This window comes from Lytechinus pictus, chromosome 8, assembly GCF_037042905.1.
Source record: "Lytechinus pictus isolate F3 Inbred chromosome 8, Lp3.0, whole genome shotgun sequence".
NCBI classification, from domain to species: domain Eukaryota; kingdom Metazoa; phylum Echinodermata; class Echinoidea; order Temnopleuroida; family Toxopneustidae; genus Lytechinus; species Lytechinus pictus.
Window position 1 is genome coordinate 6,654,698 of NC_087252.1, and position 72,089 is coordinate 6,726,786.

Consider the following 72,089-nt stretch of genomic DNA (forward strand, 5'->3'; position numbering starts at 1 on the left):
ACACCAAATCTTAACCTAAGGTTAAGTTTTTGAAATGACAGCATAACTTAGAAAGTATATGGACCTAGTTATTGAAACTTGGCCATAAGGTTAATCAAGTATTACTAAACATCCTGCCGAGTTTCATGCCACATGACCAAGGTCAAAGGTCATTTAGGGTCAATGAACTTTGGCCAAATTGGGGGAATCAACATCAAAATCTTAACCTAAGGTTAAGTTTTTGAAATGTCATCATAACTTTGAAAGTATGTTGGTCTAGTTCATAAAACTTAGACATAAGAGTAATCAAGTATCACTGAACATCCTGTGCGCATTTTAGGTCACATGACCAAGGTCAAAGGTCAATGAACTTTGGCCATAATGGGGGTATCTGTTGAATTACCATCATAACTTTAAAAGTTTATGGATCTGACTCGTGAAACCTGGAGTTATCAAGTATAACTGAACATCCTGTGCGAGTTTCAGGTCACATGATCAAAGTCAAAGGTCATGTAAGGTCAATGAACTCTGGCCACGTTGGGGGTATTTGTTGAATTACCATCATATCTCTGTAAGTGTACTGGTCTAGTTCATAAAACGTGGAAAAAAGAGTAACCAAGTATCACTGAACATCTTGTGCAAGTTATAGTAGTTTTCAAAGTCAGCACTGCTGCTATTATTATTATTTCATTCGGCAATTAAATATACATAAATTATAGTACACACACTAAGAAATAAAGGTTCAAAATTGAACCCCGAAAGGTTGAAGTAAAATCAACACCCTATGGGTTAAAAAATCGAACCCCTGATTGGGGTCCAAAAATTGAACCCCTGGTTGGGGTTCATTTTTGCACTCTGCGGGTTCAAAACTGCATCCCTACGGGTTCAATTTGAATTTTAGGGGTGCAGTTTTGAACCCGCAGGGTGCAAAAATGAACCCCAACCAGGGGCTCAATTTTTGAACCCCAATCAGGGATTCAATTTTTTAACCCATAGGGTGCTGATTTTGCATCAACCTTTCGGGGTTCAATTTTGAACCTTTATTTCTTAGTGTGCAATACAAATGACACAAACAATAGGACATACACTGTAGGTGACATAGTACAAAGGACCTGGAATAGAGATGAAGGGGCTGCCTGGGTTTGGAAAAGGTAAACTGAATTACCATGGCCCACAGGCCTTCCTTCCCACATCCCTTCACCTCATCACCTGAATCGCGTGATGCAGGTGAGACCGCCAGAGGCATTCCACTTGTTTATTTATAAATTTGATATCTTTTTCTTTCTGCTTGACAACAACATGACCTTGGTTTTATCTATGTTAACAATCATACCGTTCTTCCAAAACCATTTTGTAAGGATATTAATGTTTATTTGCAGCTGTTTTTGAACAGGGTTTCTTCCATAACTTGGGATAAAAATAGCTGTAATCATCTCTGTATAAAGATAAGTGTGTTTTAGGCTGGAAGGGTAAGCTAGTAGTATCATTAATGTGCATATAAAAAATCTAGGGCCCCAAAATGGAGCCCTGAGGCACTCTTGAATAAACAGGGAGAACATCACTGAGGGTGCCCTCAAAAGATACACACTGCATTCTACCGATCAGGTATGATTTGAACCATTCCAGTTCTAGTCCTGTAATATCAAAATACTCTAACTTCTTTATAAGGAGGTCATGTGGTATGATGTCGAACGCTTTCCGTAAATCCAAGAAAGCGGCACCTACCAATTGGCCATAATGCTATCATACATTTTATAACTGATTTCAGTAAAGCATGTTGCGGTTGAGTAAATTGACGTAAAGCCAGACTGGCGTTCACTAATAAGGTTGTGTTTTTTTTGGTAACTAATTGTAAGTGAACAGCCCTTTCAAAAAATTTGGCAACCACGAATAATAGAGATATTGGATGAAAGCTATTTAAGTCTCCACATGATTTCCCCTTAGGTATAGGTACAATCTTGGAAAATTTAAAATCGTAAGGAAATTTGCCTGTCCGTATTGAATAATTGAAAACGTGAAGATAAAAGGATAAGCGATAGATGTATGATTATTATAAAACAAAGTAATTTGCGCAAAATTGATCGCCCCAACAAAAAAAAACCTTGGACAAAATGATTTTGTTATGACTTCATAGGTGCGGCGGAGCAAAGATGAAAGTGGGGGCACACTCGCGAGGGGCACTTTTCTTGGGTTAGAAGGGGCACTGATACGAGAAAGGGCACCTACAAGAAGGCAAAGGGGCTCTTTCTTACGGCATAAAACGAGTCCTTCGTAGGTATGAAAGGGGCACAGAACAAGCTCGCCAGTGGCATTTCTCTTGGGTAAGATGGGGCATTGATACAAGAAAGGGCATCTATAGGAAGCTATAAAAAGGGGTACTTGCTTACAAATAAAAACGGGTCCTTCTCGGGTGTGAAAATGGCACAGAACACGCTCGTCAGGGGACATTGTATAAAAATGACTTTTTCATTGCCTAAAGAAGTGGAGGCACTGTGCCACCGCCCCCCCTATCGACGCCCCTGTGACTTTAAACAACTGCATGTTAATATTATTTACAATGCTTTATGTATCTTTTTGGGCGCAGATTGGCAAGATGGCGAGCCGAATGGTGACCAAAATGAGAACTGTGTCGCTATACCCGTGAACAATCAGGCTGATCACAGAGGCGGTTGGATCGACGTTCCGTGTGGTCATCTATACCATACGATATGCCAGATATCCTTGTAAAAAGTGGTAGATGACGGAAAACAGAAAATCAAGTAGAAAAAAATTCACACACTACAATAAACTTAGTTGATAGATGTTTAGTAAATACCGTTGCTCTTAACAGTTTGGAACAAAAGGAAATGCACAACTTGGTTTACACGTTATTTATTTTGAACCGTGTGATTCATTTTATATCAAATAGTAATTGTGAAGTTTAGCAATTTTGGGTTGAGCATGTCGGTTGTAGGGTAGTAGTTATGATTGATCCATATTGATGTAAGATTCTATACATACTAGTACATACATACACACACACACACACCATCACACACGCACACACACACACACACACACACACACACACACACACACATATATATATATATATATATATTTATATATATATATATATATATATTCGTAGAGCTATACATTTTTTTAGAGCATTACTTATAAAACTTATTGTGCTCAACCCCTGTGACGTCACTCACCAGTTGTTGGTGGGTCAAAAATGGTTTATTATTTATTTATTCATTTATTAACAATATTTCAACAGGATGCCCTATCAACATAAAAATTGCTCTCCCTTAGGGTCTTGCATATTAAAAACAATCAAAATATATCTTTTTTTACACAGCAAAATTAACATGTGAAAAAGGATGGCCTAGATGTCCTAGATTTGCACCCCTTAACGGAGAATTGTCTTTTTGATCTTGACATAACTATGGTAGGCATTTCCATTTAATTACAAGGACGAGGCAAGTTTGAGATGCTTATAATTATAAATTATATACCAAATTTACTATCAGCCAATCAGATTGTTTTATCAGTAGAATTCAACCGTTACTGGAAATTTGTCATTATATTTAGTTTTTCTGTGCTCCTGTGCTGGTATAACATCCTTTATATCAACCTACCATAAAATCAAAATAATTGAATATAATATGAAGTTGGAAATTACAGCCTTTGCTTGTTCGCAGAGTTAAACATTGTGACCGGGCCCCATCTTACACAGCGTTGCAATTGATCCAATCAACCACAACCGTGGAAGGCCAGCAACGTCAACATATAACATGCATGTTTGTTTTCTAACTAATATGTATGTTTGAAAAAATCTGTAGTGACCAAACTAATTTCTTAATTTTTTTTGTTTGATTTATCTATTTTTGACCACCCTACGACCGATTCGGGTGTGGTAAAATTTTATCACAGACCGCGAAACCTAATCACTTTTGGGTCACGTGGGTCTAGTGTCATCCCGCCGTGGAAAAATAGTCCTCCCCTTCATTATTTTTAAAAACATGTATTATGATACAATTGTTGGACATAGATGCATGAATATAAATATGCATATATATATTACACATTAATGTCGATTTAAATTAATATTCACTAGCATATCATATTTTGATGCATTAGAGTGTGACGTCATTAATATCTAAATGCGGAGATATATTAGGCAAGGCCCGGTAGCTGGGCAGTGACATTATCCCGCGCACAACTCAAAACGAAGTCGTCGCGGCTTGTTGACCCTTTTAGAAGCTGCACATTAGCTTTTGACTGTAGGTTTGCAGTTGTTATTTACCAGGTATGTTAATTGAATTTTATCTGATGTATGTTTTACTTTGCTGGAATTTATAGGATCTCGTTACTCGGAAAATATTCTTATTTCTATGGGATTGTTCATTTCTAGCCGGACAAAGTAGTGTTAGAAAACACACTGTTTTACATTTTGAATTGTGTCATTATGTATATCCAGATTATAACTTTTGAATCTTTGAACACACATTAATATTTACTATGTACCACGAAATAAACTGCTTAATATTACATGCAGCTTATGTGATTGACAGTGATGATATTTAATCACTTTGCATTTTTTATATGACATGTTTAAATTCATTCACCAAACGATGGAATGTATAATTATGTACGTATGCGTACTCTTTGCGATCTTTGCTTACAATATTTAGATTGATGCTTAGTCTTAAATATCAGACCCGCTTTGGTCTTGCGAAATTAATTGTTGGGTTTTTGAAGTAACGATTTATATGTTGAAATACATAGTAGATAACGGATCTATTCCCTTTTATAGCCGCTGATATAGAGGCTGTTGAGTGTTCATGGCTGCTGACGTTGGGCGCAGCTGACCAGGAGACATATATTCCTGGGACCTTATTATACTAGGGTGAGTTATTTAACCTAGTGATTTACGCTAAATTCTAACATATGACAATCCGAGTCAGAAATACTTTGATGTCATAATTTCAGGTGTTTCTCCTTTCCGGAAGATGAAATTTATAATATTATATGATAATGAATACTGTATTACGACAATTTATAATATTATATGATACTAATTTCTACATTGTTTGGTTGAATAATATCAATTTACTTTAATTGAACTACTTACTTTGTACAGAAGTCTGATAACTGATGATACAACTTGTAACAATTTGTGTTATTTTATACTCATGATGTTTTCTTTTGTCTTCTGTACAATGCAGGGGTTTTCCCGTTTTTCCGTTTTTTTCTTCTGTTTATGATTAATAAACATTACACAACACAGCTGCCTGTCCCTTCGTTCTCATCTGTCCTCTTGTCGCCCTTGATGAGTGAATGGTTGCGGCCGACTTCGGCCCCAACAAAAATCCCTATTTTCTTGAATTTCTTTTTACAAAGGAAATTTATACAAATTTCCGAGAAAAAAATATATACCATAAATTGGACTTCCATACAGTTCAGGTTGATCGCATCAATCTTTTTAAGACGGGGTCCAATAATTATGCATGAATTATGAATCATTAAATGCGATAGTCAGTGGATGTGAAACGGTAGGAAAGGCGTTTTACGTCACTAAATACGGCGTACAACTTCCTGTTATCATGCTAAAATTCATGTTGCCAGAGCTTATATTCAAGAAACGAATACCAAGTTTAAGTAGAAAACGTTTGTCTACTACACAAAACAAATTTTAAATTAGATTTACATCAATCTAAATTTTGATTAACGAATTGCTAAAAAGCATTGAAGTAATTCGAAATCATTCACCATAATATGTAACAATATTTTTCAAAACCAGACTTTCAACGGATAGAATACCCTAAACAAAAACTCAGAACAATCCAGTACTAGAATATTATTTAACAAACTCTACTAAAGTTGTGAAAGTTGCATTGATGTTGTACATATAAATATAGGCTATATTCTAATTATTAAAAACCATGTTCACCTCAAAATCATTTTATCGTGGCTAAATTGGTAACGTCTAAATTACAAAACAATCATGATTAACGTTGATATGTTGGTTTGAAATCGGTATAATTTGTATGGCTCTACCAGTTTGGAGCATTATTACTGGTTTTGGCGATTATCTTTGCTGAATGACCGCTGATCTTTTTTAAAATAAATTTTGTAAAATTTTGTCATTCTGGTTCATGGAAACACCTATGTTCGGAGACTCGAGCGTTTGTTTATTTTCTTGAACTATTTCAAATCGCAATCTGATGTATCATGTGTATATATCTTCTTGTTAACAATGTTATATGACCTTGAGAGTAATTCATTTCAGCACCTCCGAAACTATAAAACAATATATTGTATATAATTAAGTATTTGAAATAGCGAGTAATTATGCTTGGATGTCGCACTTTTATGGTGTTTAAGTGCTTACACGTTATTTTATTTTGACTTTTGTTGCAGATGTACAGAGCAATCCTGACATTGTTTGAGTGTTATTCATGAGTGTTACAGTTTTATTGTCACTTCATTAGTGATATGCATTCATTTTATTCCTTAATAGAAACACGTGCCTGATATAGACACTAAGAAATAAAGGTTCAAAATTGAACCCCGAAAGGTTGATGCAAAATCAGCACCCTATGGGCAGCGGCGTAACAGGGGTCGGTGGCCAGGGGGGGCAAGAGCCAAAAATTTTCCGGTCATATCATGGTTTGAGCAGGTGTAATGAGGCGACTATTTTGAGAAGGCCAGATATTGCGTATCAGGCAGAATTTATCTTTGAAAAAAGTTGCGAGCGAGCGAAGCGAGCGAGCAAAAATTTTGACCTTTTTAATACAAAAATCAAATTTTGTGATATATTTTGACATGATATCCAGAGAATAATATATTTCACTCTTCTCTCTTTAGATTCCTTTTTTGTGGTCTGTACGCCACTGTGAACAGGATTCTTTGCGGCAGTAGCGTGAAGAGTAAAAAAAAAAAAACGAAGGGCGCAGTATAGCACATGTGCTAAAAAGCTGCTTTATATAAGTCCCGAGCGAGCGAGAAAAAATCACCTTTTCCTGAGAATCTAACTTTGAGTTATTTTTTATTCAGTAAATAAAATCATATCCTACACTTTTCCTTTGCTTTTCTTTCCTCCTTTTTTTGTTCTTGTTTGTAGAACTTTTTGAAGCCATGGCCCAACCCTTCCATACGCTGTGCTGTGCGGTTGGGGTCCGGGGCGGAGGCCCCGGAACTGCTTGATATCAAAGCCATTTAAACCTCGCAGATTGCCGCTATTTTAATCAAATCGCGGGCATATACAGAATGTAGCTTTATTTTACACAACACATTTATTCAACCCAGTTGCGTAATGAACCAAATATTTTGAGGGAGCAAAACATTGCAATGTGGGAAAAATTTGTAAAAAGTCGCCAGCGTGCAAAGCGAGCTGGAAAAAAAAATGCCCATTGTAATTAAATTCTAATTATGTGATAGATTTTTCCAATATATTCAGCAAATAACACCTTTTATTGTTTCCATTCATTTCATTTTACGTTGTCTCTCATAATTTATTTTATTTCCTTTTGGGTGTGGAACCAAGACCCCCCCCCCCGCCTGTCTGCCAGTGATTGAACGGGGGGCGTTATAGATGAATGTTATAAATGTAGAGCCCCTACTGCGTGGGGTTTGGGGCAAAGCCCCGGTAGCTTATTTGCATAACATTTAGCAAGCTTAAAGCACAATGTTGTATGCAGTCCATTAGCTTTTGACTAATTACATTCTACCTTCGTTTCCCGCAATTGTTTGCCATTTTGTCATCTTTTAATTTATTTCCCACTCTGCTATTGCATTACATAGGCCTATTTCGGAATAATTTTCTCTTACTCATATGTTTTTCTTTCGTACATTTTTCCGCTTTCCTTCCTTTTCCATAAAAAAAAAGTTTTTTCTTCGTTTTCTTTTCACTTTTCCCTTTCCTTTTTCTCCTTTCCTTTTCCCCTTTCCTTCCCCTTTCCCTTTCTTTCTCCCTCTTTTTTTTTCTTTTTCCCGTTTTTCTTTTATTTTCCCGGTGAAATCCGCCAGGGGGGGCAACTTGCCCCCCCTGCCCCCCCGCCTGTTACGCCACTGCCTATGGGTTCAAAAATTGCACCCCTGATTTGGGGTTAAAAAATTGAACCCTGCGATTGGGGTTCATTTTTGCACCCTGCAAGTTCAAAACTGCACCCCTAAATTTCAAATTGAACACCTAGGGTTGCAGTTTTGATTACACTTTCAAATGGCTGGAAAGCATGCAAATTTAAGTATTAGATGCTAAGTCAACTAATGCTACAATAATTTGTGATAGAAAACGAGAAGCACTTGTTGAGTAATAATTTGACTTGATTATAATTCTTACTGCTTCTTTCTGGAGTTTGGCCTGCACAAAAGTGTTTAAGATGGGATTAATAAGTATGACCCCTATATGATTATAATATCTTAGATGTAGTAAAAAAAAGTATTATAAATCGATTCGAGTACAAAATTTAGCAAAATATCATTCCGTCCGACCAACACCTCTTGATACTGACTTAGATATTGCAGAAGTATAAGAATTTAGATGTTCGTTTACTGTGAAACCTAAGAACTTCAAACTAAAACTAACAACTAATACTAAAAACTTAAGATGATCTACTTTGTAATATCATTATCCCTAAAAGGACCGGGCTATTTGAAAAATGTATTGATGATTGGGGGAATGCGCCGAAATTTGGAATGTACGTTCTTTATCATAAAACTTCAATTCAGTATCCCCCAAAATCTGAAAATAATTATTTTTTTGATTTATTATGAATAAACTATGAACATTTATTTATGAAAAACATTACTCGCATATTCAACACCCAATTCAACTTCAAATATTCTCTTTTTATTCCTGATGTCATCATTGTAATCTAATTCAAAGGTTTCCACAAAGAAAAATTGCGAAAGCCAATATTTTCCTTATGTATTTTTTTGTTTTTAGAATTTATTCTGTATTTTATGTTTTTATCTTGTGTTTTCCATTGTTATATTATTGGAAATTATTACAATCCATTTAACAACCAAATTAAACCCTACAACAATTAGGCAGACCATGTAGAACGAACAATAATCACCCTTTTATGAATTTCATCTCCCATAGATTTTGTACACAAAGTATGAAAACAAGTCATTTTGACCACCAGTCCCTTTAGGGCTAATACAAATATCACGTAAATGTCTTCGCTAATACAAATACCACGTAAATGTCTTGTTTTATTAAAAATTCCAAGAGTATTTACAAGCCCATATTTTTAGGAATACCCTTCTAATAAAACCCAAACTACTTGTAATATCAATTTTTACGACCAATGCGATCACGACGTTAAGTTTGACCTCCTACCTAGTAAAGATATTATTCCGCTTATTTATATTGCTTAATACATGAAACCGACACCTTTTAAATATTCGCAGATATGACTATGAGATTTTCCCCGTCGCTCATTGGATTCTACTCCGCCCACAATATTTGAACTTGTATGAATTTACCTCGGAGATAAGACACGCTTTTACCTCTGATATAAGACGCATATTAAGCATATAATCCTGACGCCTTATTAAAAGATGCTCTGTAATTTACAAGTCCAGGGTAGACGCATACACCCGTTCATCCAGGTCATTAAGTGACAGGTAGCTCTGTGAAAATGAAATGGTAAAGACAATGCGAACAACGTTATCAACAGCAATAATATCATATGATGTCAATGGTGAATCATAAATTGGTATCGTTCATCAGCACCGGTGTGTTGGCTCAGTTGGTAGAGCGTGAGGTCGGGGGTTCAAACCCTGGCCGCGTCTGACCAAAAGACGTTAAAAGATGGGAGTTGCTGCTACCCTGTTTGGCGTTCAACGATTAAAGGGATAGAGCCTATTTGATCTGGCGCTGCACAGCGGCTGCAGGGCCCACGATCAATTGGGCAAAGCAAATTTTCGGAGTATTTCATTTCATGTCTATTTCGAACAATAAAATATGGAGCCAAATTTATAGTACGATAGTCGTCGGAGTTGACTATGCTGTGATCTTGTCCTTGTCCAGAACGTATAGGTATCACAGGCCTAATTCAATCCTCATAGACTCGTGTGTTTAAGTGGCACCTAAAAAGAATTCATCAAAAATAAGGAGGAAATTCGAGGGTTGAATGTTTACAACCAGTGGATAGGATAAATGTCTGACATTCCATATCTGACTAGAAACGGGTACCTCAACCGGCTCATTTTAAAAATAAATCAGCATTTATGAAGACTACACCTGACGGGCTCAAAAACATCACTTGAGAGAGTAAAATTACCCTAATTATTCTGCCAGTAAAAATTTAGTTCCATAGTGGTGATATATCTTTCCAATTTGGAAAAAAGAAGTTCAGTAGGTACCCTCCCTAGAATCAGTGTTAGATTGTCAATCATATTCATTCTTTTTCGTCAATCAGCAAGATCAAATTAAAAAATTGAGCAATGGGTTGGCTCGAATGAATATCTATGGCCTGCCACTTGTGATTAGGCCCGTGCAACCTCTAGTTCTTGGCCTTTGCCTTTTAATTTGCCTTCGAGGTCTGGGGTCCTTAGCCTCGGAACTTTGGCCGCAGACGTCTAGTCCTCGGCATTGTGATTGGCCTCTTTTTTTCAGCCTTGCTCAAAACATTAATAACATTAAAATAGAGTTGTGAGGAAGGGGTTTAGCATAATCGGTGATTGTGGATTTGCATAGTAGGATATAGAGTAGGATATATAGTAGAAGGATATATATATATATATATATATTATATATATATATATGTATATATGTATATATATATACATGTATATGTATATATATATATACAGTGCGTCCCACAAAAAACGAAACCGAGATTTATCGATAATTTATCATAACTTAATCACAAATACAATAGACAAATGACCTACCATTGTAAAGCTTAGAATCTCCTCTTTCATAAAAAATTACCTATATTATTTCTCATTCACGCATGAATGAGCAAAAACAATTGAAGAGGGGATACCAAAAAGTCATTTGGCGGGCTGTATCTGGGTTTCAAAAAGAAAACCACATTTAAAAAAAATTCAATATCTGCTCTTTAATTTGATACCTCAATTACAGAAAATGGTCAAGAAATAACAAAGTTCTGGTTATTTGAAATAAGGCTTGAATTTCATAAAATTAAGAGGTTCTGCAGGCTAGCGTTCAAACTCACTTGACACTCCGTTTTGTTGACGATCGGCCAGGCATTAAGTCTTTTGTTAACCATTTGATTGCTTCTGTAGGAAACCGGTGAAAACACGTTTATTTAATGAAATAATGGAAATACAAGCTTTGTTTTGAGGGAACATAACATTTTTACTTCTTGACCATTTTTGGTGATTAAGGTATCAAATTAAAGAGCAGATATTGAACTTTTTAGGCATGTGATTTTCTTTGTGAAATTCAGATACCCCCCGCCAAATGAATTTTTGGTATCCTTTCTTCAAATTGTTTTTGCTCACTCATGCGTGAATGATGAATAATCTAAGTAATATCTGATGAAAGAAGAGATTCTAAGCTTTACATTGGTAGGTCATTTGTCTGTTTTATTTGTGATTAAGTTATGATAAATCGTCGCTTAATCTCGGTTTCGTTTTTTCTGGGACGCACTGTATATACATATATACTATGGTTTATACAAAGGAAATGCAAACAGTAACATGGGATCAAACTGTTGGAAGAATTAGAGTTAAATCTTACATGAGTCTTTTCTAGAATCCTTTCCAAATCCTCCAGGATTCGGTCAAAGTTGGTCCTAGATGTAGGGTCCTTCTTCCAGCAAGTACTCATAATCGCATACCTGTGAAATTAAATAATAATTGTTTATAATATACACACTGCAGTAACGTAGCTGCCCAGAGTGGACCACGACATAATTTAACTCTGGGATGAAAATCATGGTGTTATTAACACAAATTTGGTTTTAATATAATACATTGGATCTGTTATTAAATTACCTAAGACCTTTGAATATTTCGGAAGACAGTTTTGTGTTGTTATTAACACAGTCGTTGTTAAATGAGAAGTTCACCCTGAAGAAAAGTTTGTTGTAAAAATAATAGAAAAAAAAATCGATCACAATTTTGATGAGGCTTTGACGGAAATCCATAAAAAATTAAAAAAAGTTATTAATATTTGATTTTGTTTTTGTATTTGTGACGTCATAACATACATGTAAAATTTATAAAAGTCATATTGGTTTAGGGTAACTATACTTTTTCTTTATTCTTTCAGGAGTGGAGATGAAGTAATTTGTCTGTTGATATTCTGGAGGTAAAATAAACATTTTCCAAAGAAATTGAGAAATTGAAATTTCATTGATTATTTTACTACATGATAAAAGATGTTGGCATATTACGTCAAAAATAAAAACACGGAAATTATGACTTTTCCTAATCTTCGATGGATATTTCTCAAACCTTCACCAATATTTTGTTTTATTATTTCCTCTGCTATTTTTACAATGAAAATTCTATCAAGGTGAACTTTAAACTGCAAGTTTACGTTAAATCGCGTCCAATACTAAAACTCATAATTTTACTTGAGTTTATGATAAAAATAAATAATGGAGTTATTACGGATTATTATGATTATCGTCATCAATGAAATTTTGTATTCTTTTCTAATAAGCTTTCCCTTTTGTTTACGAAAGGTTTTTGATGTTAATCATTTGAGGTTATTAATGTACTAATTATTGACGATCAGCTTGTGTATCTTTCTAGAAATTTCCTTCAAAACATTATTGGTCAAGGTTAACACAACTGAATAAAACAGAAATTACACTTCTTGCGCACAGTGACGAGGGCGTTGCATCTGGTAACCCTTGGCAACCTCCGTCTGGACAGTGGTAAAGGTCATTTTAGGGTATGGCCTTGCACCTACATTTATGAGAAAAAAAAGAATGATCATGATGATATTCTGAAATATCTGAATATTGGATGACTCCAGGTTTGATGGTTTTGTTTAAAAGAGGTGCAAGTATTAGAGTTATATCAAAGTATAGAAATTCTTCCCACTCGCATACCCCCCTCCACCCCCTTCTCTCTGCCAAGAAGGAGCTCTTTCTCATCTCTCCCTAAGTTTCCAACGAGCAAATATCTTAACATCCGTGTATTTTTCACTTTAATAGCTACATCTTTAACAATCTTGAATCCCTACATCCCAAGGCGTGTCACCGTTAGAAAAAATTATGATTTCATCATTTATTTGTGTAAGTGTAAGTAGAAGCAAAAATCAGGGTATTTGTGTAAGTAGTCATGGTTGTCAAATCATTGTTGTTGCTTTCATTTAGCCTATCATCTTCATCATTTTGTAATTCTTTCAATTATAAATATAATATAGGATTTGTATAGCGCACGTATCCACATTGCTAGGTGCTCAAGGCGCTCCTATATTATCCCGGCTAAGCTTGTCTACCGATTCCGGTGCGCACAGCCTTTGAAGAATTACTTCCTGCCGACACCCATTTACCTCACCTGGGTTAAGTGCAGCACAGTGTGGGTGAATTTCTTGCTGAAGGAAAACACACAATTATATATAATCATAATCACTACCACCATCATCGTCATTAATATTTTCTGATATATATCGTAAAAAAAAAAAAACCCAGAAAATTTTACAGAAGAAAAAACACCCCCAGATTTTACAGAAAGAAGTAACCATGGTAACCAAATCATTCTGTAAATTGTTAAAACAGGAAAGATTTTATACATTTTTTATAGAATTTTACAGAACATGTCTGTTTTAAAAAGGGGGAAAACAGTTTATTACAATAAATTTGTAAGGTTACATACACCAAATATCTATTTTCTGTAATTTTACACAAATGCATGTAAGATTACACACTGCAGTAAGATTACAGGTGTTCTCGAGACTCTGCTTCAGGAATTCAGTTTTTTTTAAGTAGAAATTTTCTAACAGTGTGGAAATTTAAGGTCAATAAAATAAATTTACACGCGTAGCTCCTGGAACCTCCTTCCTTACCCAGTGTCACTATTTCCCACAAGACAATACCAAAAGACCAGATGTCTCCTTCTTTAGTTTGGTCATTCGTTGCCATGATTTCTGGTGAACTCCATCTGGTTGGTTTCTAAGACGATGTAAATAAATGTGTTAATAATTCAATCGATTAAGAATATCAATCTGCACCTTTCTTAAGTAGTCAAAATGTGTTTTACAATATTTCATCATAACTATTGTCTCGTGTTATTCAATCTTCATGTATTTCGTATTAGCTAACCAGGGGCCCGTATCATGAAGAGTTTCATAAAGAGTTATAACTGTTGTAACTCTTGGTAGTTGCCAATAATGGCAACTACCATGGCAACATGGCTTAGCAGCCAATCAAAATCAAGAATACCGTGGTAGTTGCCATAATGGCAAAGTCACAACAGGTGTAACTCCTTGATCTATGTTAAACAATAATGAATAATCATTAGGATTAACCCGTTACACTTACAGCTACGTCACCAAAGAGCGATGAAGAAAGTCCATATTCTGATATCTTGCATTGCTTTCTTTCTCCAAGCAACACGTTGTGAGCGCAGAGAGCTCCATGGATGATCTGAAAAAAAGAAAGACAACTTATACTATAAGGACATCAAGAGAATCGTCGTGTATCTTGATCTTTGTTGAAACTAGATCAATTTGTTCCAAACGGAGGGGATGTAAACTATGCCTTATAATAAAATATGAATGTAAGTCCCTGACGAAAATTAAGTCATCGAGTATCTTTTAAAAAGTTCTAAAAGAACAAATAAATGAGGTTTCTGGTAAACAGTGCACGGGAGCACGCAGCGGATCAGCCGCTGCAATCGACCTGCAACACGCGGAGATTATGCCTTCCGAAAATATTTGTTAAGATATCGTGGAACATTTTTATATTTTGCATTGGTATTTTGTGACAAGAATTTTCTTCGGGGACTTTCTGAACAACCATTTTGCCAATAAAGCTCAATCAAAAGATCTATTAAAGTGGTTGGTTAACATTGGTTTGACTTTAAAGAAATCTGAGCTAGAAGGTCACACTTATCACCTGTGTCTGTGATATGTTACAAAAATGAAGCCCAGAAAAAATTGCGTTCGAAAATAATTATTTAGTGCTTCAAAAATTGAAATATAAAGTGACCGGAAACACCATCTTAATTTTTTACAAAATCGGGGTTTGCCTTGTAGTTTTAGCTTTTCATTCTCAATAATGGTTGTTTTCAGGGTTTATTAGTTCTAATACATGCACTTGTACGCATGTTTCATCTTGGTTTGAGAATTTTTTAAATCGGCTGCTTACAAAGTTACACAATACCTTTAACTAAAGGTTCCAAATTCTGATAACAACATAAGCATGAAAGTTAATTATTTTTGAAATCCCATTTAACTTCCTTTTGACGTCTGATTCCTCTTCATAAGGGATACCATTAAACGATGTTACCTTCTTAGATGCAAGGAACTGCATCCCTTTAGCAACCTGCCAAGCCAAGTTAAGTAGGGTACCCTCATCTGTACGAACACCGTTTGGTTTGAGATTGCTGTACGTGGGTCGCGATTGCACCCCTGAAGTCTGTAGATGGGTAAGGAGTGTACCCCCTGATATGAACTCGTACAGAATACTGCCTAAATGATAGATGATTTAAAGGAAAGGAAAGGTCAACTAGGTTACGTCATGCTTAATAAATCATCTTTAGTGCAATAAAGGATAACCAGGCTTGTGCCATCACATCAGGTTATCACGTCGGGTCGGAGAATGTAGCCGACAATTCGAGAAATTTGCTATAATTTCCTCAAAGCATCAGGGACATTGGACCCGATCTTTCGGGAATGTAAAGGACCTTTTTTTCGAATCGTTTGATTTCGTGATTGCCCAACCAAAAGCAATAACCCAATGTGATGACCCAAACCCGATAAATATCTCTTAATTATAAAATGGAATGAATTGTAATGTCTCCAGCTTGGTATAAGAGAATAATGGAAACAACGTGACGTGAGCATGGTGAGAGTCTGGGAAGCATGCTCTATTCTGCCTAGCGGTCCAGAACATGATAAAACAGACATACTGTCTTTACCAATGTCATTTAATTGAGTTCCAGATTGTTAAATGTTAAACTTTGACTACCCCTCTTTCTCTCTCCCCCAAAAAGGTGTATTTTCCCATCTGCCTTTAATGTCCTAACTCTCACGTTTGAGTGCCCCTGATACCAAGGATATTGGGAAAGGAGGCTAACCAGCACCATACCGATTATTACAGATATTTTAAGAGTAACTAATACTTTATTTCAAAGATCATAATACTTTTAATGTCGATATTATCCAAGAGGTTTTACGTACCTTGCTCCTTACAATATCCGAGACATTTGACAATATTCGGTTGATCCGATAGCTGGTAAAGTATCTTGATTGTTTGAAGTACTTGTAATGATTTTATCACGCGATCTATGATCATAAGAAAATATTAAATCGCATGACCTATCATTTTAATGTTTTCCAAAAAAAAAATGAATTAGGATTTACTAAAATAATGACACGATTTAAAATAACAAGCAAGCGAGATGCTGTGATTTCTTATCGGGAGTTTTTACCCATTACCAATTTCTTGGCAAGCAAAAGACAAATATAACAATTATTTTCTATCAAAAAGTGGGACATGTGCTTCTTTTGCGAACCCCTGCCCCTCTTGCCATGTTAGCCTGGTTTATCAAGGGGAAGCCAGTGGGATGAACACTATTGGTTTAGTTTTCATTATTCTTGTTCAGAATGACACCGAACAATGATATGCTAATTATAAAATTCAATTTTCATTGAAATGACAAACCAAGCATTACCTTAAGATTTATATCATTGTTAAAGGCCCATGCAGTCGCGTCGTTACGTGCAAGCCTTGCGGGTAACTAATTTTCCGACCTGCATATCGTCCACGGGTCGGCCGCATCGACAGTATCACGCACACAACTCGCAGAAGAATGTGTGCTCGCAGAAAAGTTTTAACATGCTCACAAACATTTTGCGGGTGAGTTTGCGGGCATTCACGCGCAAGGCTTGCACGGAACGATGTAACAGGGCCTTTAATAAACATTATTGAATCAATGGGCTTATCACCTGGAATTTGCCTGATAGCAACGTCGATATGGTTTTGGTTTGAGCGGAGGTCTCCCTTCCACACCTCGCCGAAGTCACCCCGTCCAATCGAGCCAAGTCTGGTGAAGAATGTCACGTTTTCACGAGCGATGACGAAAGAGTGGGATGAATCGAGTTGTAATGTTGTGTACGCTAAAAAATTGTTTAAGAAACATAATTATTTTCGGTAAAATACAATTATTGTCATATTTAAAACGACAAATCCAAGCAATCCATATGAACTAAAAAGAAAGGGATAGTCTTTGATGATTATATATTGAACAATGATTATATTATCAGACTCAACGCAAAAAAGGATAAAAAAGTACGCCTTTGCCTATTAGAATATATATTTTGGCGTACACAATTCGAAATTATATGATATCTATCAGTTTATGCGATGATAATAGTTGTTATAGTGTGTTAAAATAATATACTTTAGTGTTTAGATGTAAATGTTTACGTGTTTTAAAAAATAGATGTATATAATATGATTTTACTTTAAGGTTGAATGATGAATATATACAATAGTAACAATAAAAACACCATTGTTGAAAAGTTTTCACCTCTATCTCCACTTTGAATCATCTCATAAGCCACGTTGTCATTCATCTCCTTTGGTGTATTTACTTCATCTCTGTTTAAAAAAAATGATTAGAGTTCATTATATCTCATAAGATATAAGTCATATTTTGTTTGTAGGCATTTAATAGCACATTTATATTCCACAACAATCATGCAGGAAACAATTATTGTAATGACCAAACGATTATAGTAACCACGGGTGATTAACCATTATACATGTACGTATATAATATCGTGTATATGAAACTGAACGGGATTAGGAAAAAAACGGACTTAACCGTACACTGCTGGGTTAAAGTCGTCACACTTTTTATGAAACTAACGGACAAAAATTGCAATAGAATAAAAACGTATCTTTCCCAGAAAATAATGGAACTGAATGATTATTCATTTGTATTGTAGTAACAAATAAAAAAAGGTTTCAATAGCTGACAATCTGTCATACATCAAATATCAATAAATCATCCGATATTTGAACTGTTTTTAACGGTCGGGTAGTTCATTAAACAAATTCATAATAACTGAAGTGAAATCATCATTTCTTTCTCTCTCTGTTAATATACATATACCTTAGTAAAATTGGGACCTAAACGTTGCATTTTTATGCAGTTGCAAAAATACTGACCGGGTATTGAGACGAAGTGAGGGGTATATGGTGATTCCAAATATCATATCAATAATGTGTTAAAGCGGGTGTTCGGTATGCGTCTTGCCTGTTCATGAACAAGGGTTTTTGGTGAGGTTGTGTGCGTATGTGTGTGTGTGTGTGTGAGAGAGAGTTTTTGCAAGGTGATTCAGGAGGGTGTGTGCGTGTAGAGGATGTGAGGTCGTGTGTCATAGATTGTTCGAGTATGGTAGAGGTTTGGGTGTGTTTGTGTGTGTGTGTGTGTGTGTGAGAGAGAAAGATTAGTGGGTGAGATGATGTGCGAGTGTGGCAGACGTTTGGGTGTTTCTGTATTTGTGTGTGTGTGAGAGAGAGGGTGTACGAGCGTGGCAGAGGTTTGGTGTGTCTGTATGTGTGGGAGAAAGAGAGAGCGGTGCGTGGATTAGAGGGTCCGCGAGTGTGGCTGAGGTTTGGGTGAGTCTGTATGTGTGTGTCTGTATGTGGTGTGTGTGAGAGAGGGAGAGGGATGGGTGAGTGTGGCAAAGGTTAGGGTGTGTCTGCGTGTGTGTGTGTGAGAGAGAGAGAGAGGGATGGGTGGGTGAGAGGGTGTGCGAGTGTGTCAGAGGTTTTAGTGAGGGTGTATGTGTGAGAGATAGAGAGGGGTGGGTGAGAGGGTGTGCGAGTGTGTCAGAGGTGAGGGTGTGTCTGTATGTAGGTGTGAGAGAGGGGTGGGTTGGTGAGGTGTGCGAGTGTGGAAGAGGTTTGGGTGTGTCTGTGTATGTGTGTGTGTGTGTGTGTGAGGAATGGGTGGTTGAAAGGGTGTGCGAGTATTGCAGATGTTTGGGTGTGTTTGTATGTGTGTGTGTGTGAGGGATGGGTGGGTTTTAAATATGTACGAGTGTGGCAGGGGTTCGGATGTATCTGTATGTGTGTGTGTGTGTGTGTGTGAGAGAGGTGGATGGGTGGATGAAAGGTTGTGTGAGGTGTGCAAGTGTGGCAGAGGTTTGGGTGTGTCTGTATGTGTGTGAGAGAGGGTGCGCGAGTGTGTCAGAGGTTTGGGTGAGGTTGTATGTGTGCGAGATAGAGAGGGATTGGTTGGTGTGCGAGTGTGTCAGAGGTTTGGGTGTGTGTGTGAGAGAGAGAGCGGTGCATGGGTTAGAGGTTTAGTTGAACGGATATGTGTGAATGTGTGTGCATTTGAAAGGTACTAAGGTTGAGAGAGGGTGTAAGAGCGCTTGTGAGATTATTTTGTGTGTGAATGGGTAAGGAAGTGTGTATTTTGTATGTGCTGAAATTAGAGAATGTGCCTGTGCGAAAAGATGATTTGGAGTTAACAAAGACTTGTGTGCAGTAATGAGTCATTGTAGGCCTGTAGAATGACAGAGTGGGTGTTTCCGTGGATGGGTGCGCCAGTGCGTGTGATAAAAAAAAAATGTTTTTCCTTCCACTTACCCTTTTTCATTCATCTTTGACCCATCGAACTCTAGTGAATATGAATACAAAAAACACGTTGGGAATATAGTGATAAGAAAAGAATGATCCATGTGTAAAGTGAAATGGGAAACATATTGAGTTCACCCTAGAAAAAATACGTCTTGTTGAAATAAACATAACTTAATAGGTTACTTAGTGTCCATTTAACTTTCCTATGTAGTCAAGAAAAACAAGAGTGAAACAAGCACATTCTCTAGATTATTTTATCTTCTTTTTATTTTCATGTAATAGCTATTTCAATAGAAATGATGACCAACAATCACCTGGTTTAGTCCTTCTCCTTAGGAGTACGAACTGTACAATGTTGATGATGATAGAAACTACTAGAAGGATTGCTAAGATAGCTATTCCAGCAGATGCTCCAGACCTCAAACCAGTCAGTGAACGTGGACATGGAGTGCATGTAGGCTCAGATGTGATGGATGTGGTCTCTGGTTGATAATCAATGTTTTAAAAACAAGAAACATACGTATTCGACATAGTGTATTACACGCCCGGGGGTGTTTCACAAAGATCTAAGTATGACTTAGAGTTACACTTAATTGCCGACGCGTTCATGTTTTGTGACGTGCAATCTTATTGATTACTAGGCAATAGAGCGCGACCTCTTAGCATGATCTGACCAACGCGGTCATGCCTTTATAACGCATGGAACTAGGCATTTAAGTGCGACTCTACATCATACTTACATCTTAGTGAAAGCCCCCCCGTTTTATTTGAACTTGTCTATTTCAACTTTCGATCCACTATTTCAAAGTCCACCCTAGAAAATTGTTGATTTGGTTAAATAGAGAATAATCAAAGTAGCATAATGCTGACAATTTCATCAAAATCGGATGTAAAATGAGAAAGTTATGACATTTTAAAGTTTCTCTTATTTTTCACAAAACAGTGATTTGCACAATTCAGTGACATGCGAATGAGACAGTTGATGATGTCTTTCACTCACTATTTCTTTTGTTTTTATTGTTTGAATTATACATTATTTAATTATAGTATTAAACAATGATAATTCCACATGTTCAGGGAGGTATCATTCGTTGCTTCACTTGACAGTGAGGAGAAATTATAATATTTCGTAGTTCAGATAATAAAATACCAAAGAAATGGTGGATGATATCATCAGTCTCCTCATTTGCATATCAATTAAGCAAAACTTTAAAATGTCATAACTTTCTTATTTTACAACCGTTTTTTATGATATTTTCAGTGTTATTCTTGATGGATTCTTCTCTTTTTATTCAAATCAACTTTTTGTTGGGGTGGAACTTGTCCTTTAAGTTTGATTTTCACTCAAAAATTCATACAGCAACCACACCCCTTTTTTCTGGCACCGATTAGTAAGATCGCGTTATGCAATACAAAAATCATAGATAAGATAATGTTGCATCAGTGTCACTTAAAATTAGGAAATATCTCTCAAACGCGAACAAATACGATTTGACCATGTTGCTGCGTGCCAATCTTGTTCGGACATATCCTTTATTAAAAAGGCAACTTCAAGGCTTTTAGAAACCAATCAGTCCCAATTCCCTTCCCTTGTGATAAAAACATGTTACCAAAACTTGCTTTCTGTAGTATATCTTCAATGCAACTCAACCGTGAACTGCATAGTTGGATCTTGGTGCATAAAAACCAAGCTACAAATCAAGAAAGTGTACTTGATCTCCTCCCCTGTCACAATTCTGAGCCAAATTCCAACCATTCTACAACTAATATAACTTAATAAAGTGTAGCGCCCAGTTTCTCCATATGCCATGGCATCTGGAGTAAACTTAGTTACCCGTAAAATTGTTCTCAAAAACCTTCTGTGGAAAATTTCGATTTGAGCAATATCTTCATAGTCACATACTTACCCATTCCCATCCCCATACACACCCATATGTCAGTATTGGTAAAATTATCTGAATAAATTATTCACACTGTGTATCAATTGACAGTTGTAAATCTTTTTGTTTTTGCTAATAACATGAATAAAGTGTACAAAGCTTTCCTTGCCGTTGATTTATACTTATATTATGCTATTCTTTACTTTGACCCAAGTCAAAACAGGTATCAGGGAGTAATTGAGTAGAATTTATAAAAATGTCCTTTTTCATCAGAATACACGGTACGCCGTGATAACCACCATATTTTCCTGTTTGCTGATATTGAGAATTTTGCTGATATTGTGTAAAATATGACATTTTCGGTAAAATGTTATGTAAAATATGATTTCTTATTTCCCTTTTCCCACGTTCTTACGAATATGCTTTAAACATGATAAAGGTATTCAATTATTTTAATTAAACGAAGAAGTTTGAGCGCTAATAGCTTTCGGGCCTAGTTAACTTGTACCAGGGAGTTGGGAGTACTCTAATCCCATCTCCCTGCTTGTTTTACCCTAAGAAAAATGCAATTGAAATACGTTTAGGGAAGCCCAGATTAAATTCAGCACCATCAGAACGAGGAAATTCATACGCGGTTAACTGTCGTTCACACACAAGTACATAATATAAAACGGAGCTTGAATTTTACATCGGTAGATGTGTTGTTCGTTAACATATTTGCCGATTAAAGTAGCAAGGATAGCCTGGCTCAATGCACATCTTTTGAAATTGATCAAGCTACAACATTTCATCACTTATCAGCATATGCTTCTGTACATTTGAAAATCTATTGAAATTCTTTAAAATGGACTAGCGTTCCTGTCTCGTCTTAAGCATTTAAACACGTTTGAGTACAAAGTCTAAGACCTGTTACTGCCATTTTGTTTCAAAATCATCCAAGTAGATACTAATAATGACAATAATAATAACATGCAACATGTGCAGATACGTACTATGGTAGCTCTAAAAAAGCGGTGCATTTTATTATCCAAATTTGCACGTGAAAATAACCCATGCTCAGAAGATACAATAGTCTTGTGGCAAGCATCTAGAGTGTATAAAATTGATATCCTTGTGTAAGTATTTGGAACAAAAAGTCTTGCCTATTTTCTGATAAACTTTGTATATAACCTCACGCTCCATTCCTATATATTGTTTGATCTGGATATTACATTGCGATTTAATCATTCGTCACAATTTATGTATATATATGATAACCATTTCTGATTATTATTAGGGGAAAGAAAAATGACTTTGTATTTTCTGAAAGTATGACAGCCTTAGATGTAATAAATTACACCAAGATAGAAATTTCAAAATATACTCTTACCTCCTTCATAATCTGTCTTTGCATGGCTAGTTGTCAATTTTCCTGCGATTGCGGAAAATCATATGTATATAATTGCAATGTAAATAAGGGACAAAAATAATCTTTTTTTAGGAAAGATAATTGAGAAAGTACTCTGATAATTGTTTCATTATGTCTCATTCTATCCGATTTTGTAATGATCACCTCTCCCGTCTCTATGATGTTGTTAACCAATTGCCATGATCGTAATTGTATAGACACGAGCTAAAAAAGAAGAAAAAACGTCTTTCTAAACACGAACAAAGATATTATTTACATGTGCCACCCTTGTACATAAACACGTAATAAGTCACGCAAATATAATTGAAAAGTTTCATATGATATTCTTACCTTCTTCATATTCTGTCGTTGGATGGCTCGTCATCAATTTTTCTGTAGTTTCTGAAAATCATACATCATCAACAATAATATCGTTGTGTCATTTTATGGAATAAGCATTATTTCCTATTTCTGTATCAACGATGAATATAACGTCATTATCCGTTCCTAACACAATACAATGTTGTAATGATGTTGCAATGTTGTAATGGTCATCTATTTTCACATTTTAATTATCGCCTCTGTCATGTATTTAATGTTATTTGCAGATTGCCATGATTGAATTTAAAGACGACAGAAACAAAAAAAAGAACATTCTTTCGAAACACATATATATCAAGTCCCCCTTTTTAATACACCCGCTCAAAGACTTTCTTGTCTGATGGAACAATTTACAAATCTTTTAAAATTGTGAATGAGCCTTTTCATACCTCACAGGCAGAGCTAGCAAATATAATATAGAAAAGCAGTCATCACATTGCTCAGTTCACTGGTAACTATATAAATTTATAAACCTTGGTCATCATAAAAAAATGTATAAAAAATGGTTGAGAAGTTTTTTAAGCCAACTATTCTTTAATGAGCTTACTTTGGGGGCCATACGTTTTTTTGCCACTTGCTGTATTTCCAAGATAATTCCCTGCAACACATTCAAACTCTGTTGACAGGTCATATTCTGATTCTGTTAAAGCCACAAAATTGATTCCCGTTGAAGATTCATGCTTCAGGATATCATTGGCGTATATGAAGTAATGTCTTATCGCTGGAAAAGGTTGGTTGGCAGCATCAATGGCGCATGTAACCCTCAAGTTAGGATCAAGTGACTCAAACGTCACAGTCACAATATCATTACAAGGTCGATCTGAATGATAATGAAGGAAAAGAATGTATAGATAAACAGTTATCGGAATAACCCTGGGAATTCCATTTCCATTTAAATAATAATATTTGAAGATTTTAGCCTCGGAATAGTTTACTAGATAGATGGCGCATAATTAATGTTGTGTTTATTATTATCATTATTATCTGTTGGTGCGTTAGTCTTTTGGTCCGTTAGTCTGTTAGTCTGTTCAGGAATGTTAAGGTTTTTGTTCAACTTGCTCCCATTTCCTTTCTTCTGCATAAATTATGCTTATACTTCACCTTGGATAATACTACACTTGGTACAAATTATCGTTTGGTATACCACATGTGTGTTCATAAGGAAGATGGGGTCAGAGGTCATCTAGGGGTCAAAAGATCATTGCATATTTTATTTATTGCAATATCAGGCGAGACTCATGGTTTGTGAGCCATCTTGTTTATTTATGTAGTAATTATCCAGCTTTTTATTTTTCATTTCTTTCTTTCTGGGGCTTAGTATGCTATTCCACAGTCAACTATCAGAGTAAATCTGAAGACAAGAGTTTCTATCCATTCATTTCAAGATTATTTTCCAAACAATAGTGAGTATACATGTAGAGTAGCAACTGATCAAAATGTGGGCAAGAACAAGCGTTTCAAGCCAAACTCGTGCGGAGTAAATTCTCACGGTACACTATAAAAATATTAAGTGCTAATTTAGCACTTACAGTGCTTGTATAGTGACTGAACTACGAGTGCTGATTTTCATGTTCAAATTTAAACTAGAAAATCAGCACTCAATATACAACAACTGTAAGTACTAAATTAGCATTTCATTTTTTACAGCGTATAACTATGATTGAAAAGTGTTAGGAATGCAAGATATCCATTATAATGAAATTTACTGATATCAGCATTTGATGGCATAAACAGTCTGCCATTGCAAGGTGCTTACTTCTGACGGTCTCCTGTAAACTATACTCTCTACCATCACTACAAAAGTTCATGGTTTTGTGTAAGGACGGAAGATGGTTTTAGGGACTGGTTTAAGGTACATAAGGAAGTGTTACAAGGCCGCAAATTTTCTCCTATTCGTTTCATCATAATAGTCTGGATGATCGGTGCAAAAAATAGCAAGAATTGTTCAGATTATGGTACAAGCATGAAATTTGGCTGACAGGTAGAGTAAACAGTGCTGAACATTTTTAGCTGGGGGTGCCAACCTGATCTCTCTTCGTATAGCAACAGTTGCTAGGTAACATATTCACCTTAGCAACCACCATTTTGTGGTGTTATCTTCATTTTAAAAACTATATTTTTACTTCTAAGCACCAAATTTACAATCACATATCAAGCAACGTTCCAACCATGTACAGCAACAGTTGCTAAGCAACACATTTTCCATAGCAACTACAAATAATATTCCTGAATACCACATCTGGTCATAATATCTGAATGAAAATTGTTAGAAAATTGGTCAAAGTATAAAACCTGGGAGTAAAAACTAATCATAATAAAAAAATTATAAAAAATCTTATAAGCCTGAAAATATCAAAAGCAGTCCAATGATTATAATATCTGCATAATAATCGTATCTAGGTAATAAACCTAATTTTGATCTACAGTATTTGATTATATTTCTTCATACTTTTTATTCATGCATGACAAAGCTATAACACACCGACAAAACTCATCACTGGGTCATTGAATGTGCTTATTATTTAATAATTATTAGCATCTCGTCTGTTATGAAATTGTGACAGGGTATTGTAGTGGATGTACATGGAACACTGGGAAAGACACTGGAATTTTAGGGGAAGCTAAAATTTGATTGATAATAAGACTAATCGCTCCCAAATGACAAAGCTTCATTGGGAAGCAATTGCGATTAATGCCCACACACTTACTTGTCAGTAAAGTTTTGATATTATTTTCTGACTTGAATAGCATGTACAGTAGACCTGAAACAGCCTCAAGCATCATTGACTGTATGTTCACTGTATAGCATGGACAGTAGACCTGAAACAGCTTCAAGCATCAACTGTACATGTACCACTTGTGAATATGCCACGATGCAGTACATTTGTCAATTATACAACAAATCTTTTAAGAGAATTTGTTAACTCTGTAATTGACACTAATCATTAACGCTGCATCCTACAAATCTTGAATATGAAGCGGTAAAATGCAAGATATTGCATGTTGTACCAGGTCATCAAAGAGTATATAGTTGGAAAATGGAAAGCAATGTAAAGGTGTTAGTACAGAGCTTTGCAACCTGCTTGAAATGACTTCTTTCATCATTCTTGCCCATTATATTTGAGCATCTTAAAAAAAAATAGTTATTCTAATCCCAAGTTTACTAGAAGCAATTGCCACTATATGTATCTTCTTTTATTTGATCATAATGCTGGGCACTTGAGTCATTTATATTATTTACATATTTTGCAATAGTTTCTAGATGATGAAGGAAAATAAATGATTTGTATTTACACTGTAAGTTTCCAATAGCTTGGGTACAGTTCTAGCGAATTGATCGATCGTACATTTTATGTGTCGCACATGCCTTCTCAAAGTAGGGCATATATTTATTCCAAAAGTTAAGACTGGGCTAATCATGAATACGAGAAAGCAAGACTACTGTCAAGCATGCAGTATGCTCGACAAAGAATATCAGAGGCAACAGAGGAATACATCAACAAAGTTAGTCATCATCCTCTTCGGTGGGACAATTAATTGTTCATCAATCAAAGTGTAAGAAACATTTCTGTCCATAAGGAAATGATATTGCGAGACAAGTCGGTAGTGCCTTCAGCAGAATCATTTCCATCTGAGTTGGACACGCCAAGAAGTATTGGAGGTATATGGAAGGAAGAAGCATATCAGAACTTAATGCTACTGTTCTGTGGCCAAGTATGGATCGCGTCCAGCCAACATGATATCACAAGTGCTTCACATACGTATTTCAAGTCGTGGATCCTGGAGCTGCAGGATTGATCCAGGTCAAAACACCTGGAAACAGAATGGACAGGTCCAAATCAACTTCCGCAGGATCGAGTCATGTTAGATCAATCACATAGCTGCAGGATGCAGGTCAACGTGCCTAGAAGCGGAACTGACAGGTCCAAATCAACTCAAGCAAGATCTTTCACGTCATGATATATCCCAGAGCTACATTATTTATCCAGGTCAAAACACTTGGAATAGGAACTGACAGGTCCAAATCAACCTCTGCAGAAGTCACAATGGATTATGTAGCCGCAGGATCCAGACCAACATGCCTGGAAACGGAAATAAATGGTTTAAATTGAATCTAACAGATCTTTCAAGTGATGCTAAGTCCTGGAGCTGCAGGATTGATCCAGGTCAAAACACCTAGAAAAATAACGGACAAGTCCAAATCAACTTCTGCACAAGCTTTCAAGTCATGATAGATCCCCAAGCTGCAGGATCCAGGCCAGCACGCCTGAAAACAGAACTTGGTGGTCCAAAACAACGGTTGCAAAATCTTTCACGTGATGACAAATCCTAGAGCTTTAGGATTGTTCCATGTCAAAACACCTGAAAAAAGAACGGACAGGTCCAAATCCACTTCAGCAGGATCAAGTCATTTAGCTCCAGAATCCAGGCCAGCATGCATATATATATTTAGAAAAACGGAAATGACGGGTCCAAATCAACTCTAGCAAGATCTGCCACGTCATGATCATGATGATAGATCGTACGTGGAGGCGGAGCTACAGGATTGTTCCAGGTCAAAACACCATGGAATCTAAACTTACAGGTCCAAATCAACTTCTGCAAAAGTCGTGATAGATCATGTAGCTGCAGGAACCAGGCCAATAGGCAAGGAATGGCACTGAATGGTCCCAAAATCAATTCTAACAGATCTTCCACGTCATGATAGATCCCGCAGCTGCGCAGGATTGATCTAAGTCAAAACGCCTGGTCAAAATGAACTCCCGCCCGTGGAATCCGGTTTGGGAACGGCATGGAGAACTAATATGATCTTAAACGCAGGCTATGGAAGGGAGTGGGCAAAGTGTGTTGGCTTTCAAGAGGCCGACTACTGTTAGCAAGAGATAAAGTGAAAATTAACTTCTGGCAAGTTTTTGGTGTTTGAAATAATTCTAAACTTAGTTGACTCAATCAATTTTTGGTGGTCATTCTTTAATCTCTCCAAGATCAGAGATATTTAGGTTGTAAGTACCCATGACCTCCTGGGGAGCTCTTACTATATGTTGATATTGTGGAATTATTTCCTAGGGTCGATCTTTTACATATTGTTTAAATTAATCTAGAATAAATATTGTTTCCAATGGATAAATATGGGTGAGGTTCTTTTCACATGCAATAGATATTATTCTACCAATAATATGGAACCCATAGACATCGTCTTTGAAAGTTGTGCAGGTTTTACTTTTAAGCATCTATTAGTATCTCTATGATTTACACACATCAATAATCTTACTTTACGGCCTTTAACCATGGTTGCTACAGAAAACATATTACTTACCAACTGGTACTTCGCATGACTTGTATACATGGTATAATTGTTCTTGGGTTGTTGTGATTAATGTATTAATGCGCTAATAAAAAAGATGAGATTCATATAAATTTTAATCATAAAAAAGATACCCTATAATAATTTGTTACCGTGGAAAATGTTACTTAGCAACGGTTGCTATGGTGCTCATTTTGTCTACCTATGGAAACATTCATTACATGAGGAATCTATGGGCCAGATTTAATTTATGAGCTATTCTGATTAAATTATAATGATCTAAACTAATATAAAGAATTTGTTGCTAGGGAAGAGGGTCACTTAGCGACCGTTGTTATGAATAAATGGATCAAAACTATTGTGATACAAAGGAACATACTTTAGATTAAAATTTGTATGACATATCGCCTGTGAAAATGTAACTCAAGCCCAATTAAGCTCAGTTACTAAGGTAAATAGATTACCTAGCAATCGTTGCTATGTTTAGTGAACTCACGCTGGCACCCCCTGCTAAAAATGTTTAGAATAACTTACTCTACCTTTTGTGCCAATTTGCATGCTTGTACCATTTTCTGAACATTTTTTTCACCAATCACCTAGACTATAAGCAATGGATTTGGTTAGGAACAGGTTATATTGCGGTCGCATGCAGCCCATCACAGCTAAGAAAGATATTGGATGCAAATGGGGATAATGGCGGAAAAAAAAAACTTGTTCAGGAACTCATCCTCCTCCGAAATAAACTCTTTATTGGCTAATAGTAAAATTGCTTTCATTTGAAGATGTTAGCTATTTGTATCTCGTTAAATGACCAAGGGGTTACGTACGAAACTCACTGCAGTATTGGAAGACTGCACTACGGGCATTTTAACATCTACGCAAAATCTCGCCAAGCAGCAATATTTCCCTTAAGTCTGGTTTTCTTTACGGATCTGTGACATGAGGATTGAACATGTCTAAAGAACACAAATTTGATGACATAGATACGAACCGCTTCCACAGAATACTTTGACGTATTAAACTGAATGCTTATAAGAAGGAGGACATCTTCTTGCCCTGCAAATTATTTGCCCTGGCAAATTTTCATTCGGCAAGACTCCGGAGGCTACCAATGTGGATTGTTACGCCACTGCATGTAACTTGTAGTACAATGTATCTTCTCACATTTTCCAAAAGGTTTTATCAAAATAAAAGTTTCTCTCACCAGAAACGTTTTTTTCTCCTGTATTCACATTTAAATCAGGTACATTTCTATTGCCTCGCTGAATACATTCATTCCGATGTGTTTTTACACCAACGAGCGATGTGAGATACCGATCAAAGCTATTATCTTGAATTACATACCATCGATCACTTTACAATCGGTTTCATCGTTGTGACTTTTGTGGTCCCATTTTAGCGCAATATCGAATAATAACATTATGGCACCTTGCCCACTATCCAAACCAAAACTTCTGTCATTAAGCCTTTTAATATTCTCGTTGATATAAGATATTTCATTTCGAATGCTGACATTGTGGATTGATCGCTGCTACTCATAATAAAGCAGTTAGAAAACATTGCAGTGCATTTGCATTTTTTAAACCCCAAACTTGCCCATTTTTGCCACAAATCATGTTTTCTAAAGTATCACCCTGACTCTCAAGAAAAAAATATTGCAAGTTTCTATGATCAAAATCATGGGTAAATTAGTATTCATTTTTTATGCTTGTGCATAAAAATGAAAGTATATATTAGTCTATACGAAAATTCATGTACACATCCAAGCGAAATTTCTGAAATTTGACTTTTAAAATTTGAGACAATACAAGTTCTTTTTGTAAAAAATGATACGCAGATTGAAATTTGTCAAGATGATAATTATATATCAGTAAAATTTTCCGGAAAGTTTCAAGGCAACTGCTTCATATTTTCTTTAATTTATGTAAAATCATGTATTTCACAAATTCAAATTTTGGGCAAACAAATGTAAAAATAATACAATTTTCTATTCAAAATTTCAGGCAAATGACGTTTCTAGCTCTCATAAATAGTATTAAATTGTAGGAAATGTATTTATCTTTCGTATGAAACAAGTTTTATAGCAATCGAAAGTTTATGTCAAAATCAATTTAAAAAAGTAGAATTTTCTGAAAATTTGTCGGGTTAGGTTCAGGAAACAGACTGTTCTTCTCATATACATGTATTGTTAATTCTGGCAGCGTCAAAATTTGGCCCAGAAGCCCCACATGAAAATGTATCCTTCTTGGAGTGGCACCTCGTTCAATTATAATCCTGAATAGCACATGCTGATGTATTGTCCGAATATGACAAAAATTAAGTTTTTACATGTACATAATGTCAAAGGGAAGATTATCCTACATGTATAGGATGTACATTAAGTATTATGATTGCATTTTTGTCGCTATTATAAACCAATGAACCTTCTTCACATTTTCTTGCCTTTGTAACGAGATTTCTAGTACAATAATTGGTAAAATTGTGAAAGTTAGTGTCATTAGAAGGATTGTTATTAGTTGAGCTAGAAAGATATCAGCTCCGTGATAACTCCACATACGTGCTGTGTAAAAAATATTTTATGTTACATGTATTTAAAACAAAACTTTTTAAGATTCAAAACTTGAATGTCATAGAGCAAAGAGTCTATTAAGTACAATATAAACTGCATCTCAAGTGAGTAGTGCATAGATGTTCGAATTTGATGAAACATAATTAATACCAGGAATAAATATGTTTTTTATGAATATCTTTTTTCAAAATCAACAGTGAAATCTTAAGTACTCTGCTTTGGTATGTTTTATTAATGTGTAAATGTTTTAATACCGATTTTTTTTAATTATTAAACAACATAAACATATAATTTGCTTACTGTGCATCTCAAGATTTTCTGTTATTTCTCCATTGAGAGCAGATACGTCATGACCACTGATGACGCATTTCAGTGTTTCGCCATAGTTCTCTCTAGTAGCTGGAAATGTACAGACAATCTCTTTACTGGAGAACCCTGCATCAGCTGGAAGAGTATATTCTAGAAAACCATCACACGGGGCAGGATCATCACCTAGCATCAATGTAAGTGTTTCTTGTGGTCTACCTCCTGTAGCTCTGCACGTTGCTATGTATACATCAGCATCATCTGCAATAGCACTTCCAATCGTCAATGATGATGTTGATTGGACTGAAAATACAATGTGATTTTTTTTATCTTTACATGGTATGTCTACTGACATTAATCTATTTTCAATGATACTACAAATTATTTTAATACCACTATTTTCCGAAACATGAACATTTAGATTATCTTTTAGCATTCATATGGTGTGTTCGTTCTCCACCAAAAAAAAATAAAAAATAAATAAATAAATAAAACGTAGAACACCTCTTGCATTTAAAAGTTTTTGCAAGAAACATATTTGTGTCAGTGTCAGTTAAAGATAAGGTGTTGATGAATATAACTTGAATTTATCATCTTTATTTAACCTACCTTCTACTTTAAGTTCCTTGACATCAGTCTCCAATGGCCCTGAGAAGCATTTATACCGTCCTTCATCGTCTATCTGTGAATTAGTGATTGTCATAGTGGATTGGGGATAAGCAACACCCGTCTGTGATACATCAAAATTGTCATATTTTGTAGCTTCTGTTGGGTGGGTTCTGAGTATACCTCTGAAAATATCAACATTTGGAACAACTGAGACATCTGTCCATTTAAATACGCCTCCTATGCCTATAGAATCAGGGGTCTGTCCGCATTTGTAAACTGCATCATGTCCTTGCTCTACCGCGGAAGGTCCGTTGAAAGCCAAAAGTGACTGGCTGTTCGCAAGTTCTATGAACTTCAAAAAATCAATAAACAAGAATATAAACAAGATGTTATGTAAATGAGAAACAATGAGAAATACCTTTGGTCCTATGTATCGGAGGGAGGGGGTAAAGTTTGCTATACCCCTCTCGCAAACACGTGTCAAAACCACCACAACGCGTTTAATTGATTGCCAATTTATAAACTATTTACATGATTTGATAATTCCCACGCGTTTTATTCTCCATTCTTACTTCTTTTGTGAATCAAAACCCCGTAAAGCATATAAAAAAATGCCCTTTAGCGATAAATAAAAAATCGATTGAATTATAATTGAAATGTGAAAAAAAGCGAATGATAAAGACGAAAACATATGGGCCTAAGCTCTATCTTTATTCGATTTCTTTAAAGACAAAGACCGGATAAAAAAAATTGAAACTGAAAATGTGAAATCCTATAAACTAGTAACATGACAGAGCACATCAATGTATGTTTCATGGATGTCAATGGCTTGGCAGCTGAGCATTTTGTCTAAGAAAAAAGAACAAATCAGGATCGAAAATTACATAAAATCATAATCATACTCATAAGCCAGGAGGGTTGTGATTAGATATATTTGTATGTACATGCAAATAAGATCATTATTTTCTTGGTTTCCAGATTTTGAATTTTTTTTTTTACAATCCACAGAGGAAAGTATTGACTAGATTTTTTGTTTTTTCTCTGATTGGCCCTTATTTGGCATAAATTGTTATGTCAGAAACTGTTCAACAATTGATTCGGCTGACAAATTCAAAACAGCCCTTAAAATATGTAAAACCTTTAATATTCAAATTGTACCTCAGCTCTATTAAGTGAATTCACAACTGTTCTTTTTCTTTTCTTTATTTTCGTAAGGGCTTGTAGATATATTTATTATGTGTTATGCAATAGGCCCTATATAAATAATGACTATTACTATTCTATCATCATTATCATTATCTACTTCAAGAGAAAACGGAATATTGAACATGGCAAAAACTAATCCACAGCTGTAGATTTCCTTATGTTAGGTCTTCAAAAGAAAATCTATTTGTGATACCGATTGGTATGGAAGTAAAAAAATTCAGGTTACAGTTCGTTTTTCCAAAGGTTCGTACCTCCGAAACCCGTAAATTGCTAGATATCTTGATTTCGTAACAAAAATGAAAATGGGTTCATTCATCCGAAACTTTGTGGCGTTATTCCGAAGGTTTGTTAGTCAAAAAACGAAAAAAGATTCGTTAGTCCAAACACGAAATAAAATTCGTTAGTCCGAAAATAAAATATAGTTCGTTAGTCTGAAACTGAAATAGTCTATGTCGAAGCCGGGAAAATGGAAGGGCAGGCTTGAAGGGGGAGGGGGGGGGGGGGGGAGAATCACAGTTGCTATTAATTTGTTATGAGTATGGAAAGAGCTACTCTATCGTTACCGGGGCGATTTATACGTACGAAGGATTTTCTCGAAGCGGGTGATCATAGACTTATGGTGCTTGTTAATTTTCATGCAGGAATCGATATCATGTTTGTGTCTGATTGGGGCCTGGATCCTGTCCACGGAGGATTATTTTATTGTTACTGGGGGAGCTGAGCATTGTCACAGTGGCCAGGTCCATGATGGGGGCGTGGGAAAACAGCAATCTGCAGCCATCGTAGCCAGCTTTATGGAAGGGGGGGGGGGACAGTTATTTCGCATTATTTCATTTTCGGAATAATGAACCTTCGGAATAATAAACCTCGTTTCGTTTCCGGACTTATTTACCTTCGGAAAAACGAACCTTTGAAATAATGAGCCCTTGTAGTAGTCGAATCTTTGGAATAACCGACCTTCTGAAAAACGAATGTATCCCCGAAAATGTTTTCGAGGCTGAAAGTGATATGAACAGATAAAGTATTCGCAGACTCACAAACAGTGATAAACATGCATGAAAATATTTTGAATAAGAACAAAGGAAAGTGGGGACATGACATCATCAAAGTCCAATAACTGAATTATTTTTTTATCCTATTTTCACTTTCTGAAAGTGGTTTTTATTCTTTATCTTTTTATTTACATCGGTAGTCTGAAGTACCCCCTTTAAAATATAATCTCATTTAGTGTCGCGTACAATAAGATTATATTAAAAAAGCTCTTGCCATTGTGTTATTGGTTTCATAATGTACGTCCCATGCTGAGATTAAGTAAATGCGTTCTCTCGGTATATTTCAAGAACATGAGGTTTTAAATCATAGGTAACTTACCAGCGTGATTATTCCGATAACGTGTACATTGATTCTTCTACTCTTTCTACTTCTATCCATTGCGTAATTTTCCAGTACTCCTCTGTTTGAAGGCCTTATGGTTTGGAGTGATGAGACACACAAATTGAAAGTTTAGATTTAGGCAGTGAATATGTTCCCACTTCTCCGATCTACGTATAGCTGACGTGAGCCGTCGACATCCCGCAGCAGCCAATAAAAAAGTCAAAAGCTGCTATTATAAATTTGAATAATAGGAATCACTCGACCTTTTCTACCATGTTACGCGATGGGAAGGGGGGGGGGGGGGGTGCGCTTAGTTATTAAATACCATAAACGCTCAATGGCATATTTAGTACTAATTATTTATCTGTCTCTGCCCTTGCCTTTTCTAATCATTTTAATCAATCCCAATCGATTACCATTTTCTGAGTTTTATACGAAACATACATTTTGCTATATAATCTAAACATGGAAAAAAATGTATGTCCAAATGTCCAAGTAACGCGAATTTAGGATCTACGATCCATGACATTTGCTCCACACAATAAAGGAATGACCTAGTTCAACCCTGGATTTAATACTATACGCTATCCTAAACGTAATAACCCTAACCTTAACCCCAGCCCTAACCATAGGCCTATATCTTAGACGAAAAAAACCCGGAGCAGTTGTCGCCAGAGCAAATGTCGTGTCGCCACTTACACTCTACCGACAATCTTCTCAATGGTGAAATCAGTATCTCGTCCAACACCCCTGCATCATGTGCATGCACTTGCAAGAACCCTTTTTTCAGATATTTTTTTTAAAATAATAATTCAGGCCCATTTTCGTTAATTGTCTTTATTTCGATGGATTGTTTTGTATTACTCGGTATTTCAGAACGAAAGTGTTTTGATTGATTGGTTGCATTTATTCTTTTCTTAGTTGTAGTATAAAAGAAGATTCTTCCCAGAAGCTTATTTTAATTAATAGACATCACGACAAACGATCGCTATATTTGCCCAGGTTACCGTCGCATATTTCAGTAACTACCCGAATGTTGCTGTGTGTTGGCACCTTCTCATTCGGCCAATACGTGGTACACCCCCCACACACACACAGACACACTTTTAAAACTTCCCACAGTTCCTGCGTTTTCATAAGCTCTTATGAGCGCGGTCGATTCGTGAAAGGAAAATAAATAATGCCCAAAAAAACCCCAGCTCGGCCATGATAATTTCCATCCACCCCTCCCAAATTTAGTGAGGGTCGTCAGGAACCAAATATCAGTCTGTGCTGCGCATTGCCTGAAAATTTGGTCGCTTTGCAAGAATGTAGTGATTTGACCTAAATCACATTCATTTTCAAAAGACATCATATAACAGTCAGTAGTTATATGAAAGGGGAAGTCAACATGGCCAAATAGATGAAGACAGGGCGTACTGGTCCTGAATAGTGCAAGTTTACGACATTTTTTTTACGCAATTGAATGACGCTATACTGCCATGAAACGACGAAATAAATAGGACGTAATTTCGCCACTTTCTTTACAATGCATTTTTGATGTTGAATGTATTATATTGTAATAAAATGAATGTTTACTTGGCAGGAATGTTAAAAGTAATTTGTTAACAAATTTTCGGCATTACTTCTATTTGTTTCAGATCAGTATGCTCGATCTGTAAATGAAAAATCATAAGATCAGCATGCTCGATCTGTAATGAAAATCATAAGGAAATCATTAAAAAAAGCCTCTTAATTTACTATCTATTGTCCACGGCGGAAGGTATTTGAATACTAATGAGTCAGAAAGAAGAGGATCGAGGGTATTTGAATTCCAGTTCATCGTGGCTTAGCCGTGAACCAGAATAGCCTGGAGGTTGAGTCGCTGCCCGGAAAGCAGTAGATGGCAGGTTCGAATCCCACTGGTTCCAATTTTTCCTGACTTATGATCTTATGATTTTCATTACAGATCGAGCATACTGATCTTATGATTTTCATTTACAGATCGAGCATACTGATCTGAAACAAATAGGAGTAATGCCGAAAATTTGTTAACAAATTTTAATTTCTTCCTATGAAAAAAAGCCTCTTAATTTACTAATGTTAAAAGTAGATTGATAGTCGATAGGGTATGGGCATTGGTTCAGCTTAAAAGGGTGATACACATAAGCGGAAAGTGGACTAAGGGGCGGGGGGGCAGACTGAGTCAACCTTTGGATATGGTTTGAAGCCGGAGTCATGTCGGTTTTAAACAGTTCTGAAAATTTATTGATACGTGTATCGCCCCAAGTGGACTCAGACAGGTTTTACCAATAAACTAGAAATAGCTAACAATAGTTATAGCATTCAGACCATAGACATCGTGCAATTGAACAATGTAAACTGTTAACATGAAAGTCAGGCGACTTGTATCACGTGAATTCATTTATTTTATTTATGGCAAAAGGAATACAAGAAAAGAAAAACTCGTGACAATTTTAAAAACCTATCGATCGATGGCCATGGATACCTAAAAGAACACTATAAAAAAGTTCTCTCATCACCATTCTATGGTTTACAAACACAATTATTAACATTAAAATCAATTAAAAAATATATAGCAATTAGTGTTATCAAGATATATATGAACACATAAAAAACATTTAAGCGATGGAAGCAATGAGGAACATGTAAGAACGTCGTGCCAAGCAAATTAGATTCAAGTAAGACGTGTATTAAGAGGTATTTCCAAATATAAAAGACATAAAACACCTAAAAAACATTGTGCGATATATTTAATTAAATGGTAAACACGACCATCCTTTCCGACCAAATATACACAACAAATTATAGTAATGATATCCCATGGTTGATAAGATGACCATTAATAGATCAAACCAAATGTGTTTTTAACGTGTGTTTCCTGACAGGATACACAGTGCTTTGTTGTTATCGAACTTTAGTCTAATTTTGATCATCCATCAATGAAAATGGACCAAATTGACCAACCTTGATATAATTACACATTAATATGTCTAAAACGACAGTATCATAGAAATATGAATATACACATCAGGTCGTAAAGAAGATAGCTCACTAACAAATCAGGAAAACCAATAAACCTAAAGAAAGATCCTTTCGAAACTTCGAGCCCCAATCAATGCATTTTCATTATTTATTTTTATACTATTTTCTTGACCCTAATCAGCGCTGTAGACATATAATTTTAGGATGAAATAATGATCCACTGTTTTCAATATTTCAAAGATGGTTTAATGACCCTTTCTCGACTGTCTCCGGTAAACAGATTCAAGACTCGGTTAATCAGTCATAATGATACATGAATAAACTGCGTAGAAAATACGTAAAATGTAGATAAACATGTAATTAGACAAAGGAAAGTCAGAATCTATTTATAAGAAATAAGGAACGAAAGAAAAGCTTAAACACTTGTTTGGCATGACTCTAAAACAAATATACATAGATTGCAGACAGGAAAAAAACGCACCATATATCACGCACTCAAACTCACACACGATCCAATCCAATGTTCTATTTACTTGCAAACAAAATATACAAGTATAAACGAAAATACAGTTTACATTCAACATAAAAAATGAAAGAAACACCTGTAAATAAAATGTACATATACATAATAACACGGTGAAAAGATTTATCGAACTTTATGTGAAGAATGCTTGACTAAAATTGTCCGAAAGAGGGACCTTATTCTACTAACATCTGAACTTGATCTCGTGATTTTATGTTATTCCATTACCTCATTTCAACATGATATAATGATTTTTGTTTTTGTTTTACTAATGATGTTAATTTTACCTTGAGCATGTTGAGTACATGGGAATGTGACTTTTAGCGGGTTTTATACGAGCGAATAACGGTCTTTATAGTACATGAAATCTAGAAATCATTTAGTTTGCATGGAAACAAAAAAAATATGATAAATCTTAGGGGTAACCCAGTCATATGATTTTGGTGCATAATTTGTGAATATTAGGCTTAATTTTTTTATTCTGTTACATACAACTGTTTAAGATAGGGATTTATAAGTATCTACCCATATATGATTACAACAATTTTAAATGTGGTGAAAGTAATATAAATAAATTCGAGTGCAAATCTTGGCGGCAACGTATACAATGGCCTCGACACAACACCAACATTTCTTGCTACTGACGTATATGTTGTAGACGTATGGAAAATCCAGTTGAGATATCAATTATTGTTACACCTAAAAACTTAACATTCTCTACTTTCAAATTTCAAATAACAGATTTTCGGCAGCATTCCTTGTTGTCAAGGTGAGATTGGAGTTTCGACTCTTTCTTCTTTTGCTCGAAAAAAGACCGGAGAGTCGGAAGATGTCCTTTGAAACACTGTATATGCCTATTGTATACATGTAGCTACATGTAACACAGTGTGATATACCAATTAACCTTTTCCATCCTTATGATAGTTTAAAAACAATATCCAAAAAGCTTTAACAACTTTGGTTTGACTAACTGGCTTAAACAACGTGCTTGAAAATTTCAATCAGCGTTTTTCTCAATTTGAGATAAGACAAAATAATTCTTTAATTAATATAATCATGATGTCATTCTTCCTCGATGCTTTAAGTGAAATTCACATATCAATAGCAGACGCATACACCCGTTCATCCAAGTCATTTAGAGACAGGTAACTCTGTGAAAATTAAAAGATAAGGACAATGAGAAGACTGTTAACTATAACAATATGATGTCATTAATGATGAATTATAAATCATGTAAATAGATATCATTCAGCATTGTTCATCAAGCAAATTCATAACTGGATGTTTTGTTTTACATTTCAATACTGTTAATGAATTTAAATCAACATCAAAAGTTACAAAGTTATTACAAATGCAAATCATAAAAAGGGGAGAAGAAAAACAAACGTTTACGAAGTAAAGGGGGGATATGCGACGAATTAATTACTCAAATTAAATATCTGCATTTGAAAATAAAGAGCAGGCTTGTCTGTTATCCTTAAAATAGATAACACTCTATTCATAGTGGAGGTTGCTTAGCATGGCTCAATTATTATAGGCGGTTTGCTTAGTATAACAATATAATTAACACACTCATATGTGGGCCTCTGGTTGTAAAGGAAAGGTGCATAACAGCAGGAAATCAAACTGTTTGGAAGAAAGAAATATATTTTAGTCTTACATGAGTCTTTTCTAGAACCCTTTCCAAATCCTTCAGGATCAGGTCAAAGTTGGTCCTATTTGTAGGGTTCTTCTCCCAGCACCCAGTCATAATCGCATATCTGTGATATAAGATAAGGATTCTTTATGTGCACTTCGATAACCATTTTAGTCAGCCACAACAGTCATTTTGCACGAATATTACATTTGTGGTTTTATTTCAGCACCCATATTTGGTTATTTTAACGCATTAGGATTATGGTTACTCGGAGGACGGATTGTCGTTCTTCACACTGTATAGCACTCACTGTATATAGTAGTTTTACACTTAATTACGCCTAAAACTTCCACTAATGTATTTTAGTAAGATTCCCAATGGCATCCTTTTATTGGAATTCATGAAGAGAGATAAATCAAAAGATAAGATATAAAGAAAGACTTTGCTGCTCTGAATATTATAAGATACCTGGAACTATTACCAATATTTATCTAGTCAATGTTACATCTTATCAAAATCACATCACTTTTAGCATTAATCGTGGCGCCAGTTATTAAGTATTATATAAATTTATTCATTTACAAAGCTGTCTACTTTTATTTACATTTATATTTCTGTAACCCGATTGGGATTATTAAAATGATATATTTTCATATCATGATCAACTTGTTCATCTTTCATTATATTTTCTTTAAAAACACTTATTGCTCAAGGTTAAGACGGCTGAGTAAAATTGAAATTACACTTCTTGTGCACAGTGACGAGGGCGTGGCATCTGGTAACCATTAGCAACCTCCGTCTGGACAGTGGTAAAGGTCATATTAGGGTATGGCCTTGCACCTATCAGAATAAAGGAAATTAGCATGATGATATTCTGAAATATATGAATATTGGACATTTCCAAGTTTTTGTACCGTTTAATAGAGCTGAAAATATTGCTTTAATATATTTATTCAAGCATTATAGTAAATAACTCTTCACATCTTCAATTAAAACTTTCAGCGTTTGCGTGTATTCTTCATTTGAATAAGTTTATCTATATCTTAGATCCCTTCAACATGTCCGACATCACACGGCGTTTCAATTTTAAGAACAATTCTGATTTCATCACCTTCCAAAGCGTATTGAGTATTAGTATTGTTTTAATGTCTCTGTCACTGTTTGAGGCATGTTATAACTAAGTAAAAGCAAAATCGAGGTAGTAGTACAGTAGTAATGGTAGTCAAGGTTTTGTTGTTGCTTTTGTTTCATTAAGCCTATTATCATTATCATTTTATCCTCGACAATTCGTGTATTTCACAACCACCATCATTACCATTACTATTTTCTGATATATACTGTAGATATGGAAATGTAATGTCATAGGCTAGTAAACGTTTACACTCAGTTCGAATAAACAGAAGATATTACTAAAAGAAATAAACAAATCATTCTTTAAATTGTTATGACAGGAAATATTTTTTACAATTTCACAGAACAGGTCTGTTTAAAGGAAAAGGGAGAAAAGTTTTATTACAATAAATTTGTAACGTTCACCAGATACCCATTTTCTCTGATTTTACTTAAATGTATCTAAGATTACACAGTGCAGTACGATTTCTGGTATTCTCAGGACTCTGCTGCTGGAATTTTTGTTGTTTTAAGTAAACATTTTCTAACAGTGCACGCGTAGCTTCTGTAACCTCATTTCTTACCTAGTGTGACAATTTCCCACAATACGATACCAAATGACCAGATGTCTCCTTCTGTTGTTTGATCACCCGTTGTCATGGTTTCTGGTGAACTCCATCTTTTAGGTTTCTGGGACGGTGTACAAATTGCACATAATCGTATGATCGCGATACTTCAAACGATTAGAAATTACAATATATAGTTAACGTAATATATCACATATGTATACTGGCCGAATTAGGTATTGAAAGACTGGTAAAATTGCAGGCTTGGGAAAGAAGTCACAAGTCTCGAGTCTTCAGGTCTCAGCTCCGTTATCAGATTTTAGCATTTATCTTCAAAAAAAGGAGAAAGAGCTTAAAGCAAACCAAAAACCAGGGGCGGATCAAGGATTTTTTTTAAGGGGGTGGGCACATTTTTCCGACGAAAATTTTACAAGCCAAAAAAAAAAGTTTTTTTTACCAAAAAATTAATGATATTTCGTCCCCGAAAAAAAGTTGGCAAGCATGCAAAAAAAAAACAACAACAACAACAACAAAGGATTCAGTTAAAAAAAGGAGGGAGGGCCCACACTTCAGTTTTAATGGCATTTCACATTACAAACTTTAATCTTGCTTCTCAAGGGGGGGGGGGGGTCACGGGCCGGCAGCCTCCCCCCACGGATCCGCCAGTGCCAAAACATATAACATTTATTATTGTTAGGCAAAACGATCATACCTACAGCTACGTCACCAAAGAGTGATGGAGAAAGTCCATAGTCTGATATCTTGCATTGCTTTCTTTCTCCTAGTAACACATTGTGAGCGCAGAGAGCACCATGGATGATCTCAATAAAAATAAAGGAAAATCAGCTAATGTAACTTAATCTATGAAATCATTAGGGCATTTGTTGTGTATGTGGATCTTTGTTGCAAATAGAAAAATCTATATTCTTTCCTCTCCATTGGTTGATAGAAAAGAACGGTAAACCGCTCCTATGCTAATTGTATGATTAATAATTCGTTTTAAAGGTAATTTAAATGTATGTATTAACCCTAAAAGAACTGTGCTATTGAGGACCCTACGCCCCCCCCCCCTCCTCTGATCTCGGCCGCCGTTCGCGCAAAAAAATTGACACGCACATTCTTTGCCACCTAAACTATACGATCCAGTATAAAACAAAATCTGAAAAATATATTTTTAATTTATTATGAATAGAATATGCAAATTTATTCGTGAAAAACATTATTTGCAAATTTTAACACCCAATTTCACTTCAAATTTTCTCTCTTTTTTCCACATGTCATCTCTGAAATCTAATTCAAAGTTTTCCATAACAAAAAAGTGCGAAAGCCAATTTTTTCCTTATGTATTTCGTATTTTTTAGACTTTCTTTTGTATTTTCTTTGTTTTTAATCTGTTGTTTTTCATTGTTTTTTCAATGGAAATTATTACGGACTATTAAACAACTTAATTAAACCATAAAGTAATTAAGCAGACCAATTACAAAACAAAAATATTCACCCTTTTATGAATTTTATTTCCCATTGTACACAAAGTATAATAATAAGCCATTTTGACATTGTCTCGTAAAAAGTCACGTAGCGTCGCGATGCAACATGTATACCTGTATGTCGCAAATTTTGTCTCAAAAATCATAAAATTTTGAGGTGCATTCTGTTTGCATTTCGGAAATATCGCGTTAAGCGTCGAGGGGGGGGGGGGTCTGCAACCCAAGGAGAGGATGGCTAGGCCCTACTAGAAATATTTATTAGGATATGGGGTACCCTAGACATGATTTTTTTTATCGGAACTCGTGAACAACCACTTTGCCAGTAAAGCTCAAGCGATACAATCATGTATGAACTAAATATTTAAATATTCAAAATGTTCATAATGTCACGAGTTTCAAGGCTAATAAACTTCTCTTTCTCGTGTGTTTCCGTATTTCGTTTATAAAAAGATATATCATCAAAAGAAGTTACCTTCTTAGAAGCAAGGAACTGCATTCCTTTAGCAACCTACCAAGCCAAGTTAAGTAGGGTATCCTCTTGAATACGAACACCGTTTGGTTTGAGATTGCTGTATGTAGGTTGAGATTGCACCCCTGAAGTATGTAGATGGGTAAGTAGTGTACCCCCTGAGATAAACTCATACAGGATACTACCTGCAAATTGGATAAATAATATATTGTAAAGAAAGGTAAACCCGGTGACATAATGTTATCTTTAGTTTTATGTGCATGGAATATAAAGTCCTGATTATGAAATGGAATGCATTGTTATTATGTCTCATATTTAGTATAAGAGAATTGTGACTAAAACCTTTTCAGTCTCTGTTAGTTCAAGTTCAGTTTCAAGTTTATTTCAATTCTGCAAAACATTAGACATGTCATCAATTAAGTAACAATGAATTAACAATAATTAAAATGCATAACTGAGGTGATCTATTAAAAAGCACTGCTTGTAAGGTCACCTGTAAAACATATATACAATGCTAAGGCAGAAGTTTAAGAAATAGAATAGAATTAAAAGAAGACGGCAGAGCTAGGAGGTATATCGAAAAGAAGAAAGTGGAGACAGGAGAGGAGCGCTTAGATAAGAAAGGGTGGGGAAGGGGAGAATGAAATAACTTACAAATTTATGGCAAGTACCTACATGTAAATTCACAAAAACACGCCCGCACACACATGAGCTACTAAGAAAGATAATAATAAACATTACACATTAAAATATAATACCTACATAGAATATTATAGGCAAGACAGAGAGACATATACACAAAACACGTATAGTTCAATTAACAAGTTGTAGAAAAGTAACATTTACAAGGAGGATTTGTACTTCATCTTAAATGTTGATAATTTACCGGTAGATGCAATATCAGAATACATTCCAAATACGGGGGCCACTGCGACGAATAGAATTTAGACTAAGTTGTTTTTTCGCTACAAAATAAACCCCTAAAAAAAGTTTGGAAATCTGTGTTTGGCCATTATTTTCTCCCAACTCCCAATTTAACACAATGCATTTTTTTACATCATTCAAAAATCATATAATTTTCTTTAAAATGATACCATGCTTGTTATGATAATGCCATCACGGAAAGAGCAGGATTCAAAAGTGTTGGATGAGGTCTGATGATGAGGTTTGGAAATCTGAGTTTGGCCATTAATTTCTCCCAACTCCCAATTTTAAACAATACATATTTGATATTATTCAAAAGATCATTTAATTCTCTTTAAAATTATATCATGCTTATTATGATCATGCCATCACGAAAAGAGCAGTATTCAAAAGTGTTGGATGAGGACTGAATTGAAAAGCTGCAAAACGAGTAGAAATAGTCATGATGGGTCAATACAGAACATGATTATTTTGTTTGTGTCAATAGAGATGAAAATCCATTCAAATAAAGCCTCTGCTTCTGTAGTGATGGTTCTGTGAGATAACATGGTTTGAGTCGTGGTTTGAAATACATGCATGTGTGTTTGTTTGTTTGTTATGTGTTTGCTTGTGCAGTGGTGTGTTTGATTCCATGTTAATGTTGATGTTAAGGTGCATGAAAACAATTCAAAGAAACCGCTGAGAAACTCACTCATCACCACTGAAAAAAGAACAGTGACATTCAATATTGCGTAATTTTGCAACTTTTGAAATTTGACCTTGCCCCACATTTCAAAGCACTGCACCTCCATATGAGCCATAATCACATCATGTATGGTATCATTTCAAAGAAAATTAAATCATATTTTCATTGATATTGATTACACATTGATATTTACTCAAACCGATAAGGAATTATTGATCAAACTTAAAAGAAACCGCTGAGAAACTCACTCATTACTACGGAAAAAACAGTGACTTTCAATATTGTGTCATTTTGCAGCTTTTTAATTTTAACCTTGCCCCACATTTCAAGGCACTGCACCTCCATGTGAACCATAATAATATCATGTAGGGTATCATTTTAAAGAAAATTAAATGTTCTATTTATTGATATTAGTTACCCATTGATATTTACTAAAACCGAGGAGAGATTATCGGTCAAAATCAGACTTCCAAACTTTTTTTGAGGAGTTTAGGTTCGTTAATCCGAAGGTTCGTTAGTGCGATAATAAAAAAAAACATGTTTGGGGGGAAAACGAATGTTTCAAGAAAATCATGGTGTAATTAAAAAATAACATGATATTAGTGCAGTCATAGTTTCAGAGAAGGATTATACATGTTGTGATCAAAGCATGTATTGCATCAAGAATAGGCGCTTGGATCAAACATGTGAAAATTCCCAAGGTAATTCCTTTTCTTTAGGGCAGGGGGGGGGGGGGGGCTGGGGTGTCATTTTTAACAGCTTCTGTTGGTTATGATAAAAAAATCCTATAGATAAAAAAGTGCCCTTAAAAAGGATTAAAAAATATTTTTTTGTGAAAATGAAATTTGCCCTTTTCGAAATTAAATACTTTTTTAAAGGTAAAACATAATACATTTCAGGTTAAAAAATCACATTTTTTGCCTGCACTTCACGCTCGCATCAGTTATTATGTAATAAGGTACCTACTCGCCCCTTTTCTGGTTATAAGAATGCTTATAGTGTCAAGTTTTCTGGTGGAATATCATTAATTTTCAGCTCGCGCCTCATGCTCGCGTTAATTTTTTTGTTAGATACTCATCTTTTTCATGATTATGAGAACTGCTCGGAATGTTTCATTTCTATTTCTTATTGAAGTGTCCAAAAGCTTGAGCTGTCAATTAGCGCTTGCAACACCTCGCGCGAGATGCCCTTTTAACAGTATGGTTTAATTAGACCGATAATTGACCAAAAATCGAGTTTTAGAACTTCAGATTAAAAAAAATCAAAACCGAGTAAAAAAGTCTTCATATATATTTTCGGATAAACGAACCTTATTTCATTTTCGGATTATCGAACCTTTGGAATAACGAATCCTATTTCGTTTTCGGATTAACGAGCCTTCATAATACGAACCTTATTTCGTTTACGGACTAAGGAACCTTCGGAATATAGGACCTTAATTTTGTTTTCAGTTTAACGAACCTTCGGAATAACGAACCTTATTCTATTTTCGGATCAACGAAGATTCGTTATTCTGAAGCGTCGGGATAACGCCACAAATATTTGGATCAACGACAGATTTTTTGTTTTCAGATTAATGAACATATAATAGAGGTATAGGCAAGTTGCATGTTTTAGAATAACGAAGTGTTTGCCCAAATCAAATTGTAATAATTGAGTGAATTATACAACATAACTAATTGTTTTTCAGGCAAAGCAGCACGCAATTTATACAGAATACCTAGTTTCAGAAACCTCACTACAAATTTTCATGCGATGTTCAGAAAAGGTTAAATGCTCGTCTAATTTAACACCAAGAAAATGTACACCTTTGGAGACTTTCAATTGTTTACCGTAGGTGTATTTATTGATATTAATATTAAGTGCTGTCGCATCATGAAACTTAAACATGTGCTCTTTCCCATCTTCCTTAAAGCTACAAATCTCTCTCCCGATACTGATTTTTACAAATATATTAAATGATACTTTCACTGACTTTTAAACATTATTTATTTAATTATCTAAATAATTCACATACCTTGTTCTTTACAATATCCGAGACATTTGGCAATATTTGGTTGATCCGATAGCTTGTAAAGAACCTCAATCGCTTGAAGTACTTGTGATGAATTTGTGACGCGATCTAAGATTAGAAAAGCCACCACAAGTACCATTTTAATATTTTCAAACAGATTTGACAAGGGCAGATCCAGGAATAGAAAAGGGACACAATTTTAAAAAGACAAGTAAGGGGGATGTTCAATTCAATTAATTAGCAAGTGGAGCCTCTGGCAGTCTCACCTGCATCACAAGATTCAATATAGCAGCGGTGCTGACTTTGAAAACTACTATAAAATAATTATTCACAAAAACATCATTTATAAAACGATACAATACTATGTTCATTGACAATAAATGACATTTGACCTTGATCATGCGACCTAAGACTTGTCAGTAATACTTGATTACCCCTATATTCACATTTTATAAAATATATCTATAAACTTTGAAAAATATTACAGCAATCCAATCATTACCTCCAAATGGCCAAAGATCGATGACCCTAAATGACCTTTAACTTTGGTCATGTGACCTGAAACTCGCACAGGGTGTTCAGTGATACTTGATTAGTCTTATGTCCATTATTATGAACTAGACCAATAAATATGGCACGCCCATAGGGAAACAATTATATATTTATTTCACTTGAAAAGAATATGTTTCTCTTCCACTAAACCATTTCACTCAAAGAAATTTATATTTCACTTTTCCAAAAAAATATATTTCACTTTTCAAAAAAAAAAATATTTCACTTTTCCAAAAAAATATATTTCACTTTTCAAGAAAAATATATTTCACTTAAAAAAAAAATATATTTCACTTAAAAAAAAAATATGTTTCACTTTTAAAAAATATATATTTCACTTTTCAAAAAAAAGATATTTCACTTTTTCAAAAAAATATATTTCACTTTTCAAAAAAAATTATATTTCGCTTTCCAAAAAAATATATTTCACTTTTCAAAAAAAATATATTTCAATTTTCCAAAAAACATATTTCACTTTTCAAAAAAAATATATTTCACTTTTCCGAAAAATATATTTCACTTTTCAAAAAAATATATTTCACTTTTCCAAAAAAATATATTTCACTTTTGAAACAAAAATATTTCACTTTTCAACAATTTTTTTTTTTTTGAGAGAGAAAACAAATCCTTTCACTTTTGTTGGATAACACATGCGGCTGCCGTATTCGACCGTACGTAGAATTCATCTATCTACCTACATGATATATCTATCTATCTATCACTCTGCCTAATATATATCTATCTGTTTAAATATGTCTATCTATCCATCTTACCATGTCCATGCTCATGTCCTCATGTTCAAATTTATGATGTGTACTTAAAGCTCAGGAAATTGCGGATTGGTAAAGCTGGATTAACTAATGACCTACCTCTCAGAATCTTGAAAGAATTTGCATATGAATTGTGTGTACCTTTAACTGATTTGATCAACCTATCATTCCAAACGGGAATAGTACCACAACAATGGAAAGAAGCTCAAATAACCCCAATTCCGAAATCATTACCGGCAATCATTAACAATCTCAGACCAATCGCATTAACAAGTCAATTTGCTAAAATTGCAGAATCTTTTATAGCCAAATGGCTTCTTAAAGATATCACTGACAAAATTGACTCACGACAATTCGGAAACCGCTCTGGTTTTTCGACCACTCATTATCTTGTGAGTTTGCTCCACAAAATGTATGAGAATGGCGAAAAGAGCAAGAGTCTATCCACATTTGTGTGTACTGATTGCCTAAGTATTCTTGCCTATACACATATTTCTCATGTCAGTTTTTACAAAGGTGTACTGCTTTTTATGTTTGAAATATGTAATGAGTCTTTTAATTGTTTTTACTTTGTATACATGACCAATTCAGCCATTTGGCTGCGACTCATGTTTTTAATAAACCTTGATTTGAATTGAATATATCTGTCTGTCTGTTTATCTATCTATCTCTCAAACTATTTATTTTTCTATCTATCTGTCTAATAATTATCTGATTAAATATGTCTGTCTATCTATCTACGAATCTATATATCTGTCTGTCTGTCTCTTTATCTATATATCTATCTAATATTTTTAATATGTCTGTATATCTGTTTATTTATCAATCAGTCAATCTATCTATCTATCTATCTATCTTATTATTTATCTGTCTTTTTATCTATCTGCCTATTTATCTTTATCTATCTATCTTATGTCTATCTGTTCAAAATATGTATGTCTATCTGTATGTCTACCTTTCATCTTTCAATCTAATATCTATTGATCTGTTCAAATAATCATGTCTGTTTATTCAACTGTTTATCTATTTGATATATATCTATTAAATATGTTTAATGTTATTATATCTGTCTATCTATCAATAAATATATCGACCTATTTTCTCTCTATCTATACATCTATCCATCTATTTATCTATCTGTGTATGTACCTATGTATCTATCTGTCTCTGAATCTATGTTTATATCAAATATATCATAATCACCGTTATCATCATCATCATATTTGCCATCAATCATTATCAGCATCATCCTCCTCATCATCGTATATTTTTTTGTCAATCAATATCTATCTAATGTCTGTCTATCTATCTAATACCTATTTTCTGTTTATATATATATATATATATATATATATATATATATATATATATATATATATATATATATATATATCTATTAATATATATCTATCTTCTATTAATCTATCCACCTATCATTTATCCCTCCATCCATCCATCTATTTATCTATCTTTCTTATATGTATCTGTTTAAATATGTATGTCTATCTGTCTGTCTATTTATCTTTCATACTTATATCCACTCATTTGTTTAAATAATTATGTCTGTTTATCTATTTATCTACGACAGACCACCTAATTCGTTCGCACGACGAATTAAAATCTAGTTTCACTTGTTACATTTTAAAGCTGAGAGAAAACAAATCCTTTCACTTTTGTTGGATAACACATACGACGGCTGCCGTATTAGACCGTACGTAAAGTTCATTCCTCACGTAAAATCCATTCCTCTCGCTACGAAAAACATTTCCCTCTTGTTGCAAAATTCATTTCACTCAATTGCAAAAAATACGTTCCTCTTTTTTCTCGGCCTGTAGGCTTCATTGTTGGTGGGAAATAGAGATGGTTGCAACATTTTCGCTGTGCTGAGGGGAGAAATCATGAAAGCGGTTGCAACTCACAAAATGACAAGGATATGGGGATATCAGCGAACGCAATTACGTCACTTTCCCACGTGCACGAGAATGCACCACGAGGTGGGACCATGAACACAAAACGTAAAGTTTGATTTTATTGCTGATTATGCACAATAGCCAGTGCAATCAGCTGTTGCATTCTGCCCTACGATCAATCACTAACCTTAGCACGGTCTGGCTATACGTTTTGTAGGCATGGGGCATGAATACTTAATACATACAATATCTACAGAGCTGAATGGTCAAGGTAAGTGTTGAAATTTCCCTTTTCTCCATTCCGTCTGTCTTTTACTTCATTGACATACGATGATCGTAATGATTGATGAAATGAAGCTTACAAAAATCTACAATTCACTGGTCAACTCGCTTGTACCTGCACTGCAAAACCAAATTCTCTCCAGTTTGTCCGATACATGAATGGGGGGTTTTCCAATGCTACTCTCAGAACGGGCAGTACTTCACCGTCTTTTGAACAGACATGAAAAGTGAGTATACGGGACTGATGTTGAGTGATGACGTCATCGCTCAACCCTAAAAAAATTGGTGTTAGCCGAGAATGTCCACCGAAAGCGATGACGACTTCACCCATTCAGTCATGTATGCTTTACCGCTTATGTCTGGTTTGAAGCACTCATCCTACAAACGAGGTTATAATGGTTTGAAGAAGCACTGGCACTGCCGTGACAAAATGGTGAGAATTTGGTTTTGCAACGCAAGTACAAGCGAGTTGACCAGTGAAATGTAGCCTTTTGTATGCTTCATTTCTTCGATCATCGCGATTATCGTATGTCAATGAAGTAAAAGACAGACGGAATTGAGAAAAGGGAAATTTCAACACCTTGTCCATTTAGCTCCGGAGATAGTGTAGTGCCATGCGTGGAGCTATTCATGCTTCATATCATGCCCACAAAACGTTAGTGATTGATCGTAGGGCAGAATACAACAGCTGATTGCACTGACTATTGTGCATAATCAGCGATAAAATCAAACTTTATGTTTTGTGTTCATGGGCCCACCTCGTGGTGTATTCTCGGGCACGCGTACGTGGGAAAGTGTCGTAATTGGGTTCGCTGGTATCCCCATATCCTTGTCATTTTGTGTGTTGCAACCGGATTCATGATTTCTCCCCTCAGCACAGCGAACATTTTGCAACCATCTCTGTTACCTCGTCCTGCCAACAATGATGTGCGCCGCCTACAGGCCGAGAAAAAAGAGGAACGTATTTTTTTGCAATTGAGTGAAATGAATTTTGCAACAAGAGTGAAATGTTTTTCGTAGCGAGAGGAATGGATTTTACGTGAGGAATGAACTTTACGTACGGTCTAATACGGCAGCCGTCGTATATGTTATCCAACAAAAGTGAAAGGATTTGTTTTCTCTCAGATTTAAAATGTAACAAGTGAAACTAGATTTTAATTCGTCGTGCGGACGAATTAGGTGGTCTGTCGTAAATAAATAGATAAACAGACATAATTATTTAAACAAATGAGTGGATTAATAAGTATGAAAGATAAATAGACAGACAGATAGACATACATATTTAAACAGATAAATATTAGAAAGATAGATAAATAGATTGATAGATGGAAGGAGAGATAAAAGATAGGTGGATAGATTAATAGAAGATAGATAGATATATATTAAAAGATAGATAGATATAAACAGATAAATAAGTATTAGATATATAGACATTAGATAGATATTGATTGACGATAAAAAATACGATGATGAGAAGGATGATGCTGATAATGATTGATGGCAAATATGATGATGATAACGGTGATTATGATATGATATACACATAGATTCAGAGACAGATAGATACATAGGTACATACGCAGATAGATAAATAGATGGATAGATATATAGATAGAGAGAAAATAGATCGATATATTTATTGATAGATAGACAGATAGAATAACATATTAAACAGATTTAATAGATACATATTAAATAGATAAACAGACATGATTATTTAAACAGATCAATAGATATTAGATTGAAAGATAAAAGGTAGACATACAGATAGACTTACATATTTGCACAGATAGACATATTAGATAGATAGATAGATAAAGATAAATAGGCAGATAGATAGAAAGACAGATATACAGACATTTAAACAGCCGGATAAATCATTAGATAGATAGATATATAGATTGATTGATGAATAAACAGATATACAGACATATTAAAAGAAATAAATAGATATTAGATAGATAGATAGATAGATAAAGAGACAGACAGATAGATGGATAGATAGATATGTAGAAAGATAGACATATTTAAACAGATAGACATATATTAGGCAGAGAGATAGATATATAAAGATAAATAGGCAGATAGATAGAAAGACAGATATACAGACATTTAAACACCTAGATAAATCATTAGATAGATGGAAAGATAGACAGATAATTATAAGACAGATAGATAGAAAAATAAATAGTTCGAGAGATAGACAGACAGATAGATGGATAGAAAGATAGACATATTTAAACAGATAGATATATATTAGGCAGATTAAGATCGACATATTTAAACAGATAATATATCTATCTGTTTAAATATGTCGATCTTTCTATCTATCTATCTATCCATCTATCTGTCTGTCTATTTATCTATCTATCTCTCGAACTATTTATATTTCTATCTATCTGTCTAATAAGTATCTGTTTAAATATGTCTGTCTATCTATCTACGAATCTATCTGTCTGTCTGTATGTCTCTCTATCTATCTATCTATCTATCTAACAGGCAGAGAGATAGGTAGATAGATAGATATAATAATGTAGGTAGATAGATAGATAGATGGATTTTACGCACGGTCTAATACGGCAGCCACATGTGTTATCCAACAAAAGTGAAAGGATTTGTTTTCTCTCAAAATTAAAATGTAACAAGTGAAATGATTCTTCGTCGAACAAAAATATTTTCTTTTTGAAATATATTTTTTTGAAAAGTGAAATATATTTATTTGAAAAGTGAAATATATATATTTTTTTTAAAGTGAAATAATTTTTTTTTTAAAGCGAAATATATTTTTTATTTGAAAAGTGAAATTTATTTTTTTTGAAAAGTGAAATATATTTTTTTGAAAAGTGAAATAGATATTTTTTGAAAAGTGAAATATATTTTTTTGAAAAGTGAAATATAATTTTTGGAAAAGTGAAATATATTTTTTTGAAAAGTGAAATATATTTTTTTGAAAAGTGAAATATATTTTTTTGGAAAAGTGAAACATATTTTTTTGAAAAGTGAAATATATTTTTTTGGAAAAGTGAAACATTTTTTGGAAAAGTGAAATATATTTTTTTGGAAAAGTGAAATATATATTTTTTATGTAAGTAAAATATATTTTTTTATAAAGTGGAATACATTTTTAAAAGTGAAATATAAATTTCTTTGAGTGAAATGGTTTAGTGGAAGAGAAACATATTTTTTTCAAGTGAAATATATATTTAATTGATTCCCTATAAGCGTGCCATAAATAATCTTTCAAAGTTAAGATGTTAATTCAACAAATACCCCTAACTTGGCCAAAGTTCATTGACCTTAAATGACCTTTGATCTTGATAATGTGACCTGAAACCCACACAGGATGTTCAGTGATACTCGATTATTCTTATGTCCAAGTTTCATGAATCAAATCCATAAACTTTCAGAGTTATGATGGTATTTCAACATATACCCCCAACATGACCAAAGTTCATTGACCTTTGACCTTAGTCATGTGACCTGATATTCGCACTAGCTGTTCAGTGATGATTGATTGCTCTTATGTCTAAGTTTCATGACTAGACCAAAAAAAATTAAGTTATGATGGTAATTCAACAAATACCCCCAACTTGGCCAAAGTTCATCGACCCTAAATGACCTTTGATCTTGGGCATGTGACTTGAAACTCTAGCAGGATGTTAAGTAATACTTGGTTAACTTTATGTTAAATTTTTATGAACTAGGTTTCTATATTTTTTAGGTTATGATGTCATTTTAAAAACTTAACCTTAGGTTAAGAGTTTGATGTTGATCCCCCAACATGGTCTAAGTTCATTGACCCTAAATGAGTTTTGACCTTGGTCATGTGGCATGAAACTCAGGCAGGATGTTTAATAATACTTGATTGACCTTATGTCTAGGTTTCATGAACTGGGTTTATATTTAAGTTACGGTGTCATTTTAAAAACTTAACCTTTGGTTATATTTGGTGTTGACGTCGCCGCCGCCGTCGGAAGAGTGGCGCCATAGTGTCACTCTGCTTTGCAAGTGAGACAAATATGTATTTTCTTCCGATTGACATTTCGATAATCTACATATAAAATAAACAAAGGATATCATGAATATAGTACAAATGAATTAAAGTAAAAAAATAAAAAAAAGTATGTAAATTATGTACATGGAAGAAGCCGTTAAAACCAGAAAACAGGTGCTTTTGTAGGGATATTCATATATGCCTGTAAAACTATGTGACGAATGTTGGCAATCCTTGTCTGGAGTACTTTTCCATCACCAATATCTGGGCATGCAAAAGTAAAAATCGAAAGGATATACTTCTTCAAAACGAGGCACCCCCTTCCATCCTTCCCATGTTAGCATTGTTGATTGAATTAAAGTGTAGGGGAGGCCAGCCGCAAAAAAAATTTTTTGATTTGTAGCGGTGTGCTTTCCAATCTACATATTCAGAATGACATCCTACAATCATTAGGTAATAATGAAATTAAATCTTTATTTAGATGACAAATTAATCATGACCTTTTCAAGATACAGTAGTTTGGATTTCTGTTATGGTTGCATGCAAATGACGCAATCACCTGGTATTTGCCTGATAGCAACGTCGAGATGGTTTTGTTTTGAGCGGAGGTCTCCTTTCCATACCATGCCGAAGTCACCACCCCCAATCGAGCCAAGTCTGGTGAAGAATGTCACGTTTTCACGAGCAATGACGAAGGAGTGGGGATCAAGTTTTAACGCTGTGTATGCTACATTTTTTGAAGAAACATATTTATTATACTTATTGCCATACTTGAAAGGTTAAATCCAAGCAATAAATTAAATCAAAAGCAAGACCAATATTTGATGATATACAATGACCGTCCACGAGAAGTTCAATACTTCCGGAACATTTGAAATTAATATGCTATATTTGACATGAATTCATGCAACTCAAACAATTATTTTGTATTAGATTCGACACAAGAAAGAATACACAGAAAAAAGTATTTTGGAATATTTATTTTGGCTTTCATGATTAGGAATTAACAATATATTCCTCAGTTTACGTTATAATTTGAATTAAATTAATCACTGACCAGAGTTTATGAGTGAGTGACTATCAGGATGTGTTGAGGTACAATTTGGTAGAAGTAAAACAAAACAGATTTTGAGAATATGATCTCGGAAATGCAGGGCTTAAAATCAAAATAATATGTTAATACAATTGAATTACAATTTCTAGAATGACTTGTTACCTCGATCACCGCTTTGAACCATCTCATAAGCCACGTTGTCATTCACCTCCAATGGTTTATTTTCTTCCACTCTGTAGAGAAAGAATGATCGGTCCATTTCATTTCGTAATTTCAACACATAAAATACCAAATAGCTTGTTTAAAGCAATTTCAAGGCATTCCATTGTAGAAATATAATCTCTCTCTCTCAATATCTTTATGTCTCTCTCCACACCCACCCCCCACAGACAGACAGACAGACAGACAGACACACACACACACACCCTCTCACACACACACACGCACCCACCCACCCACCCACACACACACACCCTCACACACCCACACACACACACACACACACATATATATATATATATATATATATATATATATATATATATATATATATATATATATATATATATCGTGCGTCCCACAAATAACTAAAACGAGATTTATCATAACTTAGTCATAAATACAATAGACAAATGACCCAGTAAGGCTTAGAATCTCCTCTTTCATCTGAAGTTACTTCGATTATTCCTCATTCACACATGAGTGAGCAAAATTAATGAAGAAAAGATACCAAAAATTCATTAAGGGAGCGGGGGGGGGGGGGTATCTGAATTTTAGAAAGAAAATCACATGCCTAACAAGTTCAATATCTGGTCTTTTATTTGATACTTTAATTACATGTAATGGACAAGAAGTATAAAAAAAAAAGTTCTGTTCCTTCGAAACAATGCTTGTATTTTCATAATTCAAAAATAAAAACGTATTTTCACCGGTTTCCCCACAGTAGCTATCCCACGGTTTACAAAGACTTAATGCATGGTTGATTGTGAACAAAACAGAGTGTCGAGTGAGTCTGAACGCTAGCCTGTAAAACTTCTTTATTGTATTAAATTATTGCAATTCAAGCCTTATATCAAATTACCAGAACTTTGTAATTTCTTGACCATTTTCTGCAATTGAGGTATCAAATCAAAACGCAGATATTGAATTTTTTAAATTGTGGTGCTCTTTTTGAAATACAGATAGAGCCCCCCCCCCCCCCATTGAATTTTTGGTATCCTTTCTTCAAATTGTTTTACTCACTCATGCGTGAATGAGGAATAATCAAAGTAATTCCAGATAAAAGAAGAGATTCTAAGCTTTATAATGGTAGGTAATGTGTATATTGCATTTGTGATTAAGATCAATAATCGCTAAATATTGTGTTTTTTGTGGTATGCACTGTATATATATATATATATATATATATATATATACAGTATATATATATATATATATATATATATAAATATATATATATATATATATATATATATATATATATATATATATGTATGTATGTATATACTCAGAGCGACAGAATTTGATGATAACAAAGCAAGGTCTTGTAAATATATATGTAAAGTGTTAGCTAGTGTATTTACACTCTTGTTAAACCTAAAAAAGACAAGGACTACATAACGTATTACATCTTTCAACCAAATGATTAGAAAAGAATAGAGTCAAGGCAACAGAATAATAAATCCAATGTGTCGTGGAAACCAGTTAACTTGAATTAAATAGAGCTGAAAATCTGTCATTAAATATCAATATATATGATCAGATATCTGACCGGTTTTTTTACGTATTGAGTACATGTATGAAGACAAATACACAGTGACTGAATTGAACTTACCAATCTTATCATTTTCTTTCTCTTTTTGATACGTACCTCAGTAAAAATTGGTACCTGAATGTTGGAATCGAACGCCTGTGTATTACTGGCCTGTTTGTTAAGGTTAGGTTCGTTTGGTTCTGTGAGTGGTATTATATTGTGAACTATATAAAAGTGTTTTAGGGTGGGTATTCGGTATGAGATTTCTAAGAGGGTTTGAGGGGTGAGGGTGTGTGCGTATGCGTGTGGGTGTATGTGTGGGTGAGTGAGTGCGATGTTGCACTCGCTTGTCTTTAATAAAAACTTGGAGAAAGAGAGTTAGGTGAGTATGGGTGTATGCGAGCAGGTAAATGTGAGGCTGTGTGTCAGGGGTGTGGGTGTGAGATGTGCGAGTGTGAGTGTAAGGTGTGCGTGTGCGATTCTTTTTAGTTGAGGGTGTTCAGGTGGGAGGGTATTGAAATGCCAGGGTGGGTGTGTATGATTGGGTGGGCATATGAGAGTGCATGAACTGTGTGAGAATGTGTGAGAGAGAGGGTGCGAGGTAGTTCGTAAGATTATCTGAGTGGACGTGTGTGTGCGTTTGCGTATTGTGCATGTGGAATGGAGTCGATGATGTGCCTATGCAAAATATTGGGTTCGGGTTAATGAACATTTGTATACAGTATATAGGTTGGGGCATTTCATTCATATAAAATGTTAGTGTTGGTGTTGCCTTGGAGTATGTCTTTGTATGTATGATCAACAAAATCTTTTTTCTTTCCACTTACCTTTTATTATTCCTCTTTGACTGATCAAACTCTAGTGAAAAGACATTATAAAAGACGTGTTTCCATTAGAGTGATAGGGAAATGAAATGAAGCCTATGTAAACTGAGAGGGGAAATAAATTCACGATGGCAATCGTGGTCAAGTTCTTCAAAATGAACATACCTTCGCTCTTGACTTTCAGTTTTATCTTTCGATGATAAAAGCAATAACGATTTGACGACTTATGCTTAATTACGGAAAAGTGCTTTTAACACGATTTTGGTATGAAGGGGAAATATGGTGTGATCTAGTACCAAAACTAGCTCAGATAAAAGATATAACACGAAAAAGGTATCAAAGGAAAGCAGTCATATTTTTGCTCATGCATGCCTCGTCTTTTATTATCTTCTCTGTCATTCTGTATTAATTTTTGTTAATGGACGTAAGTGCATAACGTCATACTATGGCGGGGACGAAAAAAGTAGATCACCTTCTGAACAATAGGTCCACCGCTTGGATTTATAGGCTATTTGTGTTGCAATAAAAAGAACTCATTGTTCTCACAAAGATTTATAGGGCATACACTATGTAAAATATGTTCAAATATGCAATTCATAATAACGGTGCAAATTAATATTTAATTGTGTATTCGAATTTACTCCCACTGTGACTTTGTTATGTACCCTCAGGCCTTGACTGTGCAACGTTTTTGAGCTCATCCAATCAAGAAAATTTGTAAAAATAATATTCTTTGAAATGTCACTTGGCAACTTTTACTTCTTCTACGTAGTCAGGAAACACATATGTAAAAATATCCATAATTACATTACTTCATCTTCTTTTGCATTCTCATTTTAGCTATTTAAATAAGAACTGATGAATAACAATCACCCGGTTTAGTCCTCCTAAGAAGAATGAACTAAACAATGATGATGATGATGGAAGCTACTAGAAGGATGACCAAGACAGCAATCCCTATGTAGGCTCCAAAACTCAGACCAGACGGTGAGGATTCGATCGTGGTGCCTAGGTATTAAATTTTATGTATTATTATTATTATTATTATTATTCGGCAATTCACACAAAATATAACAATGTAAATATGAGTACACAAACAATTATAAATGCAAAATCTTACTGGCGGTCCTCTGAATGCATCAGTTGGCTGCCGGGGAAGAGGAAAGCAAACTTAATCACTGTAACCGTAATGGTCCCTCTTCCCGACCAACTGGTGCACATAGAAGACCTGTAAGATATAGCATGAAGGTAAATAAAATGTAAAATGTAAAACATTTCATAAACTAAACAACTAACAAAAACAAAGTACAAGGAGAACATAAAACTAATATGTATGATGACACTAGGTCATGACACGATACTGAGCTTAAACATGAGGAATTAATTCTGGCTTAAAAACTATTGCATGAAATGTAAAGTAAGCAAACTGAAACGATGAAGTTTAAAACTGAGAAAAAAAGAAGAAAAGAAAAAAAAATATGAGAACATGTAGTAGCAAGCTGACAAGAATGTCTAAAATTATATATGTTGACCGGTATATAGAAGTTAAGAAAACATGGTAAAAGAAGTGAATAGGTACATAGGCTTAGTGGGCTTCAGGCGATTAAGGAAACTAGGAAAACACATTAAAGAACGAGTACTTCATATATTAAATTGTATACACAATTATAATAAAGAAGCTGCGATGGAACTGTCCAGAAGATGTTTAAATAAAGGCAGGAAAAAGAGGGGAAAAAGCAAAAGAAAAAAGTCTCCAGAGACATAAAAGCAGTATAATCAAAATTATAGTTTCGGCTCAAGAATGTCAAAAAAAAAGGAGACGAATGAATGATTCCAAATCATGCCGTAATTATTAAATTAACCTATCGTAAATTAAACAAAGACTTCACAAGATAAAGTTAATATATGTTAATAAAGTTAATAAATTTATTTTTGTTACCATGGTTTACGCAGTGAGCAGTGTGCGGAAAAAAACATTACACACTAATATTGATGCAACACATCTTAAAGGTCAAGTCCACCCCATAAAATTATTGATTTGAATCGATAAAAATAAATCCAACAAACATAATGCTGCAAATTTCAACGAAATCGGATGTATAATAAGAAAGTTATGACATTTTAAAATTTCGCTCATTTTTCACAAAACAGTTGTCTGAATGCCCAACTCAGCGATATGCAAATATTTCAATTTTTACAGATTTGACAATTAGGATCAACTTGACTCAACCATAAATGTTAAAATAATGGTAGCTCCATATGTTCAGGGAGGAATTAATCGTTGTTTCACATAACAATGAGGAGAACATTATCATTTTTCACACTTGATATAGTGTAATACAAAAGAAATAGTGAGTGGGTGACGTCATCAGTCTGCCAATTTGCATACCAACCAGGATGTGAATATAAGTGTTTTGTGAAATTAAGCGAAACTTTAAAAGTCATAACTTTCCTATTTTACATCCGATGTTGATGAAATTTTCAGCGTTTTGCTTGTTGGATTTTTCTCTTTTTATTCAAATTAACTTTTTGTTGGGATGGACTTGTCCTTTAAATGAAATGGTCGTTTGACACATTCCTCGCTCTTCTTTAATCACAGATCAACTATTGTTTTTCAAAGCCTTACTTTAAAATTGGCACCAACTTACCTCCTTCAACACATTGTTTACAGGATCGCGTTTCAATGCTCACTCCTGCCACATGCAAACATATAACGATTCAATAAGTACAGGATGTATATAATTTTGATGTACAATGCATATAATATTGATTGTGCCGATTTGCTTGTCTTGTGACAGAAAGCTTTAAAAAACATTAAAAATACATACTAGTCTACACCCACATTGTGGCTCCATCCCACATTATGCACATGGTATATGCCTAGTCTAGTAAACACTTAGCCTAACTATCATTTTAACATCAATTTCTGGTTAAGCTACACGCATTTCGCACAATATGGTCTTGGTCCAACACCACTAAGTCTGTATGATTAGATGAACTGCTTATGAATCTTCTTTTATTTGAAAACTTGCAAAATATTGCATACATGAAATGGGAATTAGTCCATCAGAGCATAAGAAGAAATTGATAATAGCCCTGTTGAATTCAGCCACGAGGTGACGAGGCTGTTCGCCGATCCGAGGCTATCTGCTAGGAGACCAATAACTAAATTTAGTTAAGGTACATGGTTGTGGTTGGAGTTTGATACGACGAACTTCCTGAAGTCGGATTTCTGTTAAAGCAGCAGTGATAGTAAGGTAATTTCAAACGTCATTTCAGTAGATAACTGACACTATACACAACCAACATTTATATTCATGTATAGAGGATTCGCTTAATAATAGAAATTATCAAAGCAGAAATTGTTCTTTGAAAAAATGAGGCTGTGTTAATGCTGAGTCTGAATAATAGACAGGTCCAGATTTGAGAAAAGTAGACTGCCTTAGGCAAATCGTGTTAATGCTGAATTGAGAATTGTTTTAACATAATTTGAGGGCGCTGAGTCCAAATTTGCTGTTTGCCAACCTTGATTTTGATGTTAAAATCCTCAAATTGGCAAAAACAATATGGCCGCCATTCTACACCCATTTTTACTCTATTCTGACCCCCAAAACTTGTAACAAAAATGTTTGTCAACGGTTTTTGGTACTATTTGATCTTAGAAATAACATACTAAAAATCCATCAAAATCCGTATCCGGGAAAGTGGTTATTTTTAAGATGGCGTCTAAGATGGCAGCCATTAACTGAAAATTAATATAACCGGCACTTTTCTACCCTAGACACCTTTTTCGGTGCATACATGTATTCAATGGTGGAGAGCATAAAAGGAAAGAGTGAACATAAGCACTCCAGGGTACCTGAAAGTCCAAGATTGCGCAAAAATGGCTGCCATGGCCTAAAAATTCATAATTCATCTATTACGTATTTTATTTGGGTTTTATTCATTGGTGATGATTTCAAGGGTCAAGAAGTAAACCGGAACAAGTTACAAGGACAGTCAACGGTCCACTATGTCCAAAAATCCAAGATGGCTTTCAAAATTGGTGTCTAAAATAGCTGTTGTTATCTAAAAACCCCCAAACCCGACATAGTTTGTTTAATATTTGCCTTGAGGATATGATGTTGGTGTCTAACCCATGGTTTAATGGGTCAAGAAATACGTTGGGACAAGTAACAAAGACAGTCTATGGTCCTCCATGTCCAAAAATCCAAGATGGCTGCAAAAATGGAGTATAAAATGTCTGTCGTTAATAACAAACCGACACAGTTTGTTTAATAACCGCCAGGAGAATATGATTTTTTAGTATAACGCATGGTTTAAAGGGTCAAGTATTAGATTGAGACAAGTTACAAGGACAGTAAGTGGTTCCAGTATGTCCAAAAATCCATGATGGCTTCCAAAATTGGAGTCTAAAATGGCTATTGTGACCTAAAAACTGACATAGTTTGTTTAATATCCGCCTGGGGTACATGATTATGTTGTCTAACCCTTGGTTTAAATGGTCAAGTAATAAATTAGGACAAGTTACAAGGACAGTCAGAGGTCCAGCATGTCCAAGAATAAAAAAAGACTTCCAAAATTGGAGTCTAAAATGGCTATTGTTACCTAAAAACTGACATAGTTTGTTTAATATCCGCCTGGGGTACATGATTATGTTGTCTAACCCTTGGTTTAAATGGTCAAGTAATACATTAGGATAAGTTACAAGGGCAATCAATGGTCCTGTATGTCTAAAAATCCAAGATGGATTCCAATTAAGGACTCTAAAATGGTTGCTGGTACTTAAAAATTGACATAATCTATATAGAATCCATCTGGGATATATGATGTTGGTGTCTACACTACGGTTTCAAGGGTTAAATAATACTTTTGGATTAGTTACGATGGTATGAAGCTGTCCATTTTGCCTATTATTCAAAGATGGCTTTCAAAGTGAGTCTAAAAAGACTTCCATCGCCTAAACATAGTCATAATTAGGTGAACAAAATCTACAATATTGTGGTTTGAAGGCTAAAATAATAAATCGGGACAAATAAAAAGGATGGTCAGTTTCCTCTTCGTCGTAAAAAGTCCAATGCGACTTCTGAAATTGCGTAAAAAATGACTACTGTCCCCTAATCATAAAACCATAGGATCGTCCTAAGCACAAAAATGACGTGTCTTGAAATACTTATCAGTGAATTATGGAAAATTTGTAGGTGAAAGTGTACCTTACTTTTTTAAAGTTAGTTTTTTATGTTTACCTATTGTCGCACCACCGTCTAATTGTGTCACTAATTCTTGTAAAACAGAGACGCCAAAATAGTGGCACTAGATGGGATACGAAGTATTGTCATTTTTGTAACAATGGTGGCCAACTTGAATGCAATTTTTGGAGCGTTCTTCATTTTTTTACAAGATGGACAACATTGTATCCCTGTAATTCGTCTTCACCTATATCATTCGACCCTTGAAATCATGAGAAAGACACAAAAATGTTTCTAGGTAGATAGTATATGGACTTTGCAGCCAGATTTTTAAGAAATAGCAACTATTTTTTAAGCCATCATCATTTTTTTGCAAAACTGCACCACTGATAAACCTTGAAATTTTTCCAATGTAATTTTTCTCTTTGGAACCATGATTTTATATATGTTTTATTTTATTCTCGGTAAACCCCAACGTTATTTCTACCAGGTGGATATTCTATGAATTTGGACCATTTCAAAGTTGCAACGTCCATTATAGACGCCATTTTGGATGGTCATCTTGGATTCTCTGACACACTCACTGACCATCTTGTAAAAAACATGTCCTGTTTCATTATTTACCTTGAAAGTTTTTGATGATTTTGATTTTGATTTTGAGGATTTACTTTATTTTTTTAGTTGACGGTACAACGACTGCCGTTGTGGACGCAATGTTGGATTTGCAGGTAACCTTGGCGACCTTTTGTAACTATAACCTGTGTCAATAGACTTTGTTTAATCCTGACATGCCTAAGTTTCATGAAATAGACCTCTGTACCCTAAAAGTTATGACATTTCAAAAACTTAACTTCGGTTAAGATTTCATGTCGACTTCGCCACCGCCGTCGGAAAAGCGACGTCCATGTTTTGCTTCTGCTATGCAGGCGAGGGAAAAATGGCGGACACGTTAAAGATACCACAATATGAATATGCCAGCATCGCCTCAAAATTATCAAACATTTGGCCATATTATTTATCAAATCAGCAGCTGTGAATCATGGCAGCCATCTTGGAATTAAAGATGGCTGACGAATCAGTCGGACACATTATGTTTGCAACCCTGGGTATCAAAAATAACGCATAGATCCCAATTTCTGAAATATAATCACCCATAAAAATCGTTTAATATGGGAAACTGCATTAAAAATGCCGCCATTTTGTTTTTTGCCGATTTGAGGATGAAAACGTCGGAATCAAGTTTGGCAAACAGCATTTTTGGATCCAGCACCCCTGAATTACCTTAAAACAATTGATAAATCAGCATTAACACAAAATGCCTAAAGCACTTTTTCTGAGCATATTTTTTCAATTCTGGACCTGACTATAAACAATAAACGAACTTTGGAATCTCCTCGGATTTGAAACATGAGAAAAAGCAAATACCTTACAGGGATCAATGCACATTGAAACATTTATGTTTCTGAAATTCAATATCACCAAATTCGTACACATTTAACCATGTATTTCTATACGTTGAAAAGTCTTTGAGTAAATCGTGAATGCTTTAAAAATTGAAAAATCCGCTTAAGATATTTCAATTAACTTAAAGAGGTTACTTCATAAATGCATTTATCAAAGTGATATCTTCACATAAAAGCTCTTGTTATTTCGCTTTCGATGTAGTTACATTTCCCCCCGTTTTAAGTGTATAAGTAGGTTGACTGTCTTTTCATTTAGTATTACATTTTAGAGAAAAATTATCTTGTTTCCAGAAGTGATTTTCTGATTCTGTATTAACATGGCTAAAAAGAAAAGTTATGTTCCCTCGCAACAATGCTTGTATTTCCATAATTTCATTGAAAAAACGTGTTTCCATCGGTTTCCAACAGAAGCTATCGCACGGTTAACAAAATATTTAATGCATGGCTGATCGTAAGCAAAACAGAGTGTCGAGAGAGTCTGAACGCTAGCCTTTAAAACCTCTTCATTTTATGAAATTAATGAAATTCAAGCCTTATTTCAAGTTACCAGAAATTTCCTTTTTTACCATTTTCTGTAATTGAATTATCAAATTAAAGAGCAGATGTTGAACTTTTTGAAAATGTGGTTGTCTTTTTGAAACCCAGATACGCCCGTCAAATGACTTTTTGGTACCCCTTCTTCAAACTGTGTTTGCTCACGCATGCGTGAATGAAAGAGTGGATTCTAAGCTTTACAATGATAGGTCATTTGTCTGCTGTCTTTGTAATAAAGTTTTGATAAATCATCGATAAATGTGGATATCTTTTTTTTGTGGAACGCACTGTATATACCCCCTCTCTCTATATATATAAATATATATATATATATATATATATATATATATATATATATATCAACTTATCTCCTAACATTTCATCATTAAAAACTCAGGCCTCATTTACAAACCTAATACATTAATCATTTTGGAATATGAAATCTTAAGTAATTTCTAATAACAACCGAGGGACATAATACTCACGATTGAATAAGTATATATAAATAAAACAACTCATTTTATATAATAAAACAAAATTTATTTGATGTTCGCAAATTTTCGACGATTACATATCGTCTATATCAAGTGAAAGAGACAAAGACTGTAAGTAACTTTTCTTGGAATAAAGCACGCAAGTGTAAACCTTCTTTTTATCAACATTGGTCCACCACGTGGACTTTCTACGGAATATAAAAAAGGGCTCCAAAAGAAACCTATCAAATATTACAAGGACACCACGCAAATTTCACTATCACTCTCTAAAAAAATAGTTTTACGCAGGCCCGTTTCAGTTTTCTTTACTATATAAAAAAAAAAGAGATAGTTCAATCACAAAGATTCTACAGTGCGTATAAAAAAGTTTACACTTATAAAAAATCCTGTAAAATTATATATTTGTAATATCCTGACGATTTTTCCACATTTTAGCATTGGTACAGATCCATTTAAGCAAATGACGATATAACTGTCGAAAAATATTTCCGCTTGTGTGAGCACCACTTACTTTTGAAAAGTTGGTGAAAAATGAATTGCGCAGAACTTTGAAATAGTTATGCGAATAAAAGTAGACCTTAATCATGAAGAACACTTGGAATTTAGTTAGTAAAATTGATTTGAAGATATCTTTTACCTTTTTAAACTTGTTTCCTTGCCCAAAACACTTCGAGGAGTGCATTGCGCCCCACCCCACTCCCCCACAGACTGAGGCCATCGTGACGATATTTGCTTTACACTGACCTGTATCAACATGAAATGGCTTAGGCTTGATTTTCATTTTGTTAATCATTGTCAAGCTTGGGAAAAGTGTGGAGAAACAAGTATTGAATAAAAAATGAAATGTAAACCCACTTTAAATGATAAAAACTTAGTGAAAAATGCTGGACATGTCTGTTATAAACTTTTGTTCATTATGTCCTCAGATCAAGCTGGCACAAAAAGAGTAAGGGTTGTGCTTACTAAGTGTTGAAATTTCGATTTGGGCAGAAAAATTGTTACCAAATGCTTGAATGTATCCGTTGTATTTCAATTGGCTAAAAGTGCTAGGGAAATTTATGAGAAATGCTTCGCAGGGTAAGTTTGATTTCGCCCTTTCCCCTTGAAACAGCTTGAAAACAAGCATTTCTGCGCAAACAGATTTCTGCGAGTTTTACAAAAATGGACAGTGCTCACTGAAGTGTAACATTCTGTCAAAACATTTACTTTCATTGGATAGATGAGACCCAAACCCAAGATTATATGTGAAAAAATTACCCACATGTTATATATTTTTTAATTTCCAGGGCTTTTTCAAAGTGTAAACTTTTTTTTTATACGCACTGTATAGCCCCTAAAATCAATTAGTTTGATAAACCAAAGTCACAAAATGGTAAAAGAAAGACCTTCCCGGTTATGATATCACAAGTGTCCTTTACAGTGATTTTCTTGATCACAAAGAAACAAAAGTAAATCAAAATAAAAAGAATGATTGGAAGTTCTGGAACAATCTTACAGCCACTTACAAATCAGCGGGGAATGTCCCAGTGAGTGGGATATAATGTGAACACCGTGTTCTATGTGTGACTGACCGCCCTTTCACACGGTTAAAACAAATTGTAATTTGAATGATGATTCTAGTGGAAAAATAAGACTAATGACGATTGTCTATCACGTGTGAAACCAAACTAGAACGTGATTAGAATCACGAACGCTAATCACAGTCACGATTACAATAGCAACCATCATTAAGTTTCTCGTGTGAAATGCCCTGAGTGAGATACAGGCACTCACTGAGTTCAGACTATCCCCCGTTTACCAGGACATCCGGGAGGGGGGGGGGGTGCGTATGGCTGTTTAACTGTCTCAGTCATTTAAATTTTGATGAACATTTCCTGTAGCTTGTTTGTGATTGAGCGGATCTCTAAACATGTCCGTCTTGACATGTGTAATAAACTGGGAAGTTTGGACGCCTTCTTTGAAAAGGTTGTTTCAGTTTAAAAAAGTAATATTTATAATAAAGTAAAGTAAGGGTTACGTACTAGCAAATAGGAAATGGTCTTCAAAGATTGTATACATGCATCCTTCCTTACCTTTCACAGCCACTACTGTGGCAGGAGGTGTGGATGATGCTGTTGTAGTAGTACATTGATACCGTCCTTCCTCTTCAAGTTGAATAGCATTGATTCCTAAAATTGACGTATGAATATCAGTACCTCTTCGTAGCACTATGTTACTGTATCTTGCTTAAGGTGCACTGTCTATATCCCCAAAGTATAACAGCTGGGATGAAACATCATCTGATGTGAAAGTCCATTGAAATGTCGGGGTGCTCTCTGAAGAAGTACAGGTCAATGATACATTATCTCCAATTCGAACAACAATTGATGGAGGTGGGATCACTTGACCATCTATGTCTGCAGAATTAGAAAATCATTCTTTGAACTTGTACACTATACTTAAACCCATGTATTTCCCGATTTTCCCCATCATAATCATCTATTCTTTCTCCCTCTGTCCATCTCTGTCCCTCTTCCTTAAAAAAATTATTCCCTTACCAACGACTGCAAACTTATAATATTCTCGCAACGGACTTTTACATGGAAATTTTCTTTATCAAAGACCTAACGTGACTTTGTTAGTATAGTAACACCCTCTAGAAAAATGAATAGAAAAACATATATAAATTAAGTAAAATCAATCACTAATAAGATATTTCAAATTACATAAAACCAAAAGTAATAATATTGGTAATGACCAAAAATAATGGTAATCATGACAAACAAATAAAGAATTAATTAACGCATACATTGAATGATTTATTTATCCGTTCATTAATACATCATACTGTATATATAAATATACATGAATAAAGGATTAAATGAATATGATATATACCAACAAATATCATCAAACACCTTACGTTTTGTCCAGCCAAAACCAAAAACCATCTTGTCCAAAATGATTTTTCCACAATGTTTTTTCCACCCGTTTAAGTAATACCCCCAAAATAATAAATGAATAAATATATTAAAACAAAGATCAAGCAAAATATGGCTGTCAATTTCATATTTCGAACATTTAAATCTCAATGTCTGTATGTTTAATAAAAAATAAATGAAGATTATCTCTTAGCATAGAAGATGAGAAGGGTCATAATTATGTTAAATACACTAAATGAAAAAAACAAACAAAAATACCGTAAACAAGCAGAAGGGCTGTATAAACTCGGAAAGCCGTGAAAGGTGCCATCACTATCAAATTATATATGGGTTTCCAATGTCTTTGGACCTTTTCGCATCCCTTGTCGACGATTCGTGCTTGAAAAAAAAACATGCATAAGTATAATAAACAGAAAAGTGAAAACAAAGATTAATTCCTCCCTGAAAATGTAGAATTAGCATTATGTTAATATTGTATGGTCAGTCAAGTTAGTCCTTATTGTGAAATCTGTAAAAAAATGAAATATTGTATAATTCAAACAATAAAAAACAAAATAAATAGTGAGTGATGGACATCATCGACTGTCTCATTTGCATGTCACTGAGATGTGCAAATAACTGTTTTGTGAAAAAAGGCGAAACTTTAAAATGTCATAACTTTCTTATTTTACATCCAATTTTGATGAAATTTTTAGCGTTTTGCTCGTTGGATTTATTCAAATCATCATTTTTCTGGGGTAGACTTGACCTTTAAGGAATTGCTAAAAAATATGCATTAGCGAACCTTTTGCTTGTGCGTTTAAATATTTTACTTTTTTCAAGCTCCATCAGAACAGCTTGACCGTTAACTTGATCGGGGCGCTTGCATTTTTTAATCATGTTTTTGTATTTGAGAACCCCGAGATGTAAGAAGCCGACATGTATATTCATTCCCCGAGTAAGTGCAAACTGAATGCCAACTACAGATATATAAGTTAATTAATCAGGGGCGTACGCAGAAGAGGGGGGGGGGGGAACAGGGGCTCAAACCCTCCCCCATATTTTTTTTCTTTTTTTAAACTCATTTTACGTAGAGATTCAGAACCCCCTAACCATTTTTTTGGGGGGGTATGGAAGGACCACATTTTCTTCTGAAAACCTTGTCACATTTTGTTGGTACGAAACGACCGCCAAATTTGGCTGAAACCCTTTTTTTTTGCTTGTCATATTTCTATTCATGTTTCAAAAATCCAGGGTATGCCCCTGTTATTAATTAGAAACAAGTTAAAAGAATAGTTTGAAATCACGTCGAGTTCTGCCTCTGTTCTGTGAGTCGTGTCCACAACAGCTGCGTGACGTTGTTATTGGGGCAATTCCATAAAATTATCAACCTTTTTGTACATCCGACTCCCATTCTCTTTAAGTTTTACTTCACTTCATAAACCGATCAATTCATGGTTCTTTAAGAACACTACAGACTTTCAAAAGAACAAGAAATCAGAGACAGAGTTCCCACATATGGAATTGCACATTGTTCAAATAGCTTCTTTCTGAAGCCTGAAGGCAAGAAAATTGTTTAAGTGCAAGCAAAGGCTTATGCATACGAAATAAAGCAATTGCTAAGACATGATCTTTTTCTTGTCTCGCAATTGCTTGTGTTTAAGGAAATTTCTACTTTTTATGCATCTGACCCAATGTTATTAAAACTACAAAAAATTGCCATAATTGATACGCAAATATAACACAATTTTGAATGTCCAAAATTGATTATTACAGACCCTACTCCTCATTCGACGAACACGAACATCATGTCGTAATATTTAGACACTCAATAAATTTGTCAAAAAACTTTTTTTTATATCCATAATCACTTCTTTTACTGTGATAAAAATAATAAATTTTTAAGAAGCTTAAATAATGAAGGATATAATACATTTATTACTGCTTACTGATGAACGGGAAAGACTTGATATCCATATGCTTAAAAGGGAAATCTCGTATGAACCAACAATTATAAAGAAATCAGTACGCTGAATATTTTTTTTATAGAGTACCCTACTTCCTCCAGGAGTGAGGTGACAATTCATCGGAAATGTATTACTATTTAAATGCATATACGGTGAAATACAATACGAAATTCGGGTATTCTCAATATCATTTGCTTATATAAGGAAACTGTTAAATTATGGCAATCGTCTTCCGAGAAACACGTGTTTCTTACTGTTCCTAAATTATCTTATGACGATGTCTAGCATACGTACCTTAGTGCTGAACATGCTAAAACTCCTTACCTGGTGATAGAGTAAATAGCAAAACCAGTAGTTGATAGAGAAAGATGGACGATAAATTATCCAGATATCACTGAATGAGGGGGTACTTCAAATCTGCTAATGATGGTATACTGTAGATCTATTATCGTTTGGCAATTCTAAATAGGTTTAGATATATATATTGTAGCCGAACCGACTTTCTTTCCTGACGAGCTGGTTCGTTTCGGCTGCAATATACAACCAGTTGATGTTAAGTCCGTCTTTCTTCACTTCTGACTCTTTACTCCTTCATAATATCTTATATCATATCTCGTGGAACCGCACAACCATGTTGAAGACCGAATACCCAGCATTCAGTATTTCCGTAATTTCAGTATCTTGGTAAGAACTTTCAAGCATCCTCACTCATCTCGGAATCTCGGTAAGATCAGTAATTCCCGTCTATTCTCTCGACTCAGTACTTTCCGTATCTTCTCTCGAGTCAGTATTTTCAGTATCTCAGGAAAGTCGGTATTTTCTGTACTTCAGTAAAGTCAGTATTTTCCGTACTTCGGTAAAGTCAGTATTTTCCGTACTTCTCACTTTTTCCAGTCAGTACTTCCAACACTTTTCGTGCTTCTGCTTTTCAGACCATGCATTCTGTAGCTCCGTACTCAACACAATCCGGACCTTTCGTTTGAGGACGCGCACGCTTATTTACGACGTTAGTTGATTTTGGAAGAGACTTTTTGGGCCCGTCATCATGGTCGTCCTGCAATGCAAATTGTGTGACATGAGATTTTTTTTTCGTTTCGCATCTGCGACGGAAACATTCAATATGCGTTTCGTGTGCAAAATGTTGGTTGCTACTATGGTAACAGCGATATATCTCATTGAGGACGACTTTCCAAAGCCACATTTGACTCCTCCTAGAGCTCGAGAGGCCGCCCGGGGGGCCCACTTCCATTGATTAGTGGATCC

General features: G+C 34.7%; 3 protein-coding genes across 3 annotated transcripts; all 3 read right to left on the minus strand.

Moving 5' to 3' along the window:
* Positions 1-7,908: 7,908 nt before the first annotated feature.
* Positions 7,909-17,729, minus strand: LOC129266914 (tyrosine-protein kinase receptor Tie-1-like). Its single transcript, XM_064103062.1, has 9 exons — positions 17,659-17,729; positions 17,075-17,245; positions 16,307-16,411; positions 15,414-15,595; positions 14,445-14,549; positions 13,970-14,075; positions 12,768-12,864; positions 11,687-11,786; positions 7,909-9,606 (listed from the first exon to the last, which is right to left on the minus strand). The coding sequence occupies exons 1-9, from the start codon at positions 17,702-17,704 to the stop codon at positions 9,547-9,549; spliced, it is 972 nt and encodes a 323-aa protein (XP_063959132.1). The 5' UTR covers positions 17,705-17,729; the 3' UTR covers positions 7,909-9,546.
* Positions 17,730-19,729: 2,000 nt separating this feature from the next.
* On the minus strand, positions 19,730-32,255 carry LOC129267421 (uncharacterized). Its single transcript, XM_064103252.1, has 7 exons — positions 32,162-32,255; positions 31,547-31,855; positions 23,920-24,192; positions 23,343-23,393; positions 22,974-23,024; positions 20,039-20,206; positions 19,730-19,764 (listed from the first exon to the last, which is right to left on the minus strand). The coding sequence occupies exons 1-7, from the start codon at positions 32,253-32,255 to the stop codon at positions 19,730-19,732; spliced, it is 981 nt and encodes a 326-aa protein (XP_063959322.1).
* A 7,054-nt stretch (positions 32,256-39,309) lies between these two features.
* Positions 39,310-55,886, minus strand: LOC129267436 (tyrosine-protein kinase receptor Tie-1-like). The gene is given in 9 exon segments (XM_064103063.1): positions 39,310-39,400; positions 39,910-40,009; positions 40,629-40,725; positions 41,580-41,685; positions 42,278-42,382; positions 43,521-43,702; positions 47,144-47,248; positions 55,208-55,375; positions 55,865-55,886. Coding segments are annotated over 9 exon segments (945 nt in total). The 3' UTR covers positions 39,310-39,340.
* Positions 55,887-72,089: the final 16,203 nt, after the last annotated feature.

Excerpts from the sequence above, each read along its gene's own strand:
- LOC129266914 (XM_064103062.1), bottom strand. The coding sequence starts at position 17,704 with ATGAATGACAACGTGGCTTATGAGATGATTCAAAGTGGAGATAGAG. Across the intron at positions 14,076-14,444 it reads CGCTCTTTGGTGACGTAGCT|AAACCAACCAGATGGAGTTC; the intron begins GTAAGTGTAACG and ends ACATCGTCTTAG. Across the intron at positions 12,865-13,969 it reads GTGGGAAATAGTGACACTGG|GTGCAAGGCCATACCCTAAA; the intron begins GTAAGGAAGGAG and ends TCATAAATGTAG.
- LOC129267421 (XM_064103252.1), bottom strand. The coding sequence starts at position 32,255 with ATGACAATCACTAATTCACAGATAGACGATGAAGGACGGTATAAATGC. Across the intron at positions 31,856-32,161 it reads CAAGGAACTTAAAGTAGAAG|TCCAATCAACATCATCATTG; the intron begins GTAGGTTAAATA and ends TTGTATTTTCAG. Across the intron at positions 23,025-23,342 it reads AACGACAGAATATGAAGAAG|CAATCGCAGGAAAATTGACA; the intron begins GTAAGAATATCA and ends TATGATTTTCCG.